Below are 72,089 nucleotides of genomic sequence, written 5' to 3' on the forward strand. Positions count from 1 at the left end.
CCCTCTCATTAGCAGACACTAAACCCACCACCTGTTGAGAGTGGACCTCAGGACCCTGATGTCCTTCCACTCCTCCTAGCCCCTCTCTTATCAGGCAGACTGGACAGGTGTAGCTCACTCTCCTTTCAGCAACCTGAAACACTCGAGTTTTTGTCGGCTCCCCTGCCAGTGAATGCTTCTGCAAACAACTGGTGTGTTCACATGTGTATGTGTCATGGTACCTTAGTGACATTTCAATGAAATGTGTCATATCATGTCCATTTACATGTTTATTGTTTACCTGATTTTCATTTTAGGTCCAGGAGATGATGGTGGTGGAATTAAAGGTGAGGAAGTGCTGAGCAAGTGACTACAGCTCAAGGCTACTTTGTAGCATGTGTAAGTGTGAAACCTCTGGATATCTGCATCTCAATCAGGATCTCTCTCCAGGAGTCATTTCTTTTTTGCCATTTTGCATGAGTTGTAGAACATAAGCACCAAACTGGGTTCAGCTGCTTAGTATAAATATGAGATTGTATTATTTCAACTACAGGCACAATAATACAGAGACAGTGCATGTCTTGTGTGCGAACTCACTATAAATGTTTTCATCAGTTGGCTGAAATCAAATATGTGTAGCAATTGCATGACCGCTATTTCTGCACTATTTGAGGATTGACTCTTGAGTACTGTTAAGGACTGACATGACTATAGTCCCAAAGTCATCTAACAAAATAACAAGCCTCCAACACCACCCTGCACCTCAAAAAAGTCTAATGAATGGGAAATGTGTTACTGATTTAAATTGTACTTGATTTGTAGATGAATCACAGCGATATGCAAATATTATTCAAAGGCCAATGATGCCATATATTTATTCAAACAAGGCCATTATAAGCACAATACTGTAATTAGATACATAGACACACACGCAGGTGCACCAAAAAATGCATTAAATCAAATGCAAAATACAAATAGTTTACAAAACTGTACTTCAAATTGTACATTAACAAGAGAAAGAACTGGTGATCACAAGATTCTGTCACCTTGATGTGTGCAATGGCATCTCAAGCGTATGTGTGTGTGTGTGTGTGTGTGTGTGTGTGTGTGTGTGTGTGCTCTCACAGATTGACAGACTGTGTGCAGCGACACCGTACCATACCGTACCGTAAAGCATCTACATATCCAGGGTTTAGTAGAAAAGTACATTGCCAGCATTCATTCTGGGGATTGGGTTGCTCTGTGCTAAGACACAATAGATGTTCAGACTACATACTGTATGACACCGTCAAAGTTGAGCCACCATCAGTTGATTAAAAACAATGTAAACTTTTTTTGCATTAATTTTGTTCCGTGAGTTCAATCGAGGGAAGGTGACAGTCTCCTCGTCACTCCACACAGAGCAGATGTTTTGTCTGCTCGAATGTTTCATCTCTTCAGTGGAGCGAAAAGCTTCAGTTTGTCAAATGCTTCATGTATCATCATGATTCATTCTCTGAGTCTGTTTCAACTTGGTTGCATTTTGCATTTATCTGTACACCAACTTTCCGACCTCAGCCAAGCGTTTGTGCGTGCGTGTGTTTTTAAATGTTGTGTTTTTTTTGTTTTTTTTTTCCACAGAGGTTTTTTAATGTAAGTTAATGTGGCATTAAAAACGCACTTAAAAACACGTGATAGAAATGCCCTTAATGGTATTCTGCCACATTCAGCAGTCACAGAACAGCTTGCACATCTTATCTGTGGGATAATTCAAGACTCATCATGAGACAAAACACTGAATATCAACGACTTTTCAACGATCCTGCCAAACCCTGTTTATGGTCCACATTTTCTATGATGCTAACCATTTATCAATACCTATTTGTACAACACCCATATGATATTACATGGCAACAACAGTAAAGTTAAGCCATGGGTAAGGTCAGGCAATTCCGTTGGTGTGGTTGTGATTTTAAAAAGATCAAACCTGCACAAACATCCACTAATTTCCCTGCATTTTATCCAATTCATGTGGGCAAAGGGTCTAATAGGAGAACTGGATGACTAATAATAATAATTATTATCATATTTAATAATATTATGAATAGGCTTCTAGCATAGTCACTACAGAGGTTTCAACAAGACAATTGCAAATGAGTTCTTACCTGTTAATATCGAGGTAAATTGCCAAGCAAAATCTTTTGTCTTGCGTCACTAAAGTGTTTAGTGCATTTTTTAATAATCATCCATTTTAGATTATTCATAAGCAGCGACCAGGGGAATGTTTGTCATCTGTTTTCCTGCTCCATTTCTCCAACGTAACTAATCTCATGTCCCATTATGTGCTCATTATTTTCAAATCCTGCTGTTTTTTTTTTTTTTGTTTTCTTTTTTGTTTGGCTCGACGGCTAACACATGCAGATGCAGACCAAACCATCAGAAACCCAGCTGGACTAAACATAGCTAATGACCGAGGTAACATTGTTGTTGCAGCCCATTTCGGTTTCCCTCCCTCCTCACTTTCTACACTCCTACACACATTCATATGTCCACACTGCTGATTTTTAATGACCAGTCAGACAGCATAGCTAAACATTGTGGGTGTTGATGGCTGAGTGACAGCACCCACTCCAACTCACACCCACTGAGATATAAATGATCAAGAAGCAGGGGCCAGGTGTGTGTGGGTCAGGTATATGAGACAGTGTGGAAATAGGCTTTGCCTCTCATTTTAAAAATAGAAACTGCTTGCTTCTAATTCCGTAACATGGTGAAGCAGACTGTCACCATAAAATGAAATGACCTACCACCTGCTCACATTTTGGAAATGACAGGGACGGTTAAGAGCCCGGCCTCACTGGAGCCGAGTGTAAAGTTGAAGTAAATTGGTTGGGTATTAGAGTGCAAGTCCATGTAATGACTTGCTGTACGGATTTTAAGATATGCTGTAAAGCTCACAGTCAGCCGGCGATGCTCCCTCAACCTTCTGCCCCCAGCCTGGATTCCTGCAGGAATATTCTGAACAGGTTTGCAGGTTTCTGTGGTCACTGTCATTGCTGGAACATTGCAGTTTTCTTTGGTGTGCATCAAATAGATATTGACTCTATTTGCAGGATCCTAAGAAGATACAAATAAAATTTCATGTATTACAAGCCAGAAAATAACATAAATAACACATGGCAAAGAAAAAAAAAAAAAAGGAAATCCAGACAGCAGAGGCTGAGTCACCCTGAACTGTTATCATTAATATGGCTCAAGCTATGAAAAACAGTGGATTATACAAAATATGGCAACTTTTGCACCTTTAACTTCCTTCCTGGTGAATTTTCTTTTTTTTTCGGCCACAGTGGAACTGATGGAGGAGGCAAAGAAGGTGAAGAGGGGGAGTGATAAAATTCACTTGTCGGACAGTGTTTTGGCGGTGTGACTCTGACTCTTACCAACGGGACTTGGAATGGTTCACAGTGGCTTTCTTCTACTTAATTTAGTAAGTAACAAAACCTAGCCACCTATTAATACAACTGGGTGTTTTAATCTGCCTATTCATAGCACTGAGATCAGTTACTCTAAGTCAATTGGGATTCTTAGGGGGTTTTTTGGACAGTAGCCAGCCTGCTAGTGGTAGCCATGTTGCCAGCACCATTAGGATTACCACAGGGAAACATTAAGAGGGGGAAAAATTGCCAGTTTCTGCTTTAAACTTGATAAACCTGCACAGGAAACACGGCGAAGACAATATGCAACTGTTTTTCACAGCTTCTGTAGTGTTCCTAATGCCTAGCAAACTGTCCTTTTTACTTCAAGCAATGCCCCTCCTCGAGAAGAGCCCATGTCTTCCTGCACTGTAGCAACCCGGCGTGACAGTGACGCACACACCGCAAGACAACACATCACGAGCCAAATTCAGGTCAGTGATTAGATCAGTCAGTCAAACGGTGCTCTCTCACCTCATGTTGACTAACACTTGCTCGCTCACAGTTATTGTCCCACGAAGCTACGTTTTGCCTCATCTATGTGTGACAATCTCAGCTCGACCAGCCTCAGCCGGCAAACTTGGCCAACAACTATCATGTCTCATTATGTACTAACTGGAGACGCATGCTCATCTGCTGTTACAGTCTCATAACCTGATTGGGCAAAGGAAACAGACTTTTGCGACACATGTGAAATGAACTACTATGGTGTGACACTAAGAGACAATTAAACTACTAGAGCATAAACAAACCATTATCAGGGATCGCTTCCCCCTTGACAATACATTGTGTGACTGATGTGGTTATCCTGATTGCTCCAGGACTGTCTGCACTAAACACGTAGTTATGAACTGTGGGACTGCACAGCGCCTGAGCCTGTCTCTGTATGTTGTTCTCATCCTCGTGCACCTCCTTAACACGTCAAGTCAGCGCTGAACATTCTGCTGTGAGTCAACATCCACAGAGACTTCACTAAAAACCAAAAAACAACACAAAGAATAAACTATATTTTTGTAACAACGTCCTCAATCCGGAGGCCATTACACTAAGCTGTCATACAATTTTTAGAATGATCTGTATATTAGCTGCTCAACACTTGTGTATAGTATAGTTGATTTATTTTATTCAGTCTGTAAAAGGGCCTGATGACAGGTAGAGACAAGTGAATGGTTCAGTTTAAGAACAATCTGATTGAGAAAGAGACTTTCAGACAGCTTCATGACTATTTGTTCTCAGCTTAACAGAGCTTTGCTCAGAGCTCCAATCCATCAATCATTATCCATCAGTCCCAATCTCTTCCTGTCTCCCGTTCTTCTTTTTTCAATCATTCTATCAAAACGGAGACCTGTTTGTTTTGGATCTATCAATAATTCACTGCAGCCTTCCCTCAATCTTTTTCTATCAAAGTCCATCCACTGCATCTTCTCTGCCTCACGTCAGTCAGGGCCTATAGTGAGACCAGTCAGGCAGCTAGATGGACAGGTACAGAGTCCCATTTATCTTTCATTCGATTTTTGTCAACCTTCAGATGCTCTGACTTGTCTCTGACACAGAAAAGAGCCATTAGCCACCAAACATCTCAGGTGTCCAAAAAGTCAGAGATCAGCAGGAAGTCAGTCGTTCCTTCAGTAACCAAAAACACGGTGCTGCTTATCTCTCTGTACATCAGGGTGTCATTTCCTAGTGAATAAATAGTATGTGATGGAGAAACTTGGCACTCAGGCAGTCTAGCCTTGTGAAAGGTAAAGTAACTCATCTTTCTATATCAGGATTATAAAAGCGCTGGTTCTAATTTTTATTCTAAACTTTTCATTGTCAAGAAAAAATGCAATGCTTGTTCTAAAATACATTGAGGAACTGTGCAAGACTATATTTTCTGCTCAGTCTTGCTTCGTAGATAAAATGGATACACAAGTTGCCACAAATGATTTTAGTCATGCATCTCTATAGAATAGAATAGAATAGAATAGAATAGTCTTTATTGTCATTGTACAGGAGAGTACAATGAAATTGAGGATGTGAGTATGACATCTGATATCATGGTGCCCTCGGAATGAATTGTAAGAACCTTGATTATTTCCTTATTTTTCAGCAAGAATACATTTCAGGTTGTCAAATGCTTCAGTCCATTATCAAATATCAAATAAAATATATAAGCCTCAGCTTTAGTTTGTGTTAAGTGCTAAACAGCTCCTGTAAGCACGCTGAGAGGCTAACCGAATGCCTGTGAATGTTACCTGCATTAAACCTGCTGAACAACATCATAATTGTGAACAAGTTAGCATGCTGACATTAGCATGTAGCTAGAAGCCCCAGAAGGTCTCCAGAAGGTGTATTGATAGGGTCACCACTTCCTGTAAGCTAATGCCATTTTGTAAATTATGTAAATTAACTTTTTCTCTTATAGCTTAACATTGAACATCAATTATGTATAAAGTGCACATAGAATGCATTACCAAGATATTGTTGCATGGGAGATGCTACCTCGAAGAGAGGGGCATTCAGAGTTCATGAACGTGGAGTGTAAAATATTCCTTTTGGTTGTATCTCCCATGCAACAATATTCTGGACATTTTACTTGTCATCTTGTTCTGCCTACGCTCTGTGAGCCTAAGGTGCGTCACTTTTCAAATGTTTTCCCCAACGTCTTCAAACACAGAACAAGGCAAGAAATGTGACAGAACATTGTGAGTCAGAGTTGCAACCTCGCAGTCTACAATCTCTCAACTATCATAACACCTCATAGCACCTTGTTCTCTTTGTTTGTTATTGAGGTTGAGTTTTTTTTTGTTATTTTGGTTTATTTTTACAAAGCCTCTCTGCCAGATTAGACTGCACAATGTGTCAAGAGAGATGCTAGGGAATGTAGAAGCAATCAATTTCAGTTACAGTGGGTGAGTTGATGGATTTTTCGAGCTCAGTGGGACCAATAGGACTGCAGCTGCAAAGGCCCATGCTACTGAAGTCAGACCAAAGCACACTCTGACACTAATTGGATATACTGTACTGTGTATTTTTGTGTGTGGGAGACAGAGGAGATAGCAATGCAAATACAAGAGCGACATCATTGTGAAATTGCATGTAGCACTCATTAAACCTCCTGTGATAGGTGCCGTTGTGATGGATAAAATCTATATTGTGAGCAGTGGTGGAAATCCAATAAGTACATCTTCTGTAGCACTCTTATTTGCAGAGTGAACTTTTACAGGCATTTTTATGTAAACCTTTTTCATATATTTCCATGATATTTCTGTGAAACTATTAATTACACTACATTCATTGACATAAAAAAAATCACACACCTATTAAATACAATACATGGTTAAAGATTAAACCAGCTAGGTCTTCTTGGCTTGCCGACCTTCTACTAGGGAAGAATATCCAAATACGAACAGTGATCACATATGATCCAGATAAATGATCGTGTCATGACTACCTGGACAAAAAAATTATGCTGTTCCCCTGCTGCCTCCAATTCAATCCAGTTCAGCCCAGAGCACACAGCACACTATAGATAGCATCTTAATTATTTCTTTGCCAGAGACCAACCAGCCCTCTGATAATGAATACTACCTGGCCCCAGGTTTTGTGTGAATTACCTGTTGGTAATATTTTGATGAAAAACAACCAAAATGCACCGTTTGAGCATGATACAAACAAAAATAACTACAGCAGATGCCACGGGCCAGAACATTATATTCATTAATGCAGGACCTAGTCAATATACTTGAGCAGTGCAAAATTCAAGCAAAGTTATCTAATGGGCACAAAATGGATCTACCAATTTATTCTTCCACTATAAGGCTCAATCCCATTTCTTATTTTACCCCTACCCCTAATTTTCGAGTGCCTCCTTGCCCCTCTGAACAGAGTTACAAGGCATAATGGTTGAAATCAGTGCCGTTAGACATTTATTTGAAGGAGACAGAAAAGCATGTTCGGCCAAATTCACTCACAACTTCACACAATTAATCTAGTCATCAAATGAAAAATGAACAGTGCTTCATTGCTTGACCACTAGCGGTACTTTATAGGCTAACATCAGCCTCCAGTCCTCTTAGCCTCTCAGTCTGCACTGAATGAAGAGGAGAAGTACCAAGTGCCAAGTACTGTTGCTGGACTTTAGTTAGATTCCAGGTGTCACAAATCAGCAATAACAATTTAACTTGAGCTAGCTATGAGTCATCAGCAAGCTGGTAGCAATTGTTTTATGCTTGTTATGAGGAAAGGGACTATAACATATTGAAACGACAGTGTGCCTCTGAAGTAAAGACCTAACACTCTGACCTACCCCTCTATTCAAACAAGAATTGGGACATCCTAGCTCTAGATGTGCATGTGCACAATGGAGGGGAAGGGCTAAGTGGTAGGGGCGAGGAGTGCATTGTGATTGGGCTTTACACATTGCCTATTTGTAATCCAGCCTGTTGTGATCCTGCAGATTTATTTTGTGACTTTCTGAAGTGGGAACAGCAACATTTCCCTTACACATTTATGTATCAATGTAAATAATGTATGTAAGTTACAACAGCAAAGATAATAATGATCGTATGTTTTTCTTCTTAAAGTAAATGTTGTCAATGATGTACTTTTGTCACTTGATTTTTTACATTATTGTCTTTGTACTGGGATTTCTACTTATGCAAATATTCTGAATTCTTCTTGGTTCAGAGAATATCTAAGTAGAGGTCTTTGGATGTCTTCATTTCATATACTGTGAGTGCATTGTAATGATTGTAAAGAAATAGCTTCATGAACTACCTTTGCAGGACAATGAACCAGTGCTGTTAGTGAATAGAAAGAGAGCAAAAAGAGAGGTTACATATTCTGCATTTGGGATAGAGACCCTGGTCACACAATACATTTAATAGCCATAAGGCATGAGGTCAATAGACAAGGGGGAGGACTTGAATCCAGACAGTCATCGTCTGCAGGCAGCATTCAGTCTGTTGGATGTATTTTTCTGATCATTCACACAGCATTTTCTGCCTCAGAGGCAATCGCTGCTCACACACACAGTGGAGGAAAGGAAGCAGCACAGGAGCCTTATTAGCAGAGAGGATGGGTTATACATATGCTAAGCACACATGACCAGCTTGTCATCAGTTGAAGTTCAAAGCAGTTAATCATCTCCCCCTCCTGCTCTTCTTTTTTGCCTGTATATCTTTTTCTCTCTTTTCCTTTCTGAAGGTTATTGCGAGGAGCTGACAGACACACACACACACACACACACACATATATACATGAAATACATAAATACTGCTAAGATGGTTTGCTATCTGTTGGCCTTGTTTGATATTTAACACCCAGAGGCAGACATTAATTAGTGTGTGTGTGTGTGTGTGTGTGTGTGTGTGTGTGTGTGTGTGTGTGTGTGTCGGTGTCGGAGTGAGCCTGGGCATGTTCATGCAAAAAAAATTCTGAATATCTTATTTACAGCACTGAGTGTAGTTCCTTAGTGCAGCATCCTCTGAACACCACATAATGGCGCCTGTAACACACAAGTAGCAGGAAGTACACTGCCCCTCTGAACTTACCGATAGAGTTCAACTTGCTGAAGAGAACACGGGACATAGCTCGCTAGTATTTTTGTTCCACATACTGTTTCAAGTTCAGTGAGCTGGGTGTAGAATTTTATCTCCCATTGTCAAGTCATATCTAAAGTTTGGCCTAGTAAGTGGTTTAGTGACCTACGTTTCCATTAAAGAAGGGCTAATGACACCATAATGAATGTTCCAGGTATGAGAAACCCTGACGAGACAAAATATATGTTATGGAAAAGGGTCGGCAGTCTCCACATCTGTTAGATTTTGTTTGCAGATGAAGCATTCAAGTGGGACATCTATCCAAGACAAAACTGAAAGCAATGTAGTTTTCGCTGTACTGTCTCATTTATTTTGGACACCTCAGGTTTGGTCGTCGAAGGCTGACATGGATCAGCTCTATTTCCAGGAATAAATCTCCCTATCAACTCTAAATTTTGAGAAACTCTGTACTTACACTGGTTTCTAGTGTGTTAACTGTACTGTTGTGTTGTGAAGTCATTTGAATAGTTTGATGATGTTGAGTGACTCTAATGAAGCTGCTCTCATTTAGACAGGTAGCTTTGACAGAGTGAGATTCTTGCGAGCGTGCTTTGATAAATTTCCATGAAGATATAATAGTTTCCCACATCCAGTCACTCGTAAACTAATTAACTGATAAATGTTCCACATCCAGTGTTTTGATCATAATCAGATGCTTTTCAAGTTGTCTTACTGAGAACTGACTCAGGACAAGTGGGGATTTGAGTTAAATTAAACTTAATCAATCTGATTGTATCACTCTTAATTAATCCGAGCTGTAGTGGTGAAGTCAAAAAGGTTTGTTTACAGATTTTTGAAGGTCATATTGTCACAGCATAAGATGGAAACTCCTCTCATACTTTTGTAAGCTCTGGATAGAATCTAAACTGTAAACTCATCAATTTGATATTTATGATCCTCCCAGTGATGTACATGTATGGTAGACATGATTTAGTCCAACAGCTGAATTGACCAAGAGTGACACACAATCACCTTTAGGCTCTTCCACCAGTCATGAATATTTACAGAAATTAGTCCACCAGGGAGACAGGACTGCATCAAGGGTCATACACACAGCAGAGTGAGATTCCACAACACTGGAGCTATTTATTCAGATGTGGCCTATTTAATGTATTCACTGAGAGTTTCTGCTTTTGCACGCATTTTTTCGAAAGACACAATTTTCCATCTCATTGTTTGGCTTTTGGGGGTAGGCTTCACTATTCCCAACCTCAAATCCAGCTGCAACAGGCAGCACTTTTTAGCATGAAAGCTGTTCAGTACTTAGCACATGTTAGGTTAAGTCAAGTCAATTTTATTCATACATACCAAAATAAAAAAAAAACACAAGCCTCAACAGGTTTTACAGTCCATACAGCATATGACTCCCATTGTCCTTCAAACTTTGTTTCGGAAAAGGATAACCTCTGCCCCCAAAAACCCTTTTTTTTAAAGGAAAAAAAATGCAGAAACCCTCAGGAAGAGCAACAGAGGAGGGATCCCTCTACCAGGATGGACAGACATGATGGTCCAGCAGAGAGGAGCCTGACTGACAAGAGAAACATAAATACTCATGAGAATCATGAAGAGACCAGAGGACTATTTGCACATGGCATGCTCACCTCTGCCTCGGGGTTGAGTATATTCCATGTTTTAAATCAAAAGTCAAGTTTCAGTTATATTCAATGTGAAATAAGGAATCAGTAAAGATCATATATTTCTGTCTGTTACAACCAAATATCAAGAAAATTTTGAAAACCCAAAAGGGTTTGATAAATAATATTGTCAGCCACATCTGTGCATGTGATGAAGGCATTATGTCAGATATGAACTTAAAGGGATATTCCGGTGTAAATTTAATCCGTGGCCTAAATCACCGTGAAACTGTGTTAGACTCTCTCTCGAGAGATCAAGTTAGCAGACCGCTAATTTACGGAGTTTTAACAACCTCAGAAACGGCCGCACAACAACAATACACTGCAGTAAATGGATCCAAATATAAACCGCCACCAAAAAGCCACAAATAATGCTCAGAACAGCACCAAACTTCGGCAACAGTACAAATAGGGTCTCAGCACATAGTCTGGGGCATCTAACCTCCGCTAGCTTAGCTGGATTTCTATTGGGAAGCTAAAAACAGATTTCAACTCTCCTCCATCAGCTTCCGGCTTGGGGAAGTCCCGACGCGACGTCAACAGGAAGCTGCTGCAGAAGAGTGGTAAATTTTGTCAGCTTTTCAGTAGAAATCCAGCTAAGCTAGTGGAGTTTTAATGCCCCGGACTATGTGCTGCGACCCTATTTGTACTGTTGCTGAAGGTGCTGTTCTGAGCATTTTTTTGTGGCTTTTTGGTGGCGGTTTATATTTGGATCCATTTATTGCAGTGTATTGTTGTCATGCGGTCGTTTCTGAGGTTGATAAAACTCCATAAATTAACGGTCTGCTAACTTGATCTCTTGAGAGGGAGTCTAACACAGTTTCACAGTGTGTTAGACCATGGATTATATTTACACCGGAATATCCCTTTAACAAATTAACCAGACAATGTTCTCACAGTCTATTTCACACTATTCTCTATATTTGCCTAACCAAAACAGACATTAGCATGGAAAAAATGGTAGCTCCACAAATTGTACCCATCTTACACGTGATTGCATGTCTTGGGGTGTACTACTGCATATGTGGAAAAAAAAAAAAAGTAATATAAAGCCTTTTGTCACCTCAGAGGAAGCTGCATGTCATCTGATAAATTGCCTCCAGTGGTGTCACTCGGCAACTGTTGCATTGCAATGTATGAACCAGGTTTTGAAGAGGCGCATTGTGCTTGGAATAAAGGAGGTATCTCTGCTTCTGCATTATGTATATCATTTGTTTTGATACTGTCCATAATGAGTCCAACAATGTTATAAGAGTGCAATGCAACACCAGTTGAATACTTTCCAAAACGTGGCGCTTACATTACCCACAATGCAATTTAACCACTTAGTGACATCACTAGACATCACTTTATTAGATTACAGAAGGCTTCCTCTGGAGCCGCAAAAGGTGTTATACAATTTTGTTACATATTGCAGTAGTACTTCCTAAGACCTTTAAATACACTAAATGTGTCAAATTGGTGGAGTTAATAGCTGGGTATGGATTTTACTTAATTTTATGCATCAGTTCTATCGCACCACCCTGGAGACCAAATATCTATATGACTTGCAGGTTGTAAGTGCCCAACCTCAGGCCTCATGCCTTTACATTCAAACATTGGACTGCAGCGGGAAAAAAAGAAATGGCATTACATAGAAGACAGGTCAGACAGAACAGGTGATCATTACTGTCCGTGTTCAGTCTCCTTTATGTCACATCCAGGATGAGACGAGGAAGAGAACCCGATTTGTTCTTCTTTTCAGTCACACACACGTATCCTCTTTTGGCTGCAGACGCCATGCAGCTGTATCATGCAGCTGTATTCAGCTATGTTAAGTCAAATTCAAGTCAGAGTAGAGAGGAATTAAGTGCAGGAGATGAACACTAAGTATATGCATGAATATGAATATGTCCACCGCTGGATACTTATACATGGACATCTAGAAAGCACCAGAACAGCTTGGTGAGCTAGAAACTAAGAGGAATAATGTATGACTTGGCGAAGTGGGATATTCCCCAAGTATGACTCTGCTTGGCTCTCACCTTCTTTCTTACTGATGTTTATTTAACATGGTTCCCAGGCATGTCGAGCCTCACAGCATCCTAAGGTCCAGCTCAGTCTCTTTCTCTCCGCCTCACTTAGTCTCTTTCTGTCACTTCCTTCTACATAATTCAGAGGACTCGGCTAGTTGAGCAGGAATGAGTGTGTGATCGAATGGGTCACCTGCTCAAATCTGCAGCATCGAAAAAGAAAGCTGTGTTTCCTGTATGATCGGTGTCGGTGATGAACAGCTATCGGCAAGCGCTAAGTACCACCTGGGATGACGCTGATCCACGGCATACTGTTTCTTCTTTCCTGTTGCCTTCATGACTCAAAACTGGATCATTTTGATGACACGTCGAGATATCACCACATGTTTGTGGCTAAAACAAGGTATTTTGAGGGAAAAAATAGTCTTGCTCAAATTACCTCAGTCTCCTCAGCAGATGGAGAGGACTGGAGAGTCCAGTTTATTCTTAAGGTGAACACCTGGGTATTTGTATTTGCCACCATCTCTATGTCCAAAACCCTGGTCTCTTCCTCTGGAAGTTGATCACCATCTCCTATAATTTCCTGGTGTTTATATGCAGGTTGTTGCATTCACACCAGTTAACATAGTCGTTGATGACCCCCCTGTATTCCTGTTTGTTCCCCTCAGACATCAGTGGAACAACCACAAAATGTGTTTTGTGAGGATAGAGGATAAAAATCCTCTGAGTCTGATTTACTGTTGCAGCTGATAGAAAAATGCCTGACAAAAGGCTTCAGTTGGAAAAACAAAACAGTAGCACTGGCAATCATGTTACTCTGCTACACATTATCAGACTGTTTTACTTTATCAGCCTTTGTCAGGTTATTAATAATTATCATTTTGTTCGGGGGGTTAGTATGCTTATGGAAATGAATCCAACGGTAAAATAGTACAGTTACAAAGAGCTTATGGCAGTTCATGCTCATCAGTCATTTTCTCATAAACAATACTGTGGCCCCTCTGACACTGACTCATCGAGGGGAAAACTTCAGCCACATTTGGCATTTGACAGCCTTCCAGCATGTCTGTTTGATTTCTGTTAAATCTTGAGAGTTTAATTCAGGAATGAATGCCATAGGAGCCATCTAATCGCAGCCAGCAGTCGGGTGAGCACAGCCTGCATGAGTGACAAGACAGAGAGCTCACGGCTACAGGCCAGCAAACACTTGACAGACAAGACTGCAGCTTGTCAGTCAACAAACTCAACAGCATGCAACCAAATATGGAGAGCAAAGTCTGCATGATGAAACAGGTATCGCTGGCTTCCATACAAATACAATACAAATTTATCCCAACCACAAGTAACACTACTCCCCCCATATAACACAGTGATTACCACTGAGTCAAAGCTAATACAAAACAATAATTAAAAAACGAGATGAGATGATTTAAAAAAAGATTGGCATCAGATTTATCTCAAATAAACCCTGTAAAAATTGAAGGCCAAATATACTAAGTCATTTGATACAGGACAAAACAACAAACCACACTGAAAACTAAAGAACAGTACAGAATTATTATTTTTTTATTTGTTTACTTTCAGCTGAATGTGTAAAGAATGGCCAAAATTTATTGGTAGCTTCGAAACCTATAGAGGGCAACATAACTCACTATACTATATCTATTTTTGGCTGTAGCAACTAGGTGCCTGTAATGAAGAGCTTAGTCAGCTGTGGAGCTAATTGGCCGCAGCCTCTTAGAGCGACATACGCAAGTTCGAAGATGGAGTACAGTATGGAGGTGATTTACTGCGGCTCTGACCAAAACTATGACATTGGAGACAAGAAGACACAGCAGCAGATGTTCTATACTGTTTAGAAAATAGGTCAACAAGTATTTCATTTCTTGACATTTTGTCAGTTTATTTGGTTTACTCATCAGACTAAGTACTAAAATCACCACTTTTGCATCTCCAATCTGAAAGTAGGTGGGTTATGGGACGACTCCCTTTGACAGCTTCACATTCTGTTAAATGCTGTTGTTGAATATTTCAAACAAACCATATCTGATGTTAAACACTATAATGTGCAGTTTATTCACTTGAATGCTCATAGGCCTTGTCATGGTCAAGTGTGGAGGCCGATACAAAAGCAATCATTAGTCAAAATCTAGAGGTGGAATAAGCTGCAGAGGTTTTTGTTTTCTCTGAAGGTTATCATTTTGACTACAGTGAAACAGAGTTATATTCATGGTGGAGAATATGACTACTGTTATACAGACAAGGTAAAATATAACCTTCAATATCCACTTGAGCTGGTTCCTTAATACAATTTAGGGGGGTATATGACTTCCAGGTGCTCATTACTGTTACATCACTGCATTTCATCAGAGCTCAGATTTAATGCTCAACAGATTTCTTCTGAACTAAAGAATGTAAACTCAGCCCATGTATTACCGCAACAGCCACATTTGATTTTAAAGGAGACATATTCTGTTCATTTTCATACAAAAAAACAGTTTTCTCATATTTTCCAGTGCAGCCTCACTGCAACACCACACTGCTTTAACGCCTGTCTCTTATAAGCTTCTATGCGGTGCTGACATGCATGTGGCTGTCGCCTCTGTGAAAGCACATGGGATGCCTGCAACCTGCAGACTGTAGCTGGTGTTTTACTTTGATGTTCATGCAGTTTTATGAGTACCATTTAAAGCCTCCTGTCTTCACTCTCTTAAAACACAGCACAACTGAATGTAGTATTCTCATTAATTTTCCATGTTTTTCTTACAATGTTGACACAATTTAAAATTGTATCTTAAGTCATTCCCTCTGAAAGACAAGTGGTAAGCAACTGTCTATATTTAACATTAAAATCCCTTATGAGTGCACATCTGGGGCTCGTATCTTGTTTTGCTAATGACAGCCTTCGTGTGACGCTGAAGGAGTCAGCGTCATCTACCTTCAGCTATCATACAACTGGGAACTGAGTTTGGATCTTTTTCCATCATATACAGATTGATGTGAAATACCAATATCGGCATTAGGCTTCAGAAAATCCAATGCTACAATGTTAGCGATGGGCTCTATGGGCTCTAAAGGAGAACTTTGGTCAATTTAAACATGCAGCTTCATTGCTCAAGCTACCCTTGACTTGCCAGTACCGAAGACGCGAACAAATTTGGTCCAACCATTACAGGGCTCCGTGAACGGAGACTTAGCATTGAACGCTAACAGCATGGGGTCAGAACTTTACACTGTGTTTTAAGTGTCTTAACATGCTCCACATCTCACACCAAAAGGTATGCAACATCAGCAGACACCTTAGCACACAGCACGGTAGCGTGTATGACTCAAAATGAATAAAAAAGTAGTTAAAATAGTGTGTTTGTGCAAGCAGCTACTTACCTGTTTGTTGACATCCGTGTGTTCCGGTAGCACTTAACAGGCTTAACAGGCTATTGTAAGGCTCATGGCTCATGACAGGCTGTAACATGGACATGTACATTATGAACATAAACACGAAAATGCTGGATTACGTTTCCGTCTCCGCCAGTGAGGGAGTAAGTGCACACTCAACGGATTGACTAGTTTGGTCTAGCTACCGGAAGACACGGATGTCAACAAACAGGTAAGTAGCTCCTTGCACAAACACACTGTTTTAACTACTTTTTTATTCAGTTTGAGTCATACACGCTACAGTGCTGTGTGCTAAGGTGTCTGCTGATGTTGCATAACTTTTGGTGTGAGATGTGGAGCATGTTAAGACGCTTAAAACACAGTGTAAAGTTCTGACCCCATGCTGTTAGCGTTCAATGCTACATCTCCGTTCACGGAGCTCTGTAATGGTTGGACCAAATTTGTTCGCGTCTTCGGTACTGGCAAGTCAAGGGTAGCTTGAGCAATGAAGCTGCATGTTTAAATCGACCGAAGTTCTCCTTTAAACTGCAGTACACATTCACTGTAGGAATGGTGAAGAAAAATGAGGAGGAGGAGGGAGAGGATGAAAAAAGAGAGGATAGAGGAAGAGGTGTGGATTAGGAACCGAGGGAAACAGTGGGCAGGAACTGTGAAGGGCAACATCAGGCGGCTCAGGTAAATGTGAATATTGATTTAATTAGCACTAAACTATGTTGACTCTCTCTCACACGCACATACACACTCTCTCTACCCCGATGCTCCCGCTCGCTGCTATAAATTTTTCAGTGGTGTCTTGGTTTGGGAAGGTGGTTATTTTGCTCGGAGGAGAAATTACAATGGATTCCCAAATCCATTTTCTCCCATCTATTATTCAGATGTGACCAAGCCTCATTATGCATGGAAATGTTCTCAGCTCACTGAATCAAGCGGAAGCTGTACAAGTGTGTGTTCGCGTGTGTGTGTTTACATCCCTCTGTACAGTTTAATAACAATCAACAAAGAACATGTGAATTGCAGTGTGTGTGTGTGTGTGTGTGTGTGTGTGTGTGTGTGTGTGTGTGTGTGCGTGCGTGTGTATACATGTAAGTTGTTGTCTGAGTTTATGTCTCTCTCCAAATGTGCTCCTGTGTTAACCTGCTGTGGAGAGTGTTGATACAGTGGAGTAGCATTGATTAACTAAACTGTGGCAGGATTGATAATGTGCCATTTAAGACCGATTACACATTTTGCCTCTCTTATTAAACTGGCAGTTTAATATATTTACATAACATCATGAGTATGAACTGGCAAGTAAATGAACTGAATTGTAAAAATGATAAAGTGCAAGTATAGAAGCTTCTGTTGTGCCAAATCTGAAAACTTTTTAGCAGTGTTGCACTGTCAGCAGTGTAGCCTTTCTGACCACAATACACTCTAGGGTACACATGCATTCTGTGAGCACTGACATGGTGTAATATGTTTCTGGACTCTGGCTCAGATCTTTAAGAATCTCACAGCAAAGTTTTATTACTGGTAGCCACTATATCTAGTGGCTATAAGCGCAGTTTTCTGTCACTACCATCATCAGCTTTGAGCACTTTTTGCTCTGCAGTGCACACTTTTTACAAAGTTTGTCTCTCCCATGATATCTAGAAATCAAAAAGGTTTTAAGTTTCTCCTTCATCATGTGCGTCCAACCCAATGTTTGAAATATTTGTGTCTGCAAACCATGGATGGGTTGAACTTTACATTTCTTTATATTCAACTTTTCTTTATAAAAACGCTGTGATTATGCTCTGCTTAGGTTTAGGCACAGACAAAACACTTGGTTAGGGTTAAAAAAGACATCATCTTTTGACTTACAATACCTGCTTTTCTCACCACAAAAATGGCTAGAGATGTCCAGAGATCTCGTTAAAAACACCCAGTTTTATTGACAGAAATATGGCTGGTAATTGTCCTGAGGCCTTCTTAAGACTGGTGTCACGCTGAAAAATGATAAACCTCCATGATACTTTGTCAAAAACATCCAGTGCCCTCTTTCTTACAAATGTAATACAGTCTCAAACTGTGGTCAAACATGTAATGTGATTGTTATATCAGAAGGATTGTAGAAATATCAATATGGTACATATGACATGTACTGTGTCAGTGGTTTGCCAACATTTTACTTAGGCGACCGGGCTGTTATCAAAGTTTGCCTTTTCAATGATGTTGAGAATTTGAATGTTTCTGACTTTGATGCCGCCCAGTGGTGGTATCAAAAGATAACAGAAACTTTGTAATAAAATGATCTGTGGCACACACTAGAAGTCTTACTATGTCCAATGACTGTCTACATTAGGCCAAACCAAGCAAAGAGCACAGAGGTTTATAAGGTTTCATTTTCATGTTAATTTTAAACTCCAAGACAACCTGACTTGGCCTTCTAAGAAAATCATGTACACTTTAAGAAGTGTACGAGCAACTCTGTTTGGACATTTTAGGTTAAGACAGGGTAAAGAAAACCAAAGTTTATCAACAAAAGTATTGGACAAATTGAATTTGGCCTAATGATAGCTTTGAATGTAAGTCAGGAGTTTACCCAGACCATAAATGTCTGCACAAAATCCCATGGTCACTGACACATTTTACTTTGACCAACAAATGTCAGTGTCGTGGTTGCAACAGATGATATATAAATGGAACTACCAAAGCTTTAAGGATTCCTTTGTTGGGAAAGATGAATACTTCTACTAAATGTGTGCCAATCTGTGTATAGATGGTGTTGTTTAATGTTTTTTTTAATCCTGTTCCAGTGTCCCTTGGATTATGATTTGTTTCCCTGACCCAACATACCTGATACAAATGATCAGCTCATCATCAGGCTCTACATTTGAATCATGAGTGTTGGAGCAGGGAGACATGTATCACATGTGGGGCAGGGGGCTCCCAGGAACAGGACTGAAAGACATTGTGGTAAGTAAAAACTCTCTCAAAAATGAGGATCACCAAAATCAATGTAAGATTTAAAGACTCCCATCACTGATCTTTCCTCGCTGCCGTGATGAACACTTCATTTCCGAATATGTTCAGACAATATTTCCACTTAGAGCAAACATGCCAGACTAATTTAATGTCTGGGTTATCAGCCTCAACCTGTTTGATATGAAAGGGAAAAAAATCTTCTTTTGCACAAATCATGCCTTTAGGTGGTTCAGATTCTGCGTTGGAAGTTGAACAAAAAAGGTCTCAGCTCAGATGTGTGAAAGTTTTAGAAATGGAAAAATGTTAAAGCCTGAAGTTAAGGATGTGCATGCTTATTCAACAAAGCTGCTGTCCATTTTGATTTTGTTATGATGGCAGTTATAGTAGTGCAACAAGACTGGTGGTTATGTCATTTTTATATAAATGACATGTGAAATACGTACTGAATCCCACGTTTGCAACTTCAATCCCTCAAGTCCTTAAAATAAGTGTTCTCCCTCTGGAATCTGTCTCGGTAGTCTACCTGCAATTATTATTTTTTGGGGGGCCTTTTAGGAATTACTAGAAATAGTGCCACAATGTATCATATCTACCATTAGTACATGCAGCATACAACAAAAAGAAACCTCAGTATTCCTCTGCTCAATGACAATATGCCTAACCCTGTCTCTAGTGTCTCTAATAAAGTCAGAATATACTAACACAGTATACTCATACACAGACCTGATAGGTTGCAATCCTTGGATTGTTGGGATGGATTAACAGCATGTCTGTCACTCTGTCAGACTAAAAATAATGTATATGTGGTACACTTAAAATGTGTAAACACATTTGTATTTTTGGTAATATTGTTTATTATTATAATTATTATTATTATATTATTATTATTATTATTATTATTATTATTTGGAGCATTTGTTTTTTTCACTATTTATAAAAACAAAAATGTAAGTATTAAGCCTAAGAACAAAAAAGGTTCTTTCCACAGTTAGACTCACCGAGGTACTCACAGGTGGTTGAATTAGCAGGGCCAAGAGGTGTTGAGGGGGGCTCGGTCTTGTTCCCGCACCAGAGTTATAATAACTTCACATTAATGTAAATCCAGTTTTGTACAGTGAAAAAACGGAGAGAAACAGTGAGGATGTCTTTCAAGAAGCAGCGTTTTAACCTCTCACAGATGGCCGTGGTGTCAAAGAAAGTATTAATTGGGCCTACATGTGTTTCATAGATGTATAAAAGAATCTGACAATGCTCCCTGAGGCTATGTGAGTAGTGGAGTGAGACCATTGGTTTCTAATGCAAGCCATTAATTCCTGGCTGCTACATTCATTCTCACCATGAGGTCTAGCACATTCAATGTGGGCCTTGAATCACAACAAAGGTGCACGCTCTTACTTGGCCTTTGTGATCTTCAGCTGCTCTGCAGGTCCAGAGACAGCCCTTTAATGACAACATGATGGTATCTCTGCTTTGTGCTGTTGATGATCTTTTAGCATTAACTGACAGGAATTCCTGAAGTGCTGTTGGTTTGCAGTTGAGATGTCAAAATGACAATCCACATCATCATCAATGTGATACAATTTGAGATTGTTAAAATGCCACTGCTCTTTTTATCTAACATAAGTCGCATGAAGTGGCTCAGGCCAGACACCTGCTGGGCATGGTGTTATCTAACAACATATCACATTACCGGTCCAATTTCCGTGTGAACATCGACTTGTTTACCAGGTTATATCAGAGGCCTACCCTAGAAAATATCAAGCATCTTTGATAAGAATCAGGATGTCCGATACAAGGTCAGGATGATATGGTGGCAATTAAATGGAGACATTCTTCACAAGAGGATGGTGTTAAAACTCCAAGCAAACAGAGAGTGATCTGATTCTGGTCCAGCTATCTTGCATGTTTTCATTCATTCAATTAATTAACTTTTGAGGTTTGAGAGGTTTGAGAATCACCCCTATAAGAGATATTGTATTGTAGGACCGACTATATTAAAACATTTCCTCATCATGTTGATTACAAAAATTAAATTTCTCCAAAAACAGATTGGCTGTTGCAAAGCTGTCATATACAAACAAACATATTTTTTGTGAATCATCATGGTACAGGTGTCATGATCTGGTGCGCGCTGCCACATGTAGAGTATCCCGTCTGTAGATTGACAGAAACAATGCAAAACAAATGTTCACAGCCACAATTTCCATGTGGAATCTTTTAGCTGCACACCATTAGCAACATGTGCAGAAGTTAGCACCACAAGAGATCTGTGTGAGTCATTCACACTACGGTGAGCACAAATTCAACTCTGGAACCTGCATCCTTTAAATCAGTTTGAATTTGGGTTCTAGGTCAACAACAACAGCAACAGAGAGAGTTGTGGATAAGACAAGGATGGTGCACCGGCATTGCTCCAACATTTGGAAACATTTGGTTTCATTGCTTTGGATATTTCAACACAGCCGAGGGTGAACTAATTAAAATACTCCTCCTTTTTCCTTTTTTTTTGCTTTACTCTGAATTACCAAGTTCATAAGAAGAAAAGAAGATGTATGATTTTTTTTTTTCATCATTCTTTTGTTTTCACACGTACAGTCGACAATGTGCTATCTCTGCTCCTAGCAGGAGAATTGTCTCTGTCGTTGACACTTGTGCTGCTCTCTGTTGAAAAAATATTGAAAGGAAAACACAAACTGGGAGGTGAACTGAACCATGATTTCTGTGTACTATTACACCCCTAAGTGATATACAGTTTGTTTTTGGAGTTAAATTACTTACTCCACTTGTTGTATCGGTATATTTCCACAGCCTCCAAACTGAGCTGTATGTTGTCACACCCCATGAAACTGGTCAGTCGATCTACAGCTCTTTGATTAATTGATTAGTGTGGTTCAGGATGAATCAATGTCATTATGGGGAGTCTGCTAGCACTGCAGACATGTCATCAATACAATAAGAGATTTACACATGCAGAGGCAGGAACTATCTTCAGCCTTGCATCAATGCTGCACAGTTCACATGGCTCAGTGCTAATTAAACTGACTGAGGGTGTATATTGTCAAACTGTGAAATAATTTTACTCGAATAAGGATGTGTTAGATATCCTCTTTTTTTTTCTTTAATCCAGATTTTCAAGTGAGTTTAATACAATCTGGAGCTCCCTCTGTACTTTATTGACATTTTCTATTGAATTAAGTTGTGAAATATTCTCACACATATGACCACTATCCTTGTGGGTCAGCACTAATAATTTGTTTGTTTCCCAGTGCATCCTGGTTGATATCAAATCATTCATCTAAAAAGTCAGGTAGGCAGCCTAAAGCAGATTAAAAAGTCTGTACCACACCCAAAGGACACGGAAGGAACACAGTTGTATAATACATTAAATATGCGATCAATGCTAAGAGCAGGCCAGTTGTATGAGATTATCCAGATACAATATTACATATTGCCGAAATCCGCTCTTCATGATGTTGGCCACCTCTGGTAAAATCACATACATCCTCAGTTGAGCAGTTCATGTGATCCCACCCCTGTAGTATAATGGTCTATGTCAAAGGCTGTTTTATTTTGTCCAAGTCACAAGACAGAGTGACTTAGGCAGTTGTATAAGCTTATTAAGACATATCCTTATCCCAATGGACTTTGTCAATAGTCATCTATTGTCATAACCTTTTGTGTGAAATTATTGATAAATATATTATACTTTTTCAGTTTTTAAGAGACTTGAAAATGTGCCATTTTTTGAAGAAGTTGAATATTTGCAATATTTACTTTCTGTGCACAATTGCATTTGCTACAAACTGGAGTTGTGAGCACAAATTATCATTTGTGCCTTCGTGGATTTCAATTTGTGGCATTACTTTGTCGTGTGGTGAAAAACTCACAGGTGTAAAGATATATTTTTTCTCAAGAGTTGGGCTGGGAGTCACCTCTTGGTTTGAATCTGTTCTGGCTGTTATGTTGCTCATATTAAGTTTGTGGACAAAAACCAGACGATTGTTGAACTTCACATTCAGTAGAAACAATGAGGATTTAGTCCAGGAGCAGCTTTATATATATATATATATATATATATATATATATATATATATATATATATATACTCATAATCATAATTGTCTGTATCAACATGTCGAACATAAGAAACCACAAAATGTTGTCGCTTCATAGACAGTATAAGAAATAGTGGTCCCAGCCACCAGGTCTTAAAAGTGAACCTGTCCAGAAGCGCCTGAAACCTGCATTATTTCCCATTAATTACGTAATATATAACAGCTCTGCTATTGTGTGTTGTATTGGCAGTCAAATGTTAATGATTGTTATCACAATCAGAATAAAGTTAAGATGAAGTTAACATTTGATTAAAAAATGAAACTAACAAATGAGGCTGAGAAGTTGAAATGTCATAATGAGAGCAAAAAGGAGAACCTTGGACCTTGGTCATGAGTTGCCACAGAAACTTGGACTTTCGGCAGTAACTGAAAGGCATACTGGCCAGAGGCCCATCCCTCTCACTCTCTACTCTTACTTCAACCATATCAACACATTTGATACAATACAAAAACCTCAAACTCATTGTATGTACACTCTGGTGTTCAGACTTCTGTTTCTAAATCACTCAACATCCCTCTCACTCTCTACTACATCTCTTATTTCAACCAGCCTGAGCTCTTCAGAATGAATTTTATTATTTATCTTTTTGAGAATTTTAGCAACGGGTATTTTTGATAATGATTGATAGTAATTAAAATAAGATTGAGCTGTATGGTTGGCCCTAGGGAATAGTCCTGGCACCATACCATGTCCCCGGATCATTTAGAGGAGAGCTGCCTTTAACAGGCATGGCTGGTGACTGTATCTGACTTATGGGCTTTTCAGTCATTTGGACGTCCGGTAGCAGTTAGAGGCTAGGTGTGTCTCCTCTCCAGCAGCTTACATAGTCCCTAGATAATTCCTATTACAGCAACACCTTGTAGCTTCAGGTAAATGACCCTTTCAACAGAGAGCTGGTCCAGTACCTCCTGGACAGGGTAACTCGTGATCTTACATTATATCAGCTTATGAGATTATGACCTTACCTCTAACTTGATTTATTACCTCAATAAACAGTTTCCTCATGAGTTAATGGTCTTAGTCTCTAGTTTCAAGTCTTTGTCAATACAGCATGATGTTCATTTTGGTCCCATTTATGTATTAGAGATGATAAAGTAGGGTATGTACCTTATGACTGACAAATCACTACCCATGACATTTCCTCTGGTTCTCAGTATGATCCAGTCATTATCTTACCCAGTTTCACTCTTTCATCCATATATTGTCACATCTGGCTCCTACTAAACAAGATAATGACTTAATGCCAAACTCAAGGCTTCAAAATGATAGTCCACAAACAAATGAATGAGGGCACAGTGGCTTCATTCACTATTTATGGCTCTAGTTAATTTCGGTCATTTTTTCATCTTATAGAATGCAAATAAACTGGTAGATAGACAATCAATTAACATTAACTTACTGTTTCTCTAGCTTCAGAAATCACATCAAACAAAAGCATGAGAAATAAAACAAATAATCAAAACACGACTGAAAGGTGTAGGCTGATGCCTCAGCTTATTACACCTACCTCTTTTAACATTATTATTAACATTATGTTTTGTCAGCTGCCTTTATATTACACAGAGCAATAAAAGAACAGCAACTAAGCATATACACATTTTTAAAAACCTCAAACTCATTGTATGTACACTCTGGTGTTCAGACTTCTGTTTCTAAATCACTCAACAAATGTACTCCACATACTGGGACATATAATTTGTTTACATTTGTTCTGGTCTTGTTTTTTGTGAATATACAGTTCGTTCTCTGTTCATATTGACATTCTCTTATTTGGAACAACCTCTGGATACAGTCTGGCAACATGTATGCTTTGTACATCAGTGATGTAATTTGAAATCGACAACTTCAGTGTATATGAGTTTGCGTGAATTTATCAATAATGTGCTTGTTGGTTGGCCATAATTAGATCTGTTTTTGATTCTGAATGCTCTCTTTTGAAGCAAGACAATACAATTTTTGATTGTTTTATATGTTTTTCCCAGAACCTCCACACGGAATTTAATGAATAGAAGTATAAATGTACAATACAATACAATGTGCCTTATGCAGCAATATTCTCTTAAATTTCTCTTATACACTATATTGCCAATATTATTCACTCACCCATCCAAATAATTGAAATCAGGTGTTCCAATCACTTCTGTGTATAAAAGCAAGGGGAGCTCAGTGAATTCCAGCGTGTTGCTGTGATAGGATGCCACCTGCGCAACAAGTCCAGTCGTGAAATTTCCTCACTCCTAAATATTCCACAGTCAGCTGTCAGTGGTATTATAACAAAGTGGAAGAGATTGGGAACGACAGCAATTAAGCCACGAAGTGGTAGGCCACGTAAAATGATAGAGCAGGGTCAGCAGATGCTGAGGTGCATAGTGCACAGAGATCGCCAACTTTCTGCAGAGTCAATCGCTACAGACCTCCAAACTTCATGTGGCCTTCAGATTAGCTCAAGAACAGTGCGTAGAGAGCGTCATGGAATGGGTTTCCATGGCCAAGCAGCTGCATCCAAGCCATACATCAGCAAGTGCAATGCAAAGCGTCAGATGCAGTGGTGTATAGCATGACGCCACTGGACTCTAGAGCAGTGAAGACATTCTCTGGAGTGACAAATCGCGCTTATCCATCTGGCAATCGGATGGACAAGTCTGGGTTTGGCGGTTGCCAGGAGAACGGTACCTGTCTGACTGCATTGTGCCAAGTGAAGGGGGGATTATGGTGTGGGGTTGTTTTTCAGGAGCTGGGCTTGGCCCCTTAGTGCCAGTGAAAGGAACTCTGAATGCTTCAGCATGCCAAGAGATGTAGGACATTTCCATGCTCCCAACTTTGTGGGAACAGTTTGGGGATGGCCCCTTCCTGTTCCAACTTGACTGTGTACCAGTGCACAAAGCAAGGTCATTAAAGACATGGATGAGAGATTTTGGTGTGGATGAACTTGACTGGCCTGCACAGAGTCCTGACCTCAACCCGATAAAACACCTTTGGGATAAATTAGAGCACAGACTGAGAGCCAGGCCTTCCCGTCCAACATCAGTGTGTGACCTCACAAATGCGCTTCTAGAAGTATGGTCAGAAATTCCCATAAACACAATCCTAAACCCTGTGGAAAGCCTTCCCAGAACAATTGAAGCTGTTACAGCTGCAAAGGATGGACCGACGTCATATTAAACCCTATGGATTAAGAATGGGATGTCACTTAAGTTCATATGCGAGTCAAGGCAGCTGAGCAGATACTTTTGGCAATATAGTGTATTTTCTGTTGAAAGAGGAGTAAAAGAATCCTTCCATTTCAAACTGTTACGGCCGTCCTTGAACAGACAGTTTACCAACCATTCATGCCTGGTCTACACTAGTCCTAGCAACTCATATGAAGGGTCAATGACCCACAAGTGGCCCTAACAACTCTAAAACTAAGACCCCACAGGTGTCCTTAATGACTTTGTAAGGACACTCCCACACAGAGTTTAAAAGCCAGCAACTCCCCTCCAGTTAGTTAGAACCGAAGAAGCCTCTTGGATGAGAGTTGAAACATCTTCAAGAAACTGAAACAAGTCCAGTTGCCTACAATACAGCACTTAGAATGTTTAGTTTCTATGACTTTTTTGTAAAGAGAAAATATAAGACAAGTCAACTCCAGATGCACCAAATGTGCTTACCATCCAGATTCTCTCTAATCCTGAATAGAGATGGGATTTAAGGCTCTTTGAGGGGAACCGGATCTTGGTGAGCCGTTCCTTTCAAAGAGCCGTTCAAAAAACTGGCTCATTTGACTGATTTTTAAATGTATTAAGTTTTAAGAAGCCAGCCTGGTGGTAACTCATTTTACAGTGGCAGGGCAGTCACGTGTTTCTGTTTTGTCTGTTTTTTTTTTTGGGGGGGGGGGGTGTGTTGCGCAAAGGCAGCGTGCACAACTCAGGTGGCATCATGCTACATTTGCATATCTAATAAGCACCGTGCAGCTGGGCTGCGCTCCTACCCATGTAACTTCTCTGTCCCACTCAGGGAGAGGAGCAAAGGAGGAGCACACAGTGATATAACAAAATAAAAAAAGAATGGTTCCCAGCTGCGACTCGGATCCCATTGTTCATGTTAACGAGTCGTTCAATAGAATCGGTTCGTTCGTGAACGTCACAACACTAATCCTGAAACTCCAAATGATGAATCCCACATCATTAATTGGAGGTGTGTGGCCGATTGTTTGTAATTAGCCCACTAAACACCATATAAAGGTGTTGTGCCATGTGCAAATAGTTAACAAAGTGATTGGAGCTATGCCAGCAAAAAAGGGTAAGTGAGATGAGGGAGAATTTCAGCAGCAGTGAAAGTGAGGTATTGTTAAATCAAATAAAACAACGTAAACATTTGATCTTCTACAGCGTCAGCACTGGCGTTACAGAATTTGTCAAAAACACAGCAATAGCAAAACATCAGTGATGCTGTGAATGCTGTGTCAGCCGAGGGGCGCACAGTTACTGAGATCAGAAGAAAGTGGTTTGACATGTGCCATTGCCATATTGTGCAGTGCACAGCAGGTCATGCAATTAAGCATGCTTTCTCCAGGGTGTATACGAGCATTCCACCTGCAGTATCAGGCCAAATCCAATCCAATTGTAAGCAGGTAAGCGTACGTGTACCGGTGGTCCTGTCTGGTCTCAGGTGGGTCATCAGCCACGGATCGCGGCCATGACCTAGGTCACCTGTGTTACATTTTTATAAAATGAAGTTTATAAAAGTTAAACTGGATGGTGTTTTTCTTAGAATTACAAATCATTTACCAATCAGCCACCCATCTCCACTAGCTCCTTGAGTCAGAGGCATCCCCACAGAACTGTTCTGCAGCACAAAGGAGTCGTGTGCTCCCCCTGGCCGATGGGCAACAACATTCAGAAAGTGGCAGTTTGCATCTGATATTACTTGGATGTTAATAGAGTGATACATCTTTTAGTTGAGGAATGGGAATGGATCTGAAGATGATGCTTTGATCCATATATACATGCGCTAGAGCAAAAGAAAAAGTGTTCTTAATCTATCTGCTGGTTAGCACTGTACGAGGGTAGATAGGTACTGGGGCATGAAAGATATCATCACTTTCATAACTCAAAGAGGACTGCAATATGCCTGACCTGTCTTCCGTCTCTCTATGAAATCATCCTGTGGCCAAAACTCAGAGTGTACTGAGTACTTGGAGGTGTGGAGGCATGGGATTAAACCAGTGTGTGTTTCGCCTGAGGATACAGGCTGTTGCACTAATCGGTAAGCAATGCTTGTGGCAATCTGAAACATCTCAGCAGCCGTTCATCTGTCTCATCAAACAGATCTGTGTGATTTCTATAAATGTGTTCTCTGCATAAGGCCTGGTTTGACAAAGTGCCTAGTAGCAGTAGGTAAGCCATGATTCTGGTGCTGAACGCATGCGATCAGCGCAGGGTTTGTACAGTCTTAATTAGGATCAACTGACCAATAGTATTTTTAACCATGTATTAAGCAATCAAATCATATAAATTCCTCTAAAACATAAGGGCTGATAATAAGTGTATCATATGTTGTGTTTTGTATGTGGTTTTTTTTCATGTTTATATCATTTAAAACATGTTGCCCTGCATAGGACAAACAAATTGTGGACTTTTTGGTAAGAGTGCTCTCGACAAGTCTTGCAATGTTCTCGTACCAAAGGGTGAATCCCAGAAATCAAAATTTGATCATTTATCACTTCTTGCATATGTGTGAATGAATAGATTAATTCATGAATCGAGGTTAATAATGTCTTGCGTTTTGTTCAATATTGCGATGGACTAGTTTGTGATCAATGACAACTCCCAGAAATGTGTTCTCATACTCTATCTATTTCAATATTATTTATCATCATTTTGACTTGATTATTGTTTTTTTGATGTCCAAATATAATATATTTAGTTTTATCTACATTTGATGACAACTTGTCAATGTTAATGCATCATTGTAAAGTATCTGATTCTGTTTCCACTGTATTGCAGAACCAACGGATTTTGTGTAAGCAACAAACAAAACAAAATATATCAATTTGGACACTTGGTCATTTATGACAAATGTCATTTTATGTAATATATAATTACAAAAAACTGAAAGATGGTCACTTATATCATTAATAAGCCCTTTATCTATTAATCTTGCACTAGTACTTGTTGTTCTAGTTGGTTTTGAAAATGTAGAAAATAGATTTATACCATACATTGTATCAATAAAATCTCCATTCAGTTATGTGCCTGTGTTAATAACTCATTCTTGCTTTTTACAATTCACATAGTGAACTGTGACAGCCTGCTTTGCTTTGCTGTTCTTCTTGTTAAGTGTGTGACGTGATGAGATGTTGTTGCTTTCAATGGACATGTTTTGCTTTTGAATAAACTGAATTTACAGAGGGTTAAACTCCCACACAGGCTCATCCTCGCCTTTGTCTGTGTCTGATGCAGCACTTGCATAAGTTTGGTGTTTGTTCTCCAGTGCGGTTAAAATAACTTTTTTCCAAGTTTTCAATTTTCCCATCCTTTTCCTTGATAAGAGTTTTAAGAGGTTTCACCTCATCCATTTGTTCCATCTGTTTTGTTTGTTGGTGAGTTTGCTTATCTCCTCTGTCATAAAGCTGAGGGATTTTTCTGATTTCCTTGGTTTCGCGGATAGTGTCAACTTTCAAAGTCGCTCTCCCTTCCTGAGGCTGCTACAACATTATAAAGTATGTGGGGCAGCCCACAGTTTTCAATACGTGATATGACTGTGAGCATCAGCCCCCAATACTGTGCCCCCTTTTAAATCTGTTTGTGGATTCATCTCATCATCAGGTGTGTACTGTAGTGTGAGAAATGTGCACATTGCACGTCTGCTGTTGGCACCCCAAGTGACTGGGGAGATTGCCTATGCCAAAAATTGACTGGCTTTAGGCAGTTACAAAATTGAGATAAAAACAGTCACTCTCAAATAAAGTGTTCAAAGAAATCATTGTTATAGTGTATTCCTCCAGGTTGTGTTTTCTTCCTTGAATTTGAGAATTTGATTGCAGCTGTTGCCTTATGGACATTAAGTGAAAAAAACAGAGCAAAAACATCATCCTTAAGTGTCAGTATGACTATGTGCACGTGTGTCGTCGTCTATCCAGCACTACTGCCTCCACTGGCCAGGTGTTCCAGTGGGAATATGTGGTAAGACATGGACGCTCTTGGATGTTCTCTCCAAAACCTCTCAAATTGCACATTCCCTACCTCTCTCTCTTCTTACTTTTATGTCATCAACATTATCCCATATCGTTTCTTCATGTGATTATATTTTGTTTTGTTCCTCCAAGCTGAAAAGTGTTTTGTTTTTCTTGTTCGGTCCATCAGATATTCAGCAGAAAAAAAGCAGTTGTAGTTGCATATTTTTTAAATTATGTAATCTTAAGGTGGTCTTGTTTTTCTGTTTGGTTTCTCTGATAAAGTATATCCAGTTTTTAAGCTGCATAAATTACTCTTATAGGGAATAAAACAATTCATCTCTCACTGACTGACTAACATGCACACAGATTTAGAGAGCTAGATGTAAAGCTAATCATTTTAAGTGCCTAAACTATGATGTTGCGATTCAGCACAATCCCTTATGGACATTCTGTATATCATATGTTCAGGTTGGAAACCTGCCCTTGGTGCAGATCTTATTTAGTACTTAAGAACTGATGTTATGTATGGATATAATGTGAATGCATATTAAGCATCCCAGTATCTGAATATCTGAATTTTATGTGATGATAGCGTCTTTTAAAATGTTCTGATGGCAAGTTTCCATTTGTGGAAAAAGAAAACAATCTTTGTGAAAATCGGTGCTGTAAAAATGCTGCTTTTTAGCTTCTTTCAGCGTATATCTAGGTGTTTTTAGATGGCGTCATCGTTTTGGAAAGTATGCGGATTCGACGTCCACATGAGAATGGGAGGGCTGCGTTTTCGGATTTCTCCACCCTGAGACCCGTTTTCAAAAAAGTATGTTTTCAGGCGCTGCATTTTCAGGACGATGCAATACATGTGCGTTTTTGCAAAGAAAAAAAAGCGTTGTCGTCTGGACCATGGTCCATGTATTGAGGTCGTTCAGGCCACATGCTATAATACTGTAATATTCCAAACAAAATGTCCTTTTCATTCAAAACAACAACAAAAATATGAACTAAAATAAAATGTAATTTCCATGTTGACAAATTAAAATAAACAGTTGAATAAAACATTTCTTAAGTGAGCACTCTGTTGCTTTTTGTTGTTGTGTAATAGATGTGACAAGAATCCTGCTTGCAGTTAAATATGATGTTTTCAGTGCATTTATTTTTGTTGTTCTTACCTCTGAATTTTAGGGAAATGTCTCTTCAAAATTCCTATGCTTCGTCTCAAGCCGTTTCAAATTGGAAATGTTCATCACAGCTATAGTCTCCTGGCTTATTAAGCACATGGGTCTTGTGCTGGTTGGAGGGAGAATGAACCTCCTGCACAAGCCGTGGCTTTGCTCGCAGCTCTCTGCTTAACACCACGTGGTGGGACTTGTTCTGTAAACTCAACTGTGCTGCGACTCCAAATGGTTCTTCAAATTTGACATCATGTTTTTGAAGCTTGATAGTAGCTACTTTTTTTTGTACAGAGTGTATAACGAACCTTAATATTCTCATCTTTAGCTGACACAAACTCAAAATAATGACTGTATTTACAGCTAGAAAATGCGCATCTCCCTCCTCCCTTGTTGTTTGTGATGCTGCATGGTGTTACATGTGAGTTATCCTCATGCTGAAAAACGTGACTTTGTCGCATACGTGACATCACTTCCCGAGACGCAAGAAGAAAGCAAAAATATGTATTCTTACAAAGGAACTTGACAAAAATAACAGTAACGCACAGTGACTTGAATAAGTAACTTTAATCTCATTACTGGTTTGGAAATATTAGATAACTCATTACTGAAAAAAGTGGTCAGATTAGAGTAACGCGTTAATAAGTAACGTGACGTTACTGGCATCACTGGCACTGGCGAATGTAAGCAACAGTGACTGCTGCTCAGCAAAGGTATTTAATAGCACTTAATGCTTTTTTTTCCAGAAGAAGCAGATCTCTAGGCAGAAAGTAAGCCTGGTCATTAGATTTTAATTAAAGAGGTTAACATACAGTTTTTGGCAATACTTGTCAGTGCTGTTTTCTCTCTCTCTCTTTTAGCACTAAGATACAAAGTTTATACAACTTACAGCTAGTGTGCATTAGAGTAAACTGGCCGCTTGGGGGTTGCAGATGTTTGAATTGGTCATGCAGCTTGTGAAGTTCATTGGCTAGTTAATGACTGATACCATAAAGTGAACCCAGTCATGGTGCCATCAATTTTTCCCAGCACTTTCTGTTGCAGTATTCACATCACATATATTATAACTGGGACTGAATTCCCAGTTAAAGCCACAGTTCAGAAGCATTCATGCGTTCGAGCTAATTTGAGGCTCAAGAGACAACATGCAAGACGTTTTCTTTGGCTTGCAACATCCTCTTCATTCACTTTCCGCACATATAATAGAGCTGCATAATGTATTCTGTCTTTCCAATCTAAAGTGTTGCCTGATACCCTGCTGAGGAAGAGACTTTAGATCGAGTAAAACTGAAATGTATGAAACTTATGTCAAGAGACAGGACAAACTGTATAGATTTCCATAGGGTGCTGAATGATTTACCTGTAGCCTTTTTTTGGTTATAAAGTTAAAATGCACAACTGACTACTACTGTTCTAAGAAGCTGCCTGATGCAAAACTTGTGCAGTGCAGTGTTTTAAACACATTTTGTGTGGGTTATTAATTTGAGGCCATGCTGTGATTTATCCTTTATTTTCAATCTGTTTGTATACAAATTATTCATCATGTGTTTCAAGTGTGTCCTTGTTGGAACTTGGAAGTTTTCAGCAGGCCGAAGAAATAAGTGTCCTAAACTCTCAGTTTCCTGAGTAATTCTGCTTTTATCAGGAAGGAAACATATCTACTGGCTTTCCAAGACCATATATCTCCTCTTTTTCTGGTTTCCTTTGACGCCGTTCATCTCCGTCTCTCTCTCTGCCATCTCTGCCCCTTGTTGAGATTCCTAGAAGGTGCTTGTGAGGCGTAAGGAAATGAAGAGTCACTAAATGAACAGACAGATTGTTAATTTCTCTCCTCTGGGTACAGGCTGTACAGAGCTGAAGTAAAATTCTATTGAGAGGCGGGGCAAACTACTGACACTTCATTAGCATTTTGACCTCGTCAATCTGTCTCTCTATCTGTCACTGTCCCGTCTCTCCATTCTTGGCTTCCTCCTCTCCACTTTGACACTTTTCCCCCCTCACTCTGTCCTCCTCCCTTTCTGTTTCTCTAGCTCTGCCTCCCTATTGGGCAATGTTATCTAAAAATAAAGCCTGACACATTGTATATTAATAATATATTGAATGTGAATTAGATAGGAGGAATGAGTTAACTTCTGCTGAAGGATTTTTTTCTCATGACATTGCAGATTAAGATTGTATTGAAGCAGAGTCTAGACCGTTAATAGCACTGATACACAGAATATAAGTTTTGGGTTGTTTAGTTTTTCTTTGTCAGAAATCCAACAGACCACCAAGTGTCAGAGAAACTCGTCAGTAAGTCAGTCAAAAATACATACAGCACATTTACATTTGATGTGACTCAGTACAACACTGATCGGTTCAAACCGACTAAAATAGTGAGGCTGTTATCAATCAGAAATTGGCTCAGGATTACATGCTACACAATACCCTGTTACTCCCTCCGTGTATCTGATATCACTGTGTTGGTGTCGGTCAAGGACCATAATTGCAAGTGACCAATCATGTCATGTCATGTGTCATAATGTCATAGGTTAGCGACTCAGATTGATGTTGTTCCTGGAATGTCACAATTAATACTGCCTGACAATGGTCATTTTAACCTGACAAGCAGTGATCTAGACATCTAGATTAAGCTGTCATGTTTGACTGGGTTAAGTACAGAACAGGATTATCAATCAGGAGGCAAGGATTTGTCGCCTGTCTGGAACTTATAATTATACTGTTCACTCTTATTTTACATTTATTTTGGTTTTCTAGTACTGTTTTGTTTGGTTTATAGAATATAATATAATTGGTTAGCTTTTATGGTCATGTTTTGGACTGAAAAAATAAAAACGTTCACATTAACCACACTTTTGAAAGAATAGCTTATCCCATGCAGGTATTTTTTCGGTCTTTTTCTCTGACTTGCAAAGCTGTGACATTCCAGATATGAATGTGACTGGTCAGTTGCATGGATGGTCTTGGAGCAGCACTAATTATGACATTCCTGGTACAACACCAATGTAGACATATTAGGTTGTGCTTACTTCCTCAAGGGCAGGAAGTAAATTGGGATTGACGGACTCTGCCACCAACAATGAAAGCTTCTGAGACTGAGCATGTCGTCTTGGAGACAGGGAAGCATCACAATTGTGCAACATGCAGTCAAAAATGAGGGGGGGGAACTTGGTCCACAACACTGTTTGGATGGGATGTGTGAGTTGAGTGGCATCCACATGAATGCAAGCGCCCAAGAGATTTATATGACTATAATGTGAAGTCTCTTGATGGTGAGTTGTGTAAAATGGCCTGAAAACATGTCATTTACGACATCACAATGGCACATTGAGAAGGATCAAGGGAGCCCTAGCCATTTGCGGTTGGAAGAGTTTGCTTTGGCATCCATCCTGCTGATGAGATGACTTCACACAGTTTCAGTGGCCACACTATCCTTGGGTACAGAGGGAAGTTGTAACAGCACACCTACTAGTTCCCAGGTAGATGACTTGACTTGATCTTCCAGAAGACTGCTGAAAGCTGCTGCAGAATGGCTCTCCCCATCTCTTTGTCTGAGAGGCTGAATGTGTATTGCCTTTCCAGAATTTTGATGGGCTGGTCCACAATGTGATGGTGAAGATGGCCCTGCTCCGCTTTCTGAAGGGAAAGCTCCTTGACTTCTGTGGGTTGAATTTCATCCTTGCCCAGAAGATAATTACTTGCCATATTAAATGAACCATATGTTTTTTTTGCACCAGTCTTCTAACCCAGTCTTCTCTTCAACTTTCACTCTTATTAGGATGCATGGATGGGACCTAACTAAGTACATTTACTTAACTGTACTTGCATATCATTATGTGCTTTAACACAACATTTGAGTATTAACTTTTATGCTACTTTCTACATGTATTCCAATACATTTTCAGAGGAAATGTTGCTCTTTTTACTCCACTGCATTTGTCTAAAAAACATATCAGCTCGTAAGCTATAATACCTTGTTATAGATTCAGCCACATAGCATTGTATATAAGCTTGTTCAAGCTAGCAGTATGTGGGTGAACTAACACATTACAAATGGTACTTACACATACATTAATCTAATAGTTTACTTTCTAACAATATCAGCAAATAGATCCTGCCTACTTTTTAGTTGCTAGTTCATTTAGCTGATTACACTTTGACTGAAATGACATTTGAATGAAGGACCTTGCATGTATTTTTTTAATTGTGTTACTGCTAATTTTAAGTAAGGATTTCAATACTTCTTCCACAACTTAATATTTTTGTTACACCATATTTGAATCTTTATATTCATTATAAGCTGACCTTGGGCTGTTGGAGAGGGATATGAAAACATGTGCCAATCAGCTATATGATGTTATTACTGATATCTCCAACATTTCAATCTCACAGGAGACTGTTGCATCTGCCTCAAGACAAACAGCATTGCCTTTGTACCCTGATGAAGTGCTTCGAGAAACTGGTTCTCCAGCACATCAAAGACAAAATCCCTGCCAGCCTGGACACTCACTAGTATGCTTTCAGAGCCAACAGGTCAACAAAGGATGCCATATCTACCGCCCTTCATTCAGTCATTACACAATTTGAGATTAGGAAAAAGCTACATAAGAATGCCATTTGTTGACTTCAGCTCAGCTTCCAATATAGTCTCACCCATGAAGCTCATTAGAAGACTTAATAGTCAGGGCTTGAGTACCACACTCTGCAACTGGGTATTAGACCTTCTCACAAGCAGACCTTCAGACTGGCAGTCCGACCCCCTCTACGTTAGTGCTCAACACCGTACGCCCCCACGGCTGTGAGCTCGTTCCCCATGTGTTCACATCGTACATCCGTGACTGCATTGCCAGTATATAGTGGGAACCACCATCGCCATCATTACAAAAAACAAGCAAAATTCATATCAGGAGGAAATCAACACACTTGGAGAGTCTAGCATTAGGAATGATCTACTGCTGAATGTCAGCAAAACCAATGAGCTGATAATTTATTTATTTTTTTTATAAAGGGAGGCAAAGACACACACCCCTGTCTACATTAGTGGAGTTTAGGTGAAACGAGTGAACAGTCTTACTACTCAAACGCATTACCGTCTTTTGACTGCTCTGTTGTCAAGCCAAAATACATCAGTTGATTTTAGTCTGTCAGAGAGCTCATATATTGACAGGAATTAAGTATCTAGATGTCACAATAAAAGCCCATCCACGTCATGTTATTGTGATGGAGCTGGCACATTAAAAGCCCCCTGCTGTCCACCACATGCTACTCGTGGTCATTTGGGCAGAGATGTGACAGTGATTGATGCTCATGTGTAATGAAACAAATTTTCCATTTTCCCACACATGCATACACACACTCACACAAAGATCTGCACAAACATTTGCATGCACCAGTACACACAGAGTAAATGCCACCTGCATGCTCACTCAACCACACAAACACCATATTTATCCCACTTGCACACATGCACGCAAACACACAAACACTGCAGCTCCAAACATGACTACCCACAAACTTGGTCACCCTCACAAACATATATAAACACGTGCCATAAGTCACACTCGACACACTGCATGTCATCATCAAGCTCAACCGTCACACAGACCTCCCATTACCCAATGTACAGTAGATGTCACGAGTGGACTTTTTACCAACCAAGACCACACACACACATTCACTACACACAACATACAATGCCCAGAATAGCCCCCCCCCACAAACACACACACACACACACACACACATACAATTTCTCATGGCCCCTCAGTCTCTATTTGTGTCACCAGTGGATTTCTTTCCCCTTAAGTTAAGTCGAACAGCTCAAGCTTTGGGCTGATAGGCCAATTATCGAGTGTTAAGTCCCGGATTGTCGACCCCCCCCAGTTGGATTAGTGGGCCTGTCAATCACCTTTGGCACTAATCCAGATAAAAGTCACATGGGACTGAGAGAGACAGAGGTCAATGTAGTCCTTTGGCAAAACACATGACATTATCTTCCATCACTTTCGTCTTATTCTCGTGTCCTCAGTTTCTCTTTGGACCCTTTCTATAGTACCTGTCACCTCTATGATATTCTGGCTCTTTTCTTTTTCCCCCTGAAGTAATTCTTCCATTAGTTTCAATTGAATTTTTAAGCTGCCTTCATCAAACATCGGTCATGAAGAGGCAGAAACATCAAAATAGACTGAGAGACACATCGTTAATATATGAACTATATAAACTTGCTATGGCTAGTGTGGTAACATAACCTCCTCGGCGGAGGTAATTATTTGAGGTCCCAGGGCAAAAGGAAAGCACTTACTACAATCTTCATGTCTCTTCCTGAGAAAATCTTTCTCATTACATTTTATTTGTATTTAAGAAAAAAACAAAAAAAAAAAAAAAAAAACAAGAAATTCTCAAGAATGTTCTGTTTGGTTTGTAAATCTATAGCTCTCATTGAACAGAATCCCATTTCCTTGATTTATGACATAGCAACATAGTCTGCCATGCAACACCTGATTATGGCTGCACTACCTGTTCCCCGTAACCTCTTAGCTACTGTAATTTGTTTTTTTAGGGAAGTACCGATTGCATCCAATTTTTCTCTGACAAAAAAAGGCTTGAAATAAATGGATTTGATGGATTGATTTTACAATAAAAACATGTATATTAAACGCATGTGTTAAATCTTCATCATCACATTTTTCTCTTGATAGCTTCTGGCATCTAAAACATATCTCTACAGTTAACTGAAGAATGTTATGGCTATGTTTAAACAGCTGAGGTTTTCTTTGGGAAACGTTGTGGTCATAGTGATTTGATCAAGGGGACACATTATGGCGCTGATTTTAAACATAGGCCTCTGTCAACTCTTTATATCAGCTGTGATAGCGGCTCGGGTCTTATGCAAGGCAACAATCTACTATATTTCTCCAAGTGACACCCAGTGCTTTTACATTCAAGAACTTTGAGCAAACGCTGCCATTTGCATCCTGCCGGAGCCAGTCAGTGATTCCAAAGACTTCCTAAAATACTTTGATAGAATAATCAGCTATACTGACAGTGTGTTGTCGGGTTATCTTCATTGAATATGCATCTGTTGTGATGTTTACCTTTGTAGATCAATACACCTTTGATTCAAACCTAGGTGGGATTCACATGGCACAGAGAGAGTGCGACTGGCCCTTCTCATCTTCTTATCTCATCTACTGTTTAGTGTTTGATTTGCCTTCATGCATTTCTCCTGTCGTCCGTTCCCTATCCCCTTTAAATATTTCAAAGACCTATTAATATCACCCGTCTGACTGAAAATGCCCAGCTAATGCGGAGGTGCACTGACCGCTTTAGATGTGGAGTCCACTTCAGCACTAATCCAGTCGCAGGGGAGTGGAATACAAAAGAGCGAGACAGAGACTGACTTAATATACACCTGCTATTATTATGATCAGAGTGTGGATATGCTCTGTGGCCAATGAACAATCCAGTCACTACTTTACATTGACACCTCAATTGAATATGCCTTATGATAAAAAAAAAAGTATGAGATAAATGGAATAACAGCCACAGTAGGTTTACAAGAACTTTATTTGACAAGGAATTATTTATTTTAAAAGTATCTGCTCAATGTTCATTCTCGAAATTTCACCTCATAGCTTCTAGCAACTAAAACACGAGTCTGTGGTTTAATTGAGCAAACCTATGGTTATGGTTGTGCAACTGAAAGTATGAGATTATGTTCTGGAGACATTATGGTCATGTAGTTAGTAGGTGGTCTCAGTTAAACATTCATTGTGAGATATTTGGTCACATTGGGGTAGCATAAAATGATGTTAACACAACCATGACATTTTATAAAGCCTTGTAAAGTTGTTATAGTAGACATATTAATAAAAAGTTGCTTATTAATGCTTCCAACAAACATGGAGCAACATTATTTACATAATCACAAAGTCAAGATTGACCTTACAATGTTTATAAGGTCAATATTCCTTTCAGTGCCCTTATGGTTAAATGAATGTCTGGAGTTGATGGACAAATTTAGATTCATCTTACTGCTTGTATTATATCATAAAAAAGTAGCCATGTGCAGTTATATGGAAAACGGATGATGCCATACATGGCGAGCATGCATGTCGGTGACAGATGAAAATGTAATCCAACAGGAGGCCAGTGGCGGTTCCATCTCTGCAGCCCACTACTCCAAATACTTAGGATGGATTATATGCAGAGGATGAATTTCACTATGCGTTGTAATGTGCACAGTTATTCACTGTAATGACCGACTCTTCTGTCTGAAGTCCAGTCTCCTCCTAAAGTTTCTCACATTGCATCAGATTCCCACTGCAGAACTGTCCATATATCCATGGACTTTTTTGCTTACCTAGAAAAAAAATATATAGCGATAGATCACATTATAAGTGTAGAAGGGGTCAGGGAGTTAAATGTGTCCTGGAATGGACCTGGGCTTGATTAAACCTGAGAAATCATCTTCCTTCCATCACTATTCCATTTTTATCTCTTTCAAACTGTGACTGTCTTCAAATCTCGGTAGTTATTTCTCTCTTTCACTTCCTCATCGGGGTAAAAAACCATTTGAGTTCCCAACACAGTGGGCTGCATCAGCATATCGCCCAGTTGATGGAGGGCCTTGTCAGTTGTGGTCAATGGACTGTAATACTGGAACTGTCTTTCCTTTTTTACTTGTCATGTCTTGTCTTACCTTCGTCTGCCCTCATTTCTTTTCTTTGCCAACATGTTCAGAGCTTAGAAGCCAGAATCTCTATTATACAAAATAACACTCCTCTCTAGTAAAATTGTACATTACTAGATTTTCCTGTTTCTGTTTCTGTACTTTTCTCTCCTCTTCGCCTTGGAAAATAATGTAGCTTATTTGCTAATGCTGAAAGTACATTCCTCTCTCAGGTCTTTTTTTGCCTCTTCTCTCCTATTCTCAGGATGCACATGCTATGTTTAAGTGCACTTCAGTGACTTTCCCCTCTCTCAGCCCAGTCCTTTTTTCTTTTCTGTTGGTGAGGCAAACAGTGGGCTGAAGTGGAACTCACCATTTTCTTTACTTGTTGTTTACTACTCAAGCTGAATAATTCTCAACGTGGTTGTCATGTGGCTTTTCAGTTTTTCAAACCTCTTAACTGTCCTCGGCATCGTGTTCATTTGCTTCAGAATAGGAGATACTGAAAGGGTTCAAACACTCACATTCAAACCGTGATATGACTTCAACTGAGTCCTGTCCTTGACCAAGCATTTCCGACAGCATTGAGAGTTCTCTGGTACAGCTTGCAATGTTTTCAAGAAAATAGTTCTGCCCCATCATATCTCAATACTTACAAGTTATTTGGAACAGTAAGTAGACATCGATCGTGCATGAACAATCATCCATCCTGACATCTGACCATTGAGTTGAAAAGTAAAGGAGAGAGCAACCTGATGAAGAGCCTGAATGCAGCTCAAAGTTGGTGGTACTGGTTATTACCATCTTGGCAATGTCTGACTCACCCAACTCGACAGAGCTGGAAGCTACCAAGCTAGCTATGGCTAACAAGCTATCTGTGTTCAGACTAAAAGAGGAGTGAATTCTACCTAATGTTATTCAAGTGAGTTTGACTGCAGGTTTATTCACCTGCAGTCAAATTTCTCCAGAGGCTGCAGCTGTCTCCTCCAGAGCTCACTGGCTCCAGCAGCATTCTGCCAGTTAATGCTAACTAATGTTTATCCAAAACACTGGCGTCAGTCACCCCCCTTCCGGCTTGCTATTTGTTCAATGTTCCAAAAGGCAACAGCACCACAAACATGGCAGAGAGGTGAAGTTGACTTGAATTAGCTGGAAGAATCTGCAGGCAGATGACATTCAAAGCGACCATGCCCTTCATTATGCACGACTTTACAGGTACAATTTGTAAGAAAGTAGATTTTTGAGTCTCATTCCCAACTCCGTAAATACTGAGGCTTTAAGAATGTAGTCTGGCTCAGCCGCCATCCTGAAGAGTTCGGAATTCAACTGAAAAGCCTTAGTATAATTTAAGTGAGTTCTATAAAAATTCATCCATATAGTTGTCATGAGCATGAAATTAGATTTTTTTTTCTGTACCAGACTGTAAACATGTTTATTTCTGTTGTAAAGGTGGACATTGTCACTCCCCATAGGAAACTGTAGTTCTTGGTACTTCTGCTTTAGCTTCACGTTTCAGCTCCAGAGTTTGCCACTGGTTTCTGAGACACAAGTGCAAAAACAAGAATTAGAAAGATCTATGTGTGAGGGAATTAGCCCTTTTTTTTTTCTTTTTAGCACTTTATAGAACCTTGAAAAACTCAATATGTCAGAAAATTGTTGTCTATTACTCTCAAAGAGGATAACTTTAAGCAGTATAAAAGGGTAAAATACTGTAAGCTGTTTCTTTTTTCCTGTCATGCCCTGTCAAGTTTGCACAAGGGCATGCTATTATATAGTACTTTCAATCTTTTCAGTTTGTTAGAATTTTTACCATCAGGGTTTTAATTTAACTTCTTCCCTAGATTTTATGTCCCAAACAAGAAATTTGCATATTTTTTCGAGCCCAGCAGTTGTTATTTTTTTCGCTTGTGAGCACAGTTTAGAAATGCCTTCCCTTTAAATGTAAAATATGCATATTCTTTTTAATAAACCATGCAGATAACCCTTTTATTTTTTCAAGACATTTTTGCTGATCGGGGGTCAGTGATATTGACAGGCAGGCAGGACAGGACTCTGGGAGAGAGAGGGGTATGACATGGAACCGAACTGGTGACAGATACGTCCATACAGCGTGCACTGTAACACTTTGGCGAGGTGAAATCTGATCAAATTAATTTGAAAGAATTAACTGTAGCTTGGGGGCACCATTACATTAATAATTTGAAGAAACCCATTAACTAATTTACAGGTACAACTTTTTGATTTGAGGGTAAAAGTGTGTATTTTAAAATGTAATTGGAGATTAATAATTAACAGAATATGCAGTAGTTGATTATTGATGAGGCCAGATTGATTGGAAAAGACTGAGTGGTTGGTAGCTAAACATCTGGAATGATTAACTCAGTTTGAAGAATATGAACGTGTGTCTATTATAGATTGTAGAAATGTTATCTCATTCTGTAATCATAGTTATTTTTAATCCTGGTATTGTTTACTATCACCTTCACAATAAATTAATTAATTAATGTATTCACTCAGGCATAGATTTATTCATTACTGTTTATTTTGCTCTTTTGAGTTTATAAATGCAACAATAACAATCATACAAGACAAATAATACACCAACCTGTAATACTTACACACATTCCATGAACAAAATAGGAACAAGATGAAGAAATACTAACATAGCTGACCCCTTTGTTAATAATTACATACAATATTTTAGATACATTTACATTTAGGGCATTCAGCAGACGCTTTAGTCACAAGCGACTTAGTACTTTTGTCTCAAGAGAGAAACCACAACATATCACTGTCGAAACAATTGTCAAGCCCTCATCTGAGGATCGTAACTGCTATTTAGTGCATAAGTGTGTGGTGCTAACGATAGGAACATTCGAGTGCATACTTTTTTTTTGGGGGGGGGGGGGGGGGGGGGGGGGTCAAGCAAGGTCAAGAGTTCGTTCCACCACTTAGTTGCCAAAACCGAGAAGAGTCGTGACTTGATGGGGTTTGTTTGCTTTCAGTGATGGCGGTACCAGCCGGCCAGCTGATGTAGAAGAGTGAAGTGCTCTCACTGGGACCTGTGGTCTGACCAGTGTTTGGAGGTAGACGGGTGCAGTTCCGCTGACGGCCTTGAAGGCTAGCGCCATCGTTTTGAATCGGATGCGGGCCGCAACAGGAAGCCAGTGGAGGTCACGGAGGTGGGTTCTTATTCGCAGAGGCTGGGATGCAGATGACCAAACCTTTAAGTTCAGCTTTTTTCATGAATCCTATGAAATTTCTACAAAACATTCTCAGATGCAATCAACAACAGTCATCTGAAATGAATGTCCTTTATGTCCCAACAATTTAAGTAATTTTCCAGAAAATATAACTGTTTGACTCTCTTTGTTGAGATACACATCTGCCTAAATGTATTGCTTGCATATAGATAAGTTGCTTCTTTGGTTCTTGCTATTTGATCTGAATATAAATAGTCTATTTCTGGCTTTACACGTTCCTAATAGCATTTTCAAATCAACTAAACCTTTAAATTTCAGCACATTTTCAGTGACTTGATTAACAGGTTGTTGGTGCATTCTTACACACACCTTGTTCACAAGTTATATTCTCTAACACATCCAAAGGTTTAGTATGAGTCATATACATGTTGCCTCACACCTCTGTGCGGTAACCAACATTTGGAAGATTAAATATACAAATACGTAAACTCTCTGTCAGAACAAAACAAAACATGTTTATGGAGCGATGTGTGGAGAGCGAGTGGGCAGCAAGAGCCACTGCTCTGCTGCTAAGAGCCAGCTAGAGACTCTGGATTAGAGCCGGACCCTCTGGAGAATAAACATCTGGAGTCACTTCAGGTTCTGTTCTGATCCAGAACCGTTTACTGACAGGAGGAAAGCTCAGGGATTATTTGGAAAGTTTTGGGATTAAAAGTAGACTTTTTTCTTAACGCCTGACTGCAGCAGCAATCCCCATAGCTGACCTCCATGTTCAGGTGTTTATGGTTTCTGTGATGGTGACTGCCGACTGGAGCTGGAGGGGAAATGTACTTTACTTCATGAGCAAAGTTACAGAGAGGACAGGGGAAAAGAAGAGAGAGAAGCAGAGTCTCTGCTGAGTAGGCAGACACCCTAATGTTAGCATATGGCTGGTGTATGGTAAAGTAATCTGGCGGTTTGCGGAAAATCAAACCTGCATGAGTAACGTAAATACATACAGACATCATGTTGTCATCAGGGTGGACAGTGCAGACGGTGCGGTCTGTGGTGTGGGCGGACCCTGGCTGACAGAGGGTGGGCCCAAAAATGACGCACTATTTACAATATCATTTAATATATACACTCTAACATGTGTACATCCACTATTATCATGGTGTCAGAAATGTTAGTGAAAAAATTCAATAGCAAGTAAACACGGGTCACAGTATGTTGTTGCCCAAAGTCTTTATTAGACCAAGAACCAAATCAACCAAACCAGAACCAACAAGCGGAAAAGTGCAGTCATGCCATTTAAACATAATAGTGGTTGTATAAAAAGACAGGAGTGAAAGCAGCAGCAGGAGAAGGTGGCAAAGCTTCTTGAATTAAAAAAAAAACAACCTTTTTTTTTTATGATAACTCTCCAGCCCACAGACAGGCCTCCTCATAGCATGCCTCAGCAGCTTTCAATTAGTGATGTATCAGCAAACATAAAGCTGGTAACCCCTTAAGAGCAAGCTAGCTAATGTCGGTCTAAATAACCATAATGCTAGGCCATTGTGTTAGATTAAAGTTTTAAGAGCAGGCACATATGTATTTCATGTATTGATGCAATTCAAATAGGTGAGTACAGTGCCTTTTCAAGCTGATTTAGCTGGCCAGTTTTCCGGACATGGCGTTGCTCTCTTATTTACTACAATCTCTTGCCTCTATGTTGGAAGAGGAATGTCGTTGTCCTAAACATGCCCGAAGAAAATATCTTCTGCACAACAGTGAAATGAACAGATCCCTTGCACTCAGGTGCTATAGTTTAGGTGAAACTGTAAAATCCAAAACATGGTTGGTACTTAATATACACATTTGTGTGCATATCTAATTGTGTGCATGTGTGTGTGTGTGTGTGTGTGTGCTTTGTAACTGATGAGCCCAAGGGCCCAGCACAACTAACTGGCTCAGGCACAAATGTTCACAGATGAGCTCATGTTTTAGAGTTTAATTTTGTGTCGCTGGCCAGCTCCTCTATCAGAGAAGTAGCGGCGGCAACCTTATCAAAAGCACGTCGCCTTGAGTGAATGTGTATGGATTTCTCTGTTGACTGAACATAGAAACATCTGGGATAATATGAGAACAAAACTCAACAAAATATACAACAAATGTCTTGTGGTTTTAGGACATTTTAATGCATATTTGATACATATTATACTTTCAGGTGAACACCACATATTAAGAGAGGATCAATCTACACTGCCCTTTACTTTGTTCAAAACAACAATACATTAAATGTTTTCTCATTTTCTATATTCTATATCTGGCTTCCAACTAAGTTCGTCATGTATTACATACTCTAGAAGCCCTATGATAGTGAGATCGTGCTTTTTACAACAAACACATTAATCTGTTGTATTGATTTTTTTGTCTTCTCTGACTTATTTTGTAATTTTTGTAATTTTTGTTTTGTTCAAGGTGAGTTATCACAGAGAATCCGCTTCAAAAGCAAATCTATTTAAAGTGGACACACTACCCCAACAATAGCAAACACCTTCATAGTCAGAATCACAAATCAATACTGCAATACTAATATGAGGATAAGGGCTCCTAAATCTGCCTCAAAGATACAAAAGTGGAGCTTTATGCAGTCCAAATCCTGTTCAGGCAAGTCTTACTGTATGGCTGGTTTTACTGTGGCATGACCAAGAGTCACTTATCAAACTTGCTTCAGTCTGTGGAGAGGAAACATTTGAGGTTTGGGCGATTGCATCCTGCACCTCAAAGGACCGGCTGACAGGATGATGAAGGGGTTTATCCTGTGTGTGTTTGGCCTACATCAACTCAGGTCACAGGAGACGGTGTTGGTACGAAGAGCTGTGAGCATGTAAGAGATAAAAATCCAGTGCTGAAGCATCAGCTCAGGTCCTGCCAGTAGACTAGAAAATTACATGGACATAAAACTCTGAGTTTAGTGTAGTTCCAGTGGTTTCAGCCAGATATGGTTTGTCACAGGGCAGCAATGCCTAGTGATCGAAAGAAGCAGTCTCTCCCAGTGGTTTTAACTGATGTAGTTACTTATTCATACAGCCCAAATTCACAATCACATTACCTCAACGGGCTTTGCAATCTATGCAGTGAACGACGTCGTCCATCCTTAGATCCTCGATTTGAGTGAGGAAAAGCTGTCCATGTTGATGGAGGAAAAAAAGGCCCTTTTATCTGGGAAAAAAAAAAAAAAACGATGGAAGAAACTTCAGGAAGAGCCACAGAGGAGGGATCCCTCTTCCAGGACGGACAGACATGTAATAGATGTCAAGTATACAGGAAAAGAACAACAAATCATGGTTTACAAGTAACACAAATTATATGTAAAGTGTGAGGATCCAGGAGAAGACTGAGCAGGAGGAGGCATCGCCAAGTGATGCCCGAGCCACACGACCTCCTGTCCACCATGGTGACCTGGAAGAGGGCAGGAACAGGAGGAGGAGGAGGAGGAGGAGGAGGAGGAGGAGGAGGAGGAGGAAACTATAGAGAATGTAGAGAGTGACACAGCTAGCAATCAACATCAAAGGCTAATTAATGGCCCAGTCAAAGAAGTGAGTTTTGGGTTTAGATTTGAAGGCATCAGTAGAGCCAGACTGTCTGATGTCAGCTGGGAGGTTATTCCAGTTTGGAATATGTCTGTTCAGAACATGGTGTTATGTTGTTAACTGTGAGCTGTTACATTATTTGACTACAGCTGTGTTTTTCTAAGCTGTTTTTACCTGATGTCTGCAGGATATGTTATAGCGGCGTGGATGTCGCTAAGAGCTACATCTCACCTCTCTGTTAATTGTCAGAAAATGTAGTAATGTAAAATACATAGTCAGGTCAAATTAAATCAAACTGGTTTCAGCTAGTACCAGACCAACCCAAACCTGTACTAACATGTGTCTTACCGTGGTGAGGGATGTCCTGTCTTGGGTTTTTTGTCTCGTGGTTTTCATGTTTTATTTTGAAAAGTAACTCTCCTCTCGTTTCAGGTCACTTGCCCTTCCTCTCGTGTCACCAGTCTGACGTCTCCCCTAATCCCTGATTGTTTCCACCTGTGCTCCCTTCCCTGGTGTATATATTGACTGTGTCTTCCCCTGTCTCGTTGCCAGAGTATTTCGTCCTGTCGTATACCTCCAGCCCCCGAATCACAGCCTTGCCATAGTTTGAGAAGTATTGTATTGCTTGTTTTCTGTTTATTCTTGTATTCCTCCGAAGTTGAGTGATTTTGTTTTCTGCTAAAGTTTTGGTCAGCGTGTTCTTTTGTGCTTCAGTTAATTTCATAGTATCTTGTGTTTTCCTCCTACGGGAGCGTTTTGATTTGTAGTTTTATTAGCTCAGTGTAGCTCAGTTCTGTTTATAGCCTTTTTGCTTTATCCTCTTTGAGAGCGATTTCTGTTGCTTAACTTTTCCTAGATTTATTTACGATTTCAGATCAGTGTAGATCTAGCCTTTTGTGTTTTCCTCCATCGGGAGCGATTTTCAGTTTGTCTGGTGTTTTGTGCCTCGTTTTGATTTCTTAGTCTCTCGTCTGCTCAGACGAATTTAGAAGTTCATAGCCTGTTGAGTTGTCACTCTAACGGAAGTCGATACTTGAGTATCAGAATAAAAGCTTGCATTTACCGTTCTCTGTCTGCACCTGAGTCCTCATTTTGCCCATGCCTGACAACATGTACATACAAAAGCCTGGAAAGCATATACAATCATAGAACCCTTTAAGACCCTTTTTTAAAAAAAATTTCCTCAGAAGCAAATAGCTTTGGTAGAGCCTCAGCCATTTCAGTGAAACCCTTTGGAACAACCTGTATTTTTAAGAGTGTGGCAGTCGAGGTAACATATCACACTTCATCTGTAGTTTTCTCAATAGAATATCAATGGAATGAAATGCAATTTGTACCTTCATTTATTTTCTCTTGTTTCATCTTTGGCAGCTTGCAGCTGTCAATATTTTTAGTTTTACAATGACAAGATGACTTTGTCGATATATTTTAGATTGTTGTTTTAATATTATGAAGAGTAAACTTCAAACTAAAACAGAAATCCCAATAACACCAAGCGGGGCTGAGCAATCAAGCATTCAGACACTTCGGATCAATGAAAACTGCAAAACAAAGGCAAAATATAAACATTTATAAAAATGGTTTTATCCAGAATCCAATACATTTAGTTGGTAAAAAAATTACCAACACTCCAGAGTTCTTTTCCATTTTGATTTTTTTCGCAGCACTTGAATTGGATGGAGGTGCTACAGTATTGTGGATCCATTATTGTTGGTCCTCAGTCTACTCTGCTGCTGAATACAGATTAAGAATTTAACAGCTAAACAAACTTTGAAAGCGAAGTGACGTCATTGCAAAACAGAATAAGCAGATGGTAAGACGTGAACAAGGACATTTCGTCTGTTACATCACTTGCAATTGTTCGCTGCAGGAGAAGAACAGGATATAAAAAGACCAAGACAATAAACAGTTGCACTGTGCAGAGCAAAGTGCAGGACGCAACCTCATACCTCATTACCTTAAGTGTACTGATGCAGTACTCATAGAACACCAACGACCACACAGAGAGGGAGTAGAGAGCGAACCAAACAATTACACAAATGTAGGAGCAGGCTAATGACTTGATGAAAATGCTGCAGAGATCAATCGATGGACTAATGACAGACAGATAAACACCAGATGAGTTTGTTGTAGGGAGACATTTAGGAAATGGAGGAGGAGCACTGAGGCATAACAGGGAGTGAAATGAATGCTGGCAGTCAGGTGCATTTAGATACAGATGAAGCCTCTTAAAACTTCCTGTTTCCTCTGTGACGGGACTATAAAGTAACCAGCTCAGACCTGGAAGAGCCCATGACAGGAATGAGATCCCCCTGCAACGACGTAGTGAACGTGGGGCCGAACCGTTTCGCGTCTTAGCGCCATGTGTGGAAACCAGTTGCGTTGGTTTATCTATCCACCAGGCGGAGCAGCGATGATGGAGGCTGAAGCATCACTTGTCTTACTGTATCATAGGGATGCAGTATTTGATGCGTGTGAGAGAGTGTGATTCCCACACACAGCATATTATTAAGTGATTATTAGACTACCATATCATGAGGTCATCGACATCATGCTTCAGCTTTTCGTTTTTCAACAGCGCTGCATGTAAGTGAAAGACATATGGCGGGGAGTTAATGTGGCGGCTGTGACTCAGGAGGTAGAGCGGGTCTTCTAGTAATTGGAAGGTCGCTGGTTTGAATCCCGGCTCCTCCTAGCTGCATGTTGAAGTGTCCTTAAGCAAGATACTGAACCCCAAATTGCTCCTGATGAGTAGTTGGCACCTTGCATGGTGGCCTCTGCTATCAGTGTGTGTGTGTGTGTGTGTGTGTGTGTGAACTGGTGAATCTGACAAGTGTTGTAAAGCAGCTCTGAGCGGTCAGTAGCCCGTTTACCTTTAATGAGATAACAGGGAGACAAACTGCGACTGACTTCATTTTCCGTGGTACCTGGACAAACTGTTACAGTGTCAGATCAGTTTTCTTGTTTGTTATTGCGGTTATATAAATGGAATTTCTATTGCTGTGAGATCACCGTGAGACCATGCTGTCAGGCGGGTGCGTAAATGCCTAACGCCAACAAGCTTAATATTTCATTAGGTAAAAACATGTTGTCTATTTGGGAATTTTTTACATCCTCTGACATTTTTAGAAACGTTTGCATGATCAGAAGCAATCCGACGCAAAGCAAAACAAAGGCAAAAAAAACGTTTGCTAATTTTTTCCACATGGCGATGGTGACGTCTAGTCCCTGTTGAGTCCGCCTTGAATGCTCCACAACGGCACCAACTTGATGGTGACACGAGTGGAAAAGTCACCAAAATCCAAAGAATCCATCCTCTGGGGAGTCGGACTGTCAGTAAATGTTAACGTGAATTCACCAAAGTCTTTATGATTTGTTCTTATGGAAACATGTATTTCTGTATCAAATTTCAAGACAATCCCTGAGCATATGGGGACAGTGAATGTAGATAATTTAATGCCAATTCAGTTGGTGACTGATTAGCCGACTGCTGCCCAGAGAGCAGAGCAGCTGCTGGCTAAAAAAAACATGCACAAATGTGTTGTTTCATCAGGGAGAGAAAACTTTAAGGATGAAGGAGAGAGGCCTCTTTAAAAGTTCGTCTCTGTAAAAGTTCATCAGGAACTGCAGCGTACTGATACTCTAATGTTAAATGAACACTGAAAGGAGAGATAATAAACAGCACAAAAAAGCTCGCTATGACGAGAAGCTTCACTGCGGCTTGAGACAAATGATGGAACTGAATCATTATGACTAGATACTTCCTCTTCCCAGGTAGACCTTTTTATTTATTGATCCGTCCAGGAAAAAAAAAAAAAAAAAGACTGAGGAAATTATTGACACTAAGGTATGAAAGGAATGAAGAAAGTTGAGGTGAACTGAGCGGGAAATTAAATCACCACACAAAGATATTTAAAAGAGTAAAAAGCTCAACGGTATCACCAAGCTCAACATATTTACCCAGCACACTCTAACTGCTATGTTTCAGTCGTGCTGATGGTTCATTCAGCAAATCTGGTGTTTCAGGTTTCCGTACCAGATTACAGCTGCAAACAGCACCGCGCGCTTATGTCCTTAACACACACGAACACTCTGTGACACAGTCACAAAATAAAATGGGCAGGGAGAGCTGTCATTTCCTCAGCAGGTTAGCTGTTGTTAGCTGTAAGGGGATTAAGAGAAGAGCAGATGGGACGGGGAGAGATGCGGAAATGACTGAAATAGGACAAATTGTGAAAAGACAGAATGAAAGATGCATTCATCTGATGCTTTGGTAAATTAAAATTTTGTCTGCCATATTAGAATCAGAATCAGGTATACAGCCAAGTATGTGTAAACAAACAAATAATCCCACTGTTCTTTACATTAATCAAAAATATCATCAATTATGCCTTCCAGCCCCTCAACAAGCTCACTAACATCTTGTCTGCCCTCTTTTCAGTCCGAAAAACAAATTATGAAAAGTCAATTGTGGTTCCACTTTCTGTCGTAACCAGCGGCCATGTGCACTGATTTCCTGTATACGGATTCAACAAAGATGATACAACATGTCAGTGAGCTGTAAAGATGCCGGTAGGCATATTTTGAACTCTGAAGAGGCAGGCGTTCTTTCTGCCTCTGACTCTATGCTAAGCCAGTAGTTCTCAGAATGACCAGAGTAGAGCCACTGCAGGGGTAGTAGAGCCACGGCATGACCAGGGGGCTAATATGATTTATGTATAAACAGATAGGACTGTGCTGATGCTATCGTGCAGACATTCATTTCACTAAAATTCAACGTGGACCATTGTATTAATAGTTTCTTCACCTATCAGTGGTAACCACTGTTAAAAATTTTGGAGCAGGATTTTGGCTCACTTGACCATTCAGGAATGATAAAGCAGACTCAGACTCAGAGACACCGATGATGACTTTAGATGAAGTAGTTTATACAAACTCGATCAAGGAGGAATAAAATAACAACACATTTGTCTGCACTATGCAATGTCATGTTAATGCTGTCGAATCTCTCCAATGTTCGGATTATATCTACAGCTCAGAAAGCATCCCTCCCATACATGGTTATTTCTTTAACAAGGAAGAAGGGAAAAGTTACTGCAGAGCTTCTCACCCCTGGCATAGTGAGTAATAGAAAGACAATGGATAGCAGACAGTAAGTCTGCTAACACAAATAGATCGAAGGCCATATTAAGAGGTTTACACAAACAGTCAGCTTTGGTTTGTCTGGGATCTGTTCCATCTACACAGCTACGTTTGCAAAGATCAATGAGAGATATAAACTCATAGTACACTATGCCCTCATCCATACCTTATGGGGCCTGATGTTCATATAGGGTGCGTACAACATACTATTTTATGAGGCCAGAATGTTCTGGATCTTTATATTTTTTTCCCACAGGTGGTACAAGGCTCAGTAGTTGCTGACTGTCAGCTATTGGTCATGGACCATGGCATTGTCTATCGACCCAACTCTATCTTACCGGGGCATATTGGCTATGCTGCATTCTGGGTACTGACTGTGCCTGTTCTCAGAATTTAGAATTTAGCAGCAAAAAGAAGAGGGTTTGAGAAAATTCAAAATACACCTCAGTTCAAAGGTTCCACATCACCTGGCATAAAGGCTTGAATCCATGAAATCCGTTAGCTGAAAGGACTGCTCTCTATTTCTGAATGGTCTTTCATGCTTTGGGGTTGTTGCAAGTCCACCTTAGATGTTCAACCAGAATGAAAGGCTGAAAGAGACAACGATACCTCAGAGTTCCAGGAAAGTAAGAATATAAGAATTCACCAGTTATAACTTATCAAAGAAAGTGGACGTTGAGCATCGAAATCTGTGTCTATTTGCAAAGGAACATTTTCAACGTCAAATGCACATGAATGCCTCCAATGAACAGGAATTTAAGGTCAGTCTAGAGCTAGCACTATTAGAATATCAGCTGACCCGACTATGGACAGACAAATCACAGTGTCAGTCAATTCAATCTAGACACTAAGCAGTGAGGCAGTGGCACAGACGTGGTTCAATAATGAGCTCACTTTATGCTGGACTGAATAAAGAACATGAACAATCCCACTCATAACACCGCACTATCACGATCATTTGATGGACTTCAGTTGTCTTTGAGGCAGGAGTCAGAGTCTGCACATTCTGTGTCAAAAAAGAGAACTGGTATACACCCACTGCACAGGTTCAGAGACAGACAAAGTACACCATATACACAAGAAAAAGGGGTATCATAAAACCAAAGTGTTGCAGAGGAGATAAATGTTACCAGATGGTATTTGGGGGAAAAGGACGAGGAGAGGTGAGACAAAAAGATTGGAGAAAACGGAGGAGGCTTTGGGCCATCAGAAGTATGAAAAATAGATCAGACAGTCTCGAGTCAAAGGTCTCCGCTCAACACGACATGAGGATGTGAGGGCTCAGCGCTGCATATCGCCCAACAGAGGCACTGACACACACACACACACACACACACACACACACACTCCAACTCACACTTCCTCTCTGAAGCTGATTTGTTATCGCTGCCTCTCCAGGGTCACTGCTCGTGTTTGATTGGCTGCCACACCGTAATTTAGAGGAAGTGGAATGTTGCTATGCCGACACCAGTCAAGGCCAGAGACAGAAAGGAGGATAAAGGGAGTGATGTGATGAACATTGATTCTTTCAGCCTGACATTTGGCCAGTCACTGCTTCCTGATGAAGATACAGAGTGATGAAGTACTGAGGACTGCATTAAGTAAATGTCTCATGCATCTAGACAAGCATCCATCTGTGTTTCTGTCTGCATGTGAAAGGCAGGGCGTCACTATGCATCTAATTTAAGCACAGCTGTATGATTAATCATGTAGAAACCCTTTTGTTCTTTCTAGTTCTACTTATGAAATGTGTCCTTTATTTTCTAAAAGCCTGTGTGCTTGATTATCTGCTTCAACGGTTATGAAAACTGGCCTGCAAGGTCCATCCACGTCTTCCAAGAATAGACTGTTAGTAGCTTGGGGATGTAGTGACTACTTGCAAGCAGAGTTGGAGAACTGCTACAGATGGTGACGGTGATGGTTAACGCACTAGCAAGCCAGGAACGTGTTATCATTACTCAGCCAGGCACATTAGCTGCACAGACTACTCTCTGTTTTATCTTGCCCGGGCTATTCGCTCCCCCCTCACAGTTTGCATTTGAGATTTTTCATTCAAAACTATGAAGATTTTTTGACTCGAAAGTTGTGTTCAAAATGTAGCTAACCCTAACTCCAGTGTTTGCTGTCCTGAGCTAGCTTGATCAATCGCCTATGATTCCAAAATATGTTATTTGTACCATTCACTTCTGTCTCATAACTCTCTAAAAAACATTCCTCTTTAGTGTAGTCTTCACTCTGACAGAGAAGGATTTGCACCTATACAAATTCAAATGGAGTGAAACAGCTACGCTAATGCATTAGCAACACAGTCACCAGAATGAATGTCGGCAAATGTACATTTCTGATTTGACTGGACTCGACAAAGACTTGATTAGGTGTGTTGGCCCGTTCACTGTGCCCCCAGCTGCTCTCATCTCGGGTAAACCTGACCACCCCTGCTGAGCAGGAGATCTTTAAGGTCCCAAAAATATAATTTCCTGTGGGAGAAGAAGCATCAGTAAGCTGCAGGCGTAACCCTCTTATCATTTCTGAGAGCAAGAAAAAATTCAGGTATGGTTCATGCACTTGCCCCTGTTTGATCTAACCGTGTGGCTGCGAGGAAAATGAGGTTCATTTTGATAATGGGCTCACTGAGAGTCTTGTTGGCTAAGTTCCTGAAATTAAGCACTGCCGGCTTCACCGCTACATTTAGTGGCTGTGTTTTGATGATTCGTTTTACCCAATTTCAAGAAGTATATAAGTACAAGATGGCCAGTGTTCAATGTCTGAATAGCTCTGTGTTAATGAAAGGCTTGTGTTTTTGGCTGATGTGACTGCAATGGTGAACACACTTTTTGCTCTATCCCAATCTCATGTTGCAAATGTATACTCATCTATTAATGTATACTAAATTTAGGAAGACAGTTTTGTACCAACATAGAAAACATGCACTGATAGTTGCATATACAATATAATACTACAGTAAAACAGTTAAAGTGTTTGAATATGTGGTATGTCCATGTATGCTTATGTGGGGGAGGCAAAAGCATGAGGAAAAGGAAGCTTAGGAGAAGTTTGTCAAATTGCGGCTAAGAAGGACTGCCAGCCACTCATAACAAAGACCTAAAGTAGGTCTATCCTGAGGCTATAGGTTACTGTATTCAACTAGGTTTGTTTTTTGTACTTATAAGTATATTGTCACACTTCTGCATTTAACACACTAAATCACATAAAACAGAGAAAACAGCAAAACCTTCACAAAGAAGCTTTACCCAGAACACTTGACATTTCTCACTTTTGACTGAAAAGATAAACCAATCAGTGGTAACCAATTAAATTGCTGTAATTATCTCAGCTCGAAAGTGTATTTCCCAAAATGTTAAGATATCATTAGGTACTTCATCTTTTCAGTTTTTTTGCCAGCGTTACATGATAGAATACATAAAATATGACACCACAGCACAGCCAACAGCCAGATACCTCGAGGAAACGGGTAGGCTGGCTCTGTTTGCGAAATTGAAGAGGACCACAGGACAGCTTTTCAAAACCTGGTGCCTAGATTACCCACAATGCAATTTGGCCTTTGAGTAACATTGTTACATTACATAGTGACAATTTATCAGACCACAAGCAGCTTCCTCTGGAGCCACAACATGCTTTATACTGCTTTTATCACATATGCAGTAGTACTCCCAAAGACCTATAGATATACTTTAATATCTGAAAATGACGGTGTTATCCTTGAAGGAGGTACTGTTAGAAAATTCCTTAATTTTGCGTAATTTATGTACCATTTCCTAATTAGGCACAAAGGAACCTATTCTGTAAATGATATTTATTACATCCCTTTAAAAAACAAAACAGATCTCTAATCCATTCAGTCTTAATTTGTTGTTTTTCATCATTTCACATTGAATAAAAGTACTGTTTTCCATAATCCACATAATAATCAGCATTAGTGTATGCCCCTCATTTTTAATCCTCTAATCCCCAACACTGCTCTCTGAGTCACATTTCTGATGCGCCTGATGCGCCTGAGCATTGGCCTGCGGACTGACTGCGCTAACAAATATGCAGGACAAACATTTTATTCACACCACTCAAAACAAATAGAGGCATACACAGTCGTAATAAGAACACGTCACACACATTTACATTGTGATGGCAAGCATGCACACACTCATTCGTGTGATTCAGAGAGGGGTTTTGCAAGCTGAGAGACACTGACCCAATAATGGATTTATTCGTATGGGTTCTGAGCTTTTACAAAGAGTAACTGGCAAATATGTTCTTAAGGATGTCCCCTTCTCTTCTCACTAAACTGTGTTAGCAAACCTCAGTCCTGTTATATTATAGATATGCTGCACTTCAGCTCCTTCAGAGATTGACTGCAGCTCAGCTGAGCCTTTACAGCTAGGCGAGATGTGACTGAAGAAATGTATACCTCCCTCAGAGTCCCTTGAATAAAGAGCACTGAGAGGCCAACGACAGGGTTTGATTGTCCAAAGTGTGGCTTAAACCCAAGAGCCCTCTCAAAGGACGACTGGTCAGTCTGGTCTGAAATCACAGGGGCTGTTTGCTGGACCAGGGTCTCACCTCTTGTTCGAGGCACCGCTGCAGGGAAACCTGATAAACCTGATAAACCTAATTTCAAGAAAAGTCTTCATTTCCCTTTGCTACCACAATCTTTTCACATCCACACAGCATTTAAAGCATTTCATAGAGCCTGAATATTCTCCTGTGAGGCAGGCAGTCCACAAGTTTTCTTTGTTTTGTTTTGTTTTAATTAGAATGTAAATATTGACTGTAAAGTGCTTATGAAGTAGTAATTTCTAAAACCCATGACAGATGGAAACATTAATTCGTATTGCAATGGAAAGTGAAAGCTTCTGTCTTCTGCCTCACTGCGTTTTATGCTTATTAATGACATTCAATACATCATGCTGTGTGTGTGAAAATCAACACACAATTGAATGAGTGAGTGGCGGGAGAGAAGCAGAGAATCAGGCTGATGTCAGAGAGCAAGTGTAGTGTATTAGGTAGTTTTGATTATAGTGCATTTTGTGGTTGTGGCGAATGTGGCTCAGGTGGTAAAGCGGGTCGGCCTATGTTCGGAGGGTCAGCGGTTCGAACTGTGCCATGGTCGTTGTGTCCTTGGGCAAGACACTTATCCCTCCTTGCCTCGTATGAATGTGTATGACTGCTGTATGTTTGTGGTGGTGGTCGGAGGGGCCGTTGGCGCTGAATGGCAGCCACTCCTTTGTCAGTCTGTCCCAGGGCAGCTGTGGCTACTTTGTAGTTTACCACCACCAGTATGACTGTGTGTGAATGAATGGAACCTGGAACCCTGTGAGGCGCTTTGAGTTCCTAGAAAAGCGCCATACAAATCCAATCCATTATTATTATAAAGCATTTGAAAACATAAAAAAATATATATATGACATGTCACAATAAGCAACAAAAAAAAACAAAGACCTACATCCACCTATCTAGATTTTGTTCATATTGGGTTTCAACATACATTTTTCGGAACGATATGTTTTGTTTTAGTGAAAATCTAAATCTGATTTAAAACAGGCCCTTGTTGTATTTGATTTCTATCATCATTTATTACAGTTTATTGACTTGCACCTTTAATTTTAGGTTGTACAGATTTTAGAAATATGACACATTTGAGGATACTTCATAAAATAAGAAATAACAATGAAGGCAAATATGGACTTTTTTTCTTGCAGAGTTCAATGGTTTGGCTCTTTAATCGACATTATCTCAGTAGGGTAAGCCTCAGACCATTTTAACAAAATGTGTTTGCTCTTTTATGATAAAAGCCAAGCTGGACCATTTGCAAGTGTGACCACTGACGCCCTGCTGGCACAAATCACTTGTTCTCCACAGCATCGTATTATAAGGTAAGAATAAAAAATCCCTTTTTGGCGTCACTTAACAGCTCACTGTAACAGTTTCATCCTGTGCTATTCCTCCTAGAAACATTTTGAAAATACCCGCCAACCAAAAAGCTCAAAATTCAAATTGTATTTTCAATAATTGGTCCACAATAAAAGCATGCCTCTGGTTTGCTGGTGGAAAACTTTGAACAGGAGGCAGCAGCAGTGTGAAAGTATCAGTCTGCATTAGCAGAAACTGAACACATGATCAGTAAACAGTAAAATAAGACTGATATCTTAAAGCACAGACATCGGATTGAAATTAAACCCTCAACCATAAAGATTGATTCAGTTGGAAGCTGCAAAAATAATGAGAGCTGAACAGAGAGATAAGAGGTGCTGTCTTTCAGGTTCAGCCATGCTACCGAGCAGGAGCACAACAGTCCTACTCACTGCACTTATCCCATGTTTTCAAGATGTGGTGGAAACTTGTTAATGGCTTGGCACAACTTAGCACGTACAGTATACAGCACATTGATCTCTGGGCGGAAACAAGAGCATTTTGCACATCCGGACAGCTCTGGGCTCCGTAAGTTCCTGTCTAAAATCGGAAATGGAAATGGAGAGATGTGCAAAAAAATCAGTCAGTCAGTCAGTGCCTTTAAACTTCAAACTATGACGCTCTTCCTCCTCCTCAAGTGTCAAAAACCTGCTACGTTTTATGCAACATCTGTTAGACTCTATAAAGGCTCCGACATGTAAGATTATGACGATAGCTCAAAATAGTAGTATTGATATGGCAGTAATAAAGATTATTATGCAGGCTAACGTATCGACCAGGGAGATGGCCTCATTTTGAGTACAACAACACAGTGAAACCTCTTGCCGACAGGTTAGAGTGGGTCTATTAGCACACATTTTAATTCAAGAGAAATAATTAACTGTAATTCATGTAAAGCGTCAGCAGACTCAGAGTCTGTTCAGCGACCCAACTGTAAAATGTACAGAAACCACAAACAATGACTTTATAGTCAAACATGTATTCACTACAAGATGGGACAGCGACACAAACACATTAACTAAACTACTGTGACAAAACATTACACAAACACAAAGAGGTTCGGGGTTGGACCAGGTCTAAATGGAGCTGTGTTCAGGTGCACAATAGAACGTGAGTGGAGGAACCTTGCAACAGACTGTTCTTGCATCGTTCAAAGCTGTGAGTATTGAGAGTGACCAAAAAGAAACCAGAAAATCTAAGTTTGGCCTTAGTGTTTTCTTATCCTAGCCTTCATTTGTTGAACCTGTAAACCATCAATCATTTTATTCAACCCTCGGAAAATCTGGTATATCTGACGAGGCTGCAGTGAAAGGAGACGCTACGTCTGCTGAGGATGAAGAGGAGGAAGGCATTGCGTCGATTCTCCAGTTGGCCTTTGCCACCGTGGGGTCCTGCATCTCTCTATCCAATTCATGCACACTTTAGAAAGTTGTCTCATTCTTCATTCCTGCCTTTGTGGATTGGGGTTTACAGATTTGACAAGATCCCATTCTCAGCTTTTAATTGATACCAATATCAAGTACATGAATTAATACAATATCACATATTCAGAAATGCATGATAAACCATGCCATGTCTGAAGAGCTGGAATTGATGGCAGTTTATCGGTAGATGGGTGCCTTACCCTGCAATAAACCGTCTTACCATTTGGATTTTGAGTCCTTTTGATGTACTGAAGATGTGTCCTAGAGTGTTGAGAGCCATTTCCTGACTCTGAGGGAGGGGTCCTGAATACACCAGGCTGGCTGGGAGGTTTTTCAGTCACATCCAAATTGGACCAGAGTTGATAATCCTACATGTTAGCAACAACATGTGATATACAACATCAGGTTAAACATTCAAAATAAAGCATGCTGACAAACAGTTTGCATAATATGACATACAATGACTTTTAGTCATGCTGACAAGCGGTTGCAGTTTGGCTAGCTTTATGCAAAAAAAACAACAAAAAAAAACAAAACAGGTGTGGTTAGGGTTAGTAAAAGATCATACATTGGGCCAAAATAACTACCATAATTTACATAAGTGATGCATGTTGATGAAGGTTCTCAGTCATCCAGGTCATGGTAAATCTAGGTGCTGTATCATAGGCAACTGGACTTCTTTAAGTTTCTCGAAGATGTTTCACCTCTCATCCAAGAAGCTTCTGCAGTTCTAAAGACTGGAGAGGAATTGGCAGGCTTTTAAACTCCGCGTGGGAGTGTCTTTCCAGAGTTGTTAAGGACTCTGAGCTCTGAGTTTCTGAGTCTTTAGGGCCACTTATGGGTTGTTTGTCCATCCGGCCTTCATGTGGGTTGCTAATGCTAGGTGAGCACAGGTGTGAATGGTTGTCGAGCTGTCGGGGGAGGGAACTCAGTACTGCATTGTAGGTGGGTGATAAGTAATGACTTAGTCCACCCTCTCTGTTTAAAGACAGTCAGTTTGACATAGATGGATTCCTTCACTCCTCTGTCAAACCGTCTGTCTTCTCTGGCCAAGATGTTTACATTGTTCTCAAAGGAATTTTCTCCTCCAGATCTCCTTCAGAGTCTTGACCTGAGAAGTTGGCACTCCAGTGTTGAGCTATTGGTTTATGGAGAGGTTGTTTTGTCTCCCAAATGTACAAATCTGTGCAGTCCTGGCAGATCCTCCCGAGTTTCTCAGATGTTCCTGCGACATAGGGAATGACTATGTTTTCTTGTCTCCTCCTCTTTGTTTGCTTTGGTTCTTTTAGAGGTTTTGACAAAGGTCCAGTTTTGGTAGCCACAGGTTTTAAGTGCTCCCCTGATGTGCTTCTGTTCATTCTCCTTCCCCTCTGCCTTTGTGGGCACTGTCTCAGTCTTCTGGTTTAGGGTTCTGATGACCCCCAGCTTGTGCTCCAGTGGGTGGTGAGAGTCGAACAGCAAGTATTGATCTGTGTGTGTAGGTTTTCTGTACACCTCGATGTTGAGGCTTCCGTTCTCTTCATTGTGCACTGTGCAGTCCGAAAAGGGCAGGCTGTCTACTCTGACATCTTCCCATGTGCACTTGATGTTATTGTCCACAGCATTTATATGCTCTGTGAAGGCTTCCACTTCCCTTGCTCTGATTTTGACCCAGGTGTTCATCCACATACCTGAACCAGTGGGCAGGAGCAGTTCCTGTGAATGTAATCAAGACTCTGCCCTCAACTTGTTTCATGACAAGGTTGGCAAATATTGTGGACACCAGTGAACTCATGGCATAGCTGTGTTTCTGACTCTCGAAACCTTCACTGTACTGGAAGTAGATGGTCGTCAGACAGTGGTCAAGTAAGATAAGTAACGTGGCATATGTCATGAAACGAACGTACACGACATCAGTAACGTCATTATGCAGGTTCACCTACTTGTGTAAGAAACAAGTCAGAATTGACTATACATTGAAGTGCAATCTGCTTTAATATTCATTAGATTTCACTTTAAGAGTTGGAAGTTTGTCATATCAAATGGGTACACCATATCTGTATCTATTCAACCAACTACATTATAGCTGTACCTGGAATGGGCCAGGGTTAGTTTAATCCTGAAGTGGGTGGGACGAACCGGACGTTGTTAACTTCATCCTGAAATTGATAACCCTAACCCTGATGGTTTGATCAGGAGTTATTTATCATTATCATTATTTGTACTCATCATGAGTAATAAAACCATTTACAGAACAAGTTTTTTATGAAATTGAATGAACAAGCTTAAGTAAGCTACCCAGTGAGGATGTCCCTTCATCACAAGTACAGATATAGATAAGTTGTAGTCAAACGATACTCATTTCAGCTCAGTACTGGCACAACCCTAGGATTTGAGTTAATTGGCCAGACACATGGCCATATACACAAAGATTAACACATAAAGATAAACACAAACAGTGGGTTCACTGTTGGGTCCATAGGAGTTGGCCAGTCTTCTGATTGCTTGAGTATTAGTGATGCTTTCTCAGTGAGGATGGGGGTTTGCTCTCTTCTGCTTTCTCCTCATGTTTGTCTGTGTGTGTGTGTGTGTGTGTGTGTGTGTGTGTGTGTTGCGAGTGCACGTATCCCTCTTGGCTCTCTCTTCCTCTGTTCATTTGCCAGCAGCCCACAACACTGCTCTCTTGCACACAGAATTACACACAAATGAGCACACAGCTATTAAATAAATGACCTGGTTTTAAAGCATCATACTGGTATACCTGTCCTTTTTTTCACATAGCTAATAAAGCCTATGAAGAGTTGAATCCCCTCTGCTGTATTTACCACAAAGCTCCTACTGTCAGCTGCTGCAGGATTAACTTACCTCACAGGCATCATAGGCTCCCATTATTTTCAAAACCCCCAAAAACAGCTCAGACACACTGCTGTGCTGTCCTAACACAACAAATCATGTCAAGCAGCTTGCATACTGCAGCTTTCCCAATATAGCCTCTCCCATAGTTGTTGCTGTGAGTGAAAGTTGTTGTTTTTTTCGTATTAGGATTTTCAGCTACATATACCTGGTGATAGTATAGTGGCAATGGGAGATGACTGGAAAATAAAGCTGAGGACACTTAGTGGTTCCTTACATCCAAACCAATACACCCGATGTTTGTCACAGAGGTATCACTGCATGTCTTCAAGAGATAAAAAGATACCATTGTTGGGTGTAACCCTATGCCCTGTAACGTCGATGGTGACTGGAGCTTTAATGGGAAAAGAAGAAAGAGTCACAGGTGAATGCTGAGTATAGTGATTGACTTCAATTTAAACATATACAAACACACCCTCAGTGTGTCCTTTTTTGCTAGTTTATGGCTAACGCACAGGAAAGTAATTTTGGCCATTTGGGATAAATAAACACTTTCAGTGCGACCTAACAGGAAGGATTGAGGAGCAGTCCAACATTACTCTCCTGCTAGTTAGGTCGCACTCAGGGATCGACATTTTTTGTCTGCCACGACGGCGACATGCCAGGGATACAGCTGCTAGCGTGAGTTGTTCAAAAACCTTCTTTTTAGTAAACTCTATGTACACAAACAATGTTCTCAATGCTCGTGTTTATGTGTAGAGACCCTGGTGATACTACAAGCAAAGTTTCATGTTGTGTCAAGCCTTCTTAGTGTTTTAAAAATAGCGTATTTTGCATATTTTGATGCTAGTGTTTGAGTGCCCCTGCACTCCATTGAAAATGAGCTTGCCCGAAAACAAAACTACGGTAAATCTTAAAAGTGCCTCTTTCATTGTAATTGTGGTTTTATACGACTCATATACATTCACAATTCACAAAAAAAGCCAAGGTGGCTTTTTGGCGAGAGTTTCACTTTACCTTCAGTAAATATGTTGATTTCTTTGAGTTTGAACATTGTTAAAAAGGTCCATAAAAGTCAAACTTGTATTTCTGAGATACAAAAAAAGAAGAAAAAAAAAAACAAAACATTATTTTATAACATCACCTAATCTCTTACTAACTTAAATTCATTTTCTTTTGGTCACTTGGGGACAGTTCAACAAACTATTAACACAAACTTGACATATTATTACCTTTGCCGTGGCAAATTCTATTTGTACAAGTCTAGCAGACACAGCTGTGTGTTTGGTCCCCACAAACCTCTTAGGGAAGTCCTCCATTATGTCAACGAGCTGATCATTAACTTAAAGGAGTCATCACCCGGAAATCGCAATTTCTCTCGTTAAATCATGCATATTGGTGTTGGACCTCTGTTGAATCTTGCCTGAAAAGCTGGAGTTTGAAAGTGGCTCATTTTTTTCGCTTTGGCTGTTTTTCCGAACAGGGATAGCGCACAATAGTGCGCGTTCCTAAAGCACGAGATTTTGACTCTGCTCCTGTGGTGACGTTACCACAGGAGGCTACTTGCATATTAAGCATCGGCTCACAGCCGTCCTTAGCCAGAGTGAGCACGCCGAATCTGCCTATTTCTCTGTCATTTTCACGCCATACATCGTGACCGCCAGCATTAAAACTCAGGTCTTACATGTAAAACACGAGTGTGAAAAGTAAGAAGGAAAAAAAAAAGATTTTACCATTCAGAGACATCCTGCTGTAAACGTGTCTCTTCACCGTCCCTGCCTCTTCACTCTCCCGCTCGGGTTCCGACTCCGGCTCGTACATAAATGGCTGAATTCCGTAAAGTTCGTCATTTAGTGTGTGCGCCATGACAGGGGGCTGTTTATGTTTTGGAGTCTGTGTGTGCATGCAGGCTAGCCCCGATTCCGGCTCTGTCCTTCCTGCGGCCAATCAACGCGTGCCTCATTACCAGGCTTGGGCAGTAACGGACTACATGTAACGGCGTTACGTAATTAGGATACAAAAAAACAGTAACTGTATTCCGTTACAGTTACAGAAAAAAAAGACGTAATCAGATTACAGATACATTTGGAAAAAAATTGGGATTATTAGTTGGATTACAATTAAAATATATGATAATAAATTATGAATAAATGTGAATGAATGAATCTAACACTTGCCAATGCGGCAATGCCGTATGCACGCGTGCACACATTACTACACTACAGACAAGTCAGTCACAACGACGCTCTGCTCTCAAGTGAAGCCAGGCGGCTCATTATGGACTTGAGCGCTAGAGAAAATAATGCTTTCACTGCGTGGAAATTTCGCCATTACTTTGTTTCTTAAGCAGTAAGAGGGAACAACATCACTGTACAGTGCAAGCTATGCCTCCCAGTTGTGCACACACACTGTCATAGTCCAAGGACTCCACATCTAATTTAAAGAAACATTTAATGGTAAGCGAAACTGCGAACGTTAGCTAGCTACACAGAAATTCTGTTAGCTAAAGTTAACGTTAGTTAGCCTGTTAACCAGACTCGGACTGTGATTGTTTCTACTACTGCTACTGCTGCTGCTGCTACTAGGTACTACTACTGGGTCTGTGGGTGGTGCTGCTGGTGACCGGGATGGTACGTGTTTAGGTTTTTTGGTAGTTTTGAAGTCTCGTTTTGGTTCGCTCCTGTTTGCCCTGTTAAAATTAAGACATTACATTGTTAATACAAACTCAACACTTCCTGTGTCCGTCTCAAATTTAAAGTCCTCCAGCATAAATGGCTTAGTAGGCTTTTATTGTGAAACATTTGCACAGACTTCATCGTGGAAATCTTGTTGACTTGCAAGGGCCCCATAGACACTTAAAATGTAGCTACTGCCACCTTGTGAGGCTTGTACGTTACAAAATTGCCTGAAACACCTGCAGTGACTGAAATGGGTCACTAACACTTTAGATCACAACAAGGTATTAAAATAGCATGATTATATTAGGAAATTGTATGGGTAATTTTGGGGGACAAATAAGTGCCACACATCCTATATGTGGGGGTGTTTTACTACTGCTATTACTAGAAATAGGCCTAGTAGTTACAATAACACTAATAATAACTGTTACCATTATTATTATCATGATTATTATTATTATTGTAATATGTCATGTAATTCTTGAATACAGCTGAATAGTTAGTAGTCAATGAATAAAACTGAATAAATCTAACAAACCCTACAATTAATTAAATATTTAATTTGCTTTATGTGTTCCTTAGAGGAAGTCTTTAATTGCATGTGCATTGAGGTAATCCAAAAGTAACTTAGAGTAATCAAGTTACATTACTTTAATATTGTGGTACTTGGATTACGTTACTGACTACATTTTTTTTTTTTTTTTTTAGGCATAGACACCTTTATTTGACAGTGGACAGATCGGAAAGGGGAGAGAGATGGGGGGTGTGACATGCAGTATAGGTCCTCCGGCCGGATTCGAACCGGGGTCCACTGCGTTCGTGGCATGCGCTCTAACCACTCAACTACCTGCGCGCCCACTGACTACATTTTTTAACAGGTAATTAGTAACTGTATCGGACTACATTTTTAAAGTAACCCTCCCAACCCTGCTCATTACATATTAATACAAGGCACATCCGGACTGGTCAAAACCTCGCGTGAGAAAGTCGCGGTATGAAAAAGTGTCAGAACAAGCTCTATGTTTGATTTTTAAAAAAAAAAAAAATTTCCAATAAGTTTTAAGAATTGATCCAAAGTGATCCAAGAGGGACTGGATATGTAAAAAACCAGGTGATGACTCCTTTAATCACCTGTTTGTGCAGCATACATTTAGGAGGTCTTTTTCTCCTGTAACTGCGTGAAAATGGCCTTGAATTGAGCAGTGAGAATTAACAAAAACAGTATTGGAAAGTGTCATAGTTCATATGCTTGGTAGAGCTCGAAGGAACTGCAGAAGTGCTAATTGAATTTAGCACTGGAGGAAATACCTTTTAGATTGCAAGTAGCTTTAATATGAAATATTGTACGAACACACCTAAGTTAAGCAGAATTTTAAAAAAGGCATTACGTTAAGGTTATTAGGTTTGATTTTCTAATGGTTATGTGGGGTTGTTTTTTTAAAAAACTTATGGAAGCAGCATATATAGAAATCAACAAAAGTGGTTGGTACAGTTAGACAATGCAGTCAGTCATGTGCAGCAATGTTTACACTCAACGCACAAAGTAGTTAAATTGAACCTGTTGTAATCTGCTCCACTAACACCTATGGCAAATTGAGTTACCATTACAAATACACACACCCACACAAATACACAATAAAACAGTGTAAACACACCACACTGCTTTGATCCTGTGAATTTCCTCTTCCTCCTCCCTTCCTCCATTCCTCCCTCTTGCCCTGTACCAGGAAACACTGGATTGATCAAATAAACAGCCGACTCAACACACTTTGATCTTTGCAACTACTCTGGCCCATCTCCACTTCCTACTTTGTCTGTCTGCCACAAATCTCTTATTTTTCTGCTTTTATTCTCTTGCCATCTCCTTCTTCATATTTCCTCTTATTTGTTCTCCCAGCACACTTTCTCTACCCTTCTTCTAGACTGTATTGTCCTGAAGTGTACTTTACAAAAGTGTTCTCTCATTTTGGCAGTGTTTTCTGTGTCCCCTCAAGACAGCATTTACTTGTGTCTTTTTTCCCTTCCAGTCAACAAAGAGGGTAAAATATGTCCTGTAGGTCAGTCTACAGTGGTCTAACTGTCTAACAAGTCTAACTTTCATGTTATTTTAAAATGTATAACATCAGACAGAGCATCCCAGTCACCAGAATAACTAGGTTTATTGTTTTATCATGTTAACATTTCTTTATGTTGCGGCTTTTTTTCTTCAGGTTCAGTTTTCAGTTTATAGGCTGACACTGCTGTGCTTTTGGTCCAGTTAGGTTTTGGCACAAAGAACGCTTGGTAAGGGTTACAGCCCTGAAATACCAGGCCGAAGGTCGGCCATCAACCAATGACAAGGCCATCAGTATGTGTCTGTGGCCTTTGTTTTCAAGGGATGTCCCTCATCATTGGCTTTTCAGCCAGCTGAGCTTGTTGAATTGGAAACAAAGCCTGTTGGAAAGGGAAATCCTAGCTAAGTGAAAATGATAGGCTAAAGGTGCTTTACTGTAACAAGGATTTGTGTATTGGCAATCCAGTCTTCAGGTTTTCTTTAGAACACATAGCTTTCAGGCTTGATAGCTTCCATGTCTTGCTGTGATGCCACCAGCATCTTGTGTCCTTCTACACATATTGAAGAAATGTTGATACGATCCATGGAGTGTTAAAAAAAATAATGTATCAGTGGTTTGCAGGAATGTACAATGCCAACATCTTACTCTGGCAACTGGGTACGTTTGTGCTCCGACAAGGATGTGAAAAAAAATTATTACAAATGAGGACGATGCAAGCCACAGCTTTTGGGGTAAATTTCCTCGTGACATTTCTTTAAGAATATGAAAATTGCCATTTGTGCCATGTAGCCCAGCTCACTCCTTGTCATCTCTGGCGGTAAAATCACAGAGGAGCCGTAAACCACCCTGAATGTTAGCACCTGAAGAGCAACTCCACCTTTTTCCTTCCCTTTCTCTTGCCATCGCCCTAGCTAAGTGTTCATCGATTTAAAAAAAAAACATGTATTCCTCCCTTCCATCTTTCCTTTCTCCCTTCCACCACACTCTGCTCACCACTCCTCTCAACTTAACATGTATTCAAGCATCTTTCCCCCATCACTCATTCGCCCTGTCAGTCTATCAGTGTATCCACCCTCCTCACCTCGAGTCCACTTTCTATTTAAACATCTTTTCACTTCATCCATCCATCTGCAGAGAGGGATTGACGAGCACGGTCCGATGTAGAGTGGGGTAAATTGGCAAACAGGGATGGAGGGAATCTGTGACGAGAGGGACTGGGACGAGAGGAAATTAGAGTAGAATGGAAGACATTTGGAATATAAAGAGAGAGACCGCCTCTGTTTACCCTCTCCACATTTTGATTCCTTCCTTCTCCACCTCGCCATCGATTTCTCTCCCTCTTTCTTGGTATATTCATCCCACAGTGCAGTATGTGTGCCCATGTTTCCTCCCTCCGCCGACTCCACACACTCATTTATCATCTAACTCACTCCCCCACTAATTCCTTGTGAGGTCTGAATATAAATGTTGCAAAAACCTGCCAGTCTACCAGTATTGTGAGATCATTTTCCCAAAACTCTTGATGCTTTTCGCTGCCTTGTTTTGAAGCACTGGAGCTTGATTCTAATAAGCGCTGGCAGATGAAACTGCAATGGAAACAAGAGGAATTATCTCATCCAAATGGTAGATTTTTTTTCACTTGGCCGTGAGAAAAATACATTTCTGTTTTCCATCACCAGAGTATCTTACTTCTCTTTCCCAATGGTGTCTGTGTTTATGAGTTTACCTCCATCTCAGCCCTCGAACCATCCAAACATGGGGGAGTAGGCGGGGGGACGAGGGCGGCTGTGTTAACATTCAGCCAACAGATAATTGATCCACACAACACACGGTTTAGCAGCCTGGCCACAAAGCAGGCCTGTGACTCCAGATTTACGGTCCTCTCTCTTCTACATTAGTACCTGCTAATAGGCAGACATAATGAAGAGACTGAGTTGTCACGGTCAAACAACGGCTCTTGCGGAGAAACAAAGACAAAAGTTGTATCATAACCAATCAAACCTCTAGGTCTAAGGTTTTAAGATAGAAAAATTGGTTGCACTTCATTTTACACTTCACTAATGAGATGTAATGAGCTGAATTTTGTATCAGATTAAACAAAAAATAGTAATACTATGTTCTTTATAGTAAAACAATACAGTTAAACCCTCATTATCCCTATAAAAAGCCTAATGAGGGTCTATCAGATAGAAATTAAGGATGGATTTTTACTATTTAGTTTCTTTTTAGGCTATAAACCTGTCAAACAGTCAATAGTATATCATGATCTCCTTTTTGTTTTCTAATTGCACTATAATTTGGAATAATGGCGTCCAAGTATGGTATATTTTGGATCTTATATGGTATTACATGCAGTTTCTAATTATAATACGATTTAGTTGTATAATGTGTAATTAAGGTATAACTGTGCTTCTATACTGTCCAAATGAGAATAAACTTAAACTTAAATTTCTAGTTTTTTTATCTAATTTGATGCAAAATAGAGCATAAAGAGTCTTACTAGTGTACTGTGAAATATAGAGTCATTGAAATAATCATAACATATACAATTATTCTTCAGTTTGGCCAGTTAATATGTTTTATATATTCTATTATGTGCAGGAAACACACACATACACATACATGTCTATATATATATACATATATATATATATATGTATATATATATATATGTATAGGGGCGGCTGTGGCTCAGTGGGTAGAGCTGAGGACTAGTGACCAGAAGGTCACAGGTTCAAATCCCTGGCTCCCCTGGGTGGGACTGAGCTACAAGCCGAAGCATCCTTGAGCAAGATGCTGAACCCCAACACTGCTCCTGATGTGCAGTTGGCACCTTCGTGGCAGCCACTGCCATCAGTAAGGGCCCTGCGATGAGCTGGCGTCTCATCCAGGGAGCACCCTGGCCTTCGCCCATAGAGCCACTGGATTTGGCCCCAGTATCCCCGCTCCACCTTGAAAAAGGTGGTATAAAAGCGGTAACATCACCCGCGACCCGCATGGATAAAGCGGAAGAAAACGAACGAACGAACGAACGAATATATATGTATATATATATATATATATATATGTGGTGCCACACATATATATATACACACACATGTGGTATTTGCTTTTCACATTCAGGTTCAGGTGGCCTTGCTAAGTTGGGAGGAATATTTTCATGAGGAAATGTTGACAGTACTAAGAGGGCTCTACAGTTATGCACTTCATTTGTCTTAGGCTAATAATTGAAATGTCTCCTGGAACTAGCTTCTAACGTTTGAATGCAGAACACTTTCAGGTGATTACGTCCGTTATAACTTTATTTTATTTCTTTGGTTACGTCTGTTTAAAGGCGGTCTCAGAATGTTTTAGAAAGTGTTTCTTTCGACACTCATAGAAACACATAATAGGCCTACGAGTTCTCCATGCACACCAGCTTTTCAATGCAGTGTGTATGCAGCCATGTTTTGTTTGCATGCATAGGTAATGCTGCCTCTTGGACACATGCTGTGTTCGACACAACACTATATTTACCGCAGATGTCTTGGAAATTATACCCTTTCCGCATTGCGGAGCTTCTTCCACTTAACTATTCATACCCCTGGTTAATAAATATGTATTCAAGCCTTCTTACTTCTTCCCTTCCTCACCCCACTCCCCCTTCTCCCCAGCTGCCATCCCTCCTTCTCCATGCCTCCCTCATTCCCGTTTTCGTCCCACCTTCACCATCTTTCTCATTGAAAAGAAAAAGAGCGCGGCAGTTTATGAAAAGCCAGACAGCATGGAGTATTCAATCGGTCTCCGGGGAAGAGCCGCAGGAGAGTGTACACTTAAGGTGCTTTGGGGAGAAGGGGTGGAGAGAGGGATGAAAGAGTGGCACAAGGGTTGTACAAACACCTCCCTCATCCTTTCATCCCTCACCCCCTAAAGCCTCTCGAGTGTATTTGCCTCCGATTTCTAACGTGGCGCCGTGTACGGGCGAGTCAGACATCCTCCGCACAGCATGGTGCCGCAGGAAGGTGTTTGTTCACTCGTTTCACCCATTCATCGTCTCTTTAAAGCTCGGGCTGTGTGACTAATTGGTTGGCAAGTCAGATTCAAGGGCTAACTGCAATGCAGAGCGACAGTGTGTATTTTGTTTGGAGGGAAACAGCAGAGCAGCTTCAAGAGAACACGGTCTGCTACTGAGCCAGTCTCTTCTTTCTGCTGTCATCCTGGTGTTGGCTACAGTGTGTCAGCACACTCACAGAGCTTTTTAGTAGGACGGCTTTGGAGTTGGAGAAGAAGTGAGGAGGAGGAGTTGGCTACCAAATACAGGCAGGGAATTAAATTAAGTCTAAAAATACATTATTTATATGTAAGAGTGTTTACTGTATACACATTTGGGACTGGGAGTTAATCTTGTAAGAAGCAGTTTTTTTTCCTCACCAACTTTTGGAAGCAAGTAATTTCTCTCTGAGTTGTGCCTGGAACGTATGGGAAACACTGAGCTATACTAACACCTGATACTTCACAGGTATGCTTCCTGACACACCTGCAGAGGAAACAGTGTTTCATAAATGCAGCAGGAAACATCTTCTCTCCGCGTCTCCTGACTTCTTCAAGTGATCACACCGAATGTTGCTGTCAGGTGAGAAACTCAACCTATAAAACAAGGCAGTGCTGATCAACTATGAACCGTGATCCCGTTCATTGTCTGTGGTGTTTTCAAGAACTCATTTTAGTGTAAGGCAGGGCGAGTTTATTTGTATAGCTCAAATCAAGCCTGCCAAGGCGACTCAAAGTGCTTTACACGGGCACACCAAATTGAAAATTGCATTTCAAATAAACAAGCAGGAAAAAAATAAATTCCACTAAGAAACACAACAATTCTTAGGTATAGGAAAGTAGGCTAAAGTAGAATAAGTTTAAAAGAGATAAGAACAGACCAGAAATGTCACAGTGTAGTGTGTGTCGCAGTATGTCACCCATCAGTGGGGGAGTGTATTGGTCTCGTGGGGTGCAGTGCATTCTGGTTGTTGTTGCTTTTTCTACCTTTTGTGCAGAAAGGAGTACCACTGTACCTTTCTTTCCTCTCTTTTTTCTCTGGTCATGTACTTCCAAACAATATTTGCATCCTTCTACTATGACAGCCCAGTTTAATTTAAGAACATGCATCTCAAAAACTGTGGAGGTC

Source organism: Sparus aurata, chromosome 16 (assembly GCF_900880675.1).
Source record: "Sparus aurata chromosome 16, fSpaAur1.1, whole genome shotgun sequence".
NCBI lineage: Eukaryota > Metazoa > Chordata > Actinopteri > Spariformes > Sparidae > Sparus > Sparus aurata.